Genomic DNA, 72,089 nt, shown 5'->3' with positions numbered 1-72,089 from the left:
AAGTTCCTCTAGTACCTGTGTATTCCTTTCATTAATAATTTCAATGAATGCAAGGGAACAAGAAGAGGCGGCCGATTCCCACTTATTAGCCAGCGTGAGATCATTCAATTCAAATGTTGGATATAACTGAACCCTCAGTCCTCTGGGTATGATCCTTTGTTTAGTATAGTTCTCTAATGTGGCCCTAGTCCACCATGTTCTTGTTTTCCTCTGTAGGAGACTTCTGTATTTATGCATTAGTTCCTTATTATCCATAGCTCTCTCATTAAAAACATCAGTAGCACCAGGCTGAAATAGATCCAAAATTTTGCTTTGCAAGGTTTTTTCCCTGGCCCTAAGGTCCATAATGAGCAATAAGTTCAATCTGTTACAAAACAGAAATAGTATAAACAGTAATAAGCTCATTAGTGTCCTTCATTATTCAACACGTTTGAAACTCCCAACACTTAACTAAACACAACCAGGGTCTAAAAAACCCAACATGACCAGAGTTTTAAATTATAAATATCTTTATTGAAACAATCTTAGTTGCCATAAAATGTATAAAAACACAGAACTATGATGCTACCAAACAGGGAAAACAACCTGGACAGTTGTCATCGCTAAGTGTATGTTAGAGTGGTAACCTCCTACTCCTTCTTACATGAGTGATATCTATTGTAAATTCCACAATAGCTCAGAAACCAGCGAATCGCTCCACACAGAATACTGGACCCCATATAAGGCTCCATACGGAATACTGGCCCCCATATATCGCTTCATACGGAATACTGGCCCCCATATAAGGCCCCATACGGAATACTGGTCCCCATATAAGGCTCCATACGGAATACTGGCCTCCATATAAGGCTCCATACGGAATACTGGCCCCCATATAAGGCTCCATACGGAATACTGGCCCCCATATAAGGCTCCATACGGAATACTGGCCCCCATATAAGGCTCCATACGGAATACTGGCCCCCATATATCGCTTCATACGGAATACTGGCCCCCATATAAGGCCCCATACGGAATACTGGCCCCCATATAAGGCCCCATAAGGAATACTGGCCCCCATATAAGGCTCCATACGGAATACTGGCCCCCATATAAGGCTCCATACGGAATACTGGCCCCCATATAAGGCCCCATACAGAATACTGGCCCCCATATAAGGCTCCATACGGAATACTGGCCTCCATATAAGGATCCATACGGAATACTGGCCCCCATATAAGGCTCCATACGGAATACTGGCCCCCATATAAGGCTCCATACGGAATACTGGCCCCCATATAAGGCCCCATACAGAATACTGGCCCCCATATAAGGCTCCATACGGAATACTGGCCTCCATATAAGGATCCATACGGAATACTGGCCCCCATATAAGGCTCCATACGGAATACGGGCCCCCATATAAGGCCCCATACGGAATACTGGCCCCCATATAAGGCTCCATACGGAATATGGGCCCCCATATAACGCTCCATACAGGATACTGGTCCCCTTATAAAGCTCCATACAGGATACTGGCCCCCATATAACGCTCCATACTGGATACTGGTCCCCTTATAAAACTCCATACAGGATACTGGCCCCCATATAATGCTCCATACAGGATACCGGTCCCCTTATAACGCTCCATACAGGATACCGGTCCCCTTATAACGCTCCATACAGGATACTGGCCCCCATATAACGCTCCATACAGGATACTGGCCCCCATATAATACAGCATGCAGGCTGTTACCCCACACATAATGCCCCATACAGGCTGTCCCCCCCCACATAATGCCCCATACAGGCCCCCCCCCTTTTAATGCTCCATGCAGGCTGTTACCCCCCACATAATGCCGCATACAGGCTGCCCCCCTTATAATGCTCCATGCAGGCTGTTCCCCCCCACATAATGCACTATGCAGGCTGCCCTCCCCTTTATATTGCCCCATGCAGGCTGTTCCCCACCTTATAATGCCCCATGCAGGATGTCACCCCCCCTCTTTATAATGCCCCATGCAGGATGTCCCCCCCTCTCTTTATAATGCCCCATGCAGGATGCCCCCCCCTCTCTTTATAATGCTCCATGGAGGATGCCACCCCCCCTTCTCTTTATACTGCCCCATGCCTCCATACATTAAAAAAAAAAAATCAAATACTCACCTCCCTTCTCCTCACCTGCTACCTGCTGCCCGCTGCACGCTGCCCGCTGCTCGGGTCCGAACTCCAGCGTTGTCGGCGTCTTCCCGCTCAGCGCTCCCTGTGACGGCTCAGGGGAGGGCGCGGTGTAAAGACGTCACCGCGCCCTCTGACCTGAGACGTCACAGGGAGCTCAGAGCAGGAAGACAGCTGATCTGCGGAGGCACGGGGAGAGGTAAGTATCCAGCTGCCGGGGCCCTGAGCAAGTGGCGGAGAAGGGCGGGCGCTGACACCGCTCTCCTCCGCCCATAGCCCAGCGGAGTGCGCGACCGCCAGTGGGCCCCTCTGCCTGCTCAGGGCCCCGGCATTTGCCCGGGTGCGCCGGGTGCTGACGCCGGCCCTGTATCCAACCCATAGACACCTTCGTAGCTATAAAAGACGTACATCTTTATGCCAGGAAGCTTATCCTCAAAAGATTCCACGAGAAGAACCAGTTGGGATCTACTTTGAATACGGAAGAGGAGCCAGCAGCAATCGCTATCCTAGAATCACTGGCCGAGGAGTCATGTCCTACACAGGTGGATTCTCCCTCGGTGAGTGCATTTCCGATGCATCTGTGTAATAATCCAAAACAATTTCCCAATTTATCTTGTTGTCCTGCAGTTGACACGTTTGTGAGATTAGTCTCAGCGGATATTGAGAAATTAAAAATTAAGAATACCATAAAAAGGAGCAGAGAGGAGGAACAGGCACTTAATGAAATGCAATCCTGGAAGGATGTTATTTTTAAAATGGCCGACAAAGGTGGAAACCTGGTAATCTGGCCAAGCAAACTTTACGAAAAACAGGCATATAAATTACTTGCAGACAAAGACTGTTACACCCGATTACCTTACAAACCACTCTCTAAGTTCCATCAAGAATTAATGGAGATATTGCATAGGGCATTTGAGAATAGCATTATACCCAAAAGCTTTATGGATATGCTTAATGATTGATTGGTTTTTGAAACCTATTGTGTCCAGCTTTCCATCCTACATTCAGGACACCACCGCAGCACTAAAAAGACTGGACCAGATCCAATTGGAAAGTGGAATGGTTTTGGTGGTGGCTGACGTGGAAGCGCTCTATACGTCAATCAAACATGCTGACGGATTGAGTGCAGTAAGGTGGTACCTAGCCAACAGTAATTTGGATGCTTCTCTTAGTGAAGTTATTATGGAACTATTGGAGTTTGTGCTTAAGCATAATTGTTTCACGTTCAATGAAGAAATCTCCATCCAGAGGCAAGGGACTGCAATGGGGGCGGCCTGTGCCCCCTCATATGCAAATCTCTTTATGGGAGCTTGGGAGAGGGAAGTACTACAGTACACTCCAGTTGTGGGCTTGGACAAAGCCCACAACTGGATGAGGTACATAGATGATGTCCTGTTTGTATGGGAGGGCACGGATGAGGAGCTGGCACACTTCATGTGTAATTTGAACACCAACGATGTTAATATCAAGTTAACTTATACCAGTGGTCTGCATGTTAATTTTTTGGACATTGACCTGATGGTCACTGCTGATGGATTGATCACCACGGATATTTTTCACAAACCTACTGCGACTAATTCTATCTTGCATGCTAGCTCCTCACACTTGCCCTCTACCATACAAAGTATACCAATTAGTCAGTATCTCCGGGCTAAAAGAATCTGTTCGACAGAAGAACGATTTCAACAGCAGACACAAGACTTGTACCAGAGATTTCGTGAAAGGGGGTATAGCTATCGGACAATCAGGCGAGGCTATTACAGAGCAAGGGATACTCCTAGGAATCAGTTGCTATATGATAACAAGCCCAAAGAAAATAAGGAATTAGGAGGTCAGGTACGTTTAATCACTCCCTTCAATGGCCATTGGAAGAAGTTCACTAATATCATTCAGAAACATTGGGGCATTATACAAACTAACCCCATTCTGGGACGTATCATGTCAGATAAACCGTTGATCACAGCGAAGAGATTTAAAAACTTGAAGGACTTACTTGTTAAAAGCCTTTACTCCCGGGGGAATGATAAAATAGATTAATTTAAGAACTATATTAGGGGCTTCTTCCCATGTGGCCATTGTAAGGCGTGTGATAATCTGGTTAAAACCAAGAAATTTATGAATTTGGATAGAACCAAAGAATTTACCATTGATAGGTTTATAACCTGTGCCTCCAAAGGGGTCGTATACGTAGCAGAGTGTCCCTGTGCAAAACTTTATGTAGGCATGACTACACGGGAATTGAGGGTACGTGTACGGGAACACATCAGAGACATCCAAAAATCCAAAGAAATTGAAAATCATGGGGACCTGAAAACGTTACCCAGACACTTTAAAAGATTCCATGATAGCGATGCACGGCAATTGAAAATTAAAGGGATTGATCAGGTTTGTTTGGGCACAAGAGGAGGCGACCTATTTAAAGTGGTATCACAAATTGAGAGTAGGTGGATTTATAGACTGAAAACTGTAAGCCCTTTGGGTTTGAATGAAAATTTTGATTTCAGTTCCTTCTTATAAGTTATATATAAAATAATGTCTTTTCTCTCTCTTTTAATGAGTATAGAGTGTTTTTTTTGTTTTGTTTTTTCTTTTTTATTTTAATACGAGCTATTTTTAATTCATGGTTTGTTTGAGTTCTAGGTATATATATATACACCTTCTGCCTGTGAAAGTGATTTTCAGCACTCCAATAATATGGGCGGACAAGTATTTTGAATACTCGCTATGGATCCACATCTTCCCTCATTGGATTGAAGTATTGATCTGGGGCATACAGACGATTTTGGATGACGTGGTACCTGCAGTGGGAGGATCTTCTTCCACCAACCAACAAAGGGATTCTATTATGGGACTATTGGGACCTCTATATGATATTCATATGATTCATTTTTGAAGGGGGTAATATGTTAGGAAGGAAGTGTGATATGGACATGATATTAACATAGGACCCTAGGATCACAAATTTAGGAGAAAGTTTTTTTTCACGTTTAAATGTGTATATGTAATCATTTGTGTACTCAAATGATGTATATGTAACTATGCGTGTTGAGGGAACTCACAGCTCTTCAGGATAATGTGAAAGTCCTTGATTAGAACTTCCTTCCTTCTTGCTCTTAAATTTGATTCTGTTGCCCCTCTCTTTAGATATAATTAAATCTCGTTTTTGGGAATATATAGGAAATAAAAGCCGGTGCCTTACATAGATATATATACATATACTCTTAATTTGCTCCTATTGGGATTCACTAACCCAGTCAGTTACCTTATATGTGGCATTCAGAGCGCATAACCTCCGTTGTTCCGTCCGGTCTTCCTCTTTCTGACACTTGGCACACATCGCGTGTACACTGCTGCTTAGCAGCGGTGACACGCTTGCGTTCCACCGTCGATAAGCGGAAGTACCTCATAGGATGTGACGTATGGTGGGGCATGCGCCGTGAGTAATGTTCGCGGAGTGGACAAATCAGGCTATACAGCTGGACGGTGCACGTTAGGATTGGTGGCGGGGTATTATAAAAAGATGGTCAGAACCACTTCAGGTATACGCCCCCCGAAGAAGCGAGGGTGAAACGCACGTAGGGGCGCGGGGATATACGCCAGACAGAGCGCTAGAGTAAGTATACAGTCTTTATGCCCTACTTTGATTATACAATTTTTGAAGATAGGAGACTTCCATCTTGGGCATTACTGTTTTAAACTATGTGCATTAGACACTTTATGGAGGAGTAGGAGGTTACCACTCTAACACTTAGCGATGACAACTGTCCAGGTTGTTTTCCCTGTTTGGTAGCATCATAGTGCTGTGTTTTTATACATTTTATAGCAACTAAGGTTGTTTCAATAAAGATATTTATAATTTAAAACTCTGGTCATGTTGGGTTTTTTAGACCCTGGTTGTGTTTAATTAAGTGTTGGGAGTTTTAAACGTGTTGAATAATTAAGGATACTAATGAGCTTATTACTGTTAATGCCTCAACATTGTAATTTTAGCATTTTTATTTTATTCTAGTTATTTTTTTACCTTATGTTAAGGACAAGGATCTTACGGTTCCACTTGGATCTATCAAGAAATAGTGTGTCTAAATGCCTCAGCGTTGGACCATAGTAATATATAGTATTATTGTTAAACCCATGCCTGTGCCATATTATTTTCCAGGGAGTATTAAGTGCGATTTATGTGCATTTAGAAGCAATCACTATCTAGTTAAATGTACTGAAAGCAATATTAAAATGTGACCTTTCATCCAATAGTAAAATGCTGTTGTTCTTGTGCTTTGTGCCACTGTGATTAAACTGTCGTATTGTGCAAGTGATGGATATCCAAAGTTTGCCTTTGTCTTTTGTAAAGGCCTCTTGACTGACAGAAGTGTGCCGCTGTTTAGAGAGGAAAGCCGAATAATTCAATAGACAATCAGTTTACAAATTCATGAATGGTCCTTCAAGCTAAAGAAATGGCCGGGTCAACATGTGTTTGGGGTGTTCCTTTATATGAGGGCTAGGATATATACATCCCCCCTGCTCTGACAAATGCCCATGGCTTTGTCTATTCCAGACACCAGATGGGAAGCAATTATATGAGTGACAAGCAGGTCATCTGGCAGGCATATGAAGAACCTGCATACATTTTCATGGAAAGAGGCACTTTTTAATTCTTTCTTCAGCTGTAAAATGCAGCTCTAATGATCACATATTGGCTTCTTTTGTGGTTATGGTTTAGTCTAGGGACAGTGAATTTTGTTTTTATAAAGAGAGATGTATGTATTTATCTAACTAGATGTTCAGACTAATAAATATTTTTCTTTTTTTATTAATATTTATAGCTGTACTTTACATTTGTATTTAACATTTATTGTAATTGTACATTAGTTAAATTGCTTTCAAACCAATATGGCGCTTTATAAGGTCAATAGCTGCACATACACTGACGACTATATATTTTTATATATTCTTCATACCTAATTAGTTTTTATTTTGTTGTCAAACAAACCACAATAAAACATTGTTTTTCAATTCTGTTATATAATATTCTAGCAGACGTGTATATTAATTAGTATGGCATACGATACTACATCATATGCTGTGCACACCATGAAGTGTCCTTGTGGACTCCTATATTTAGGGAAAACCACACAATGAATTAGAAATATAATCTCTCATACATTGTCTATACATATAAAATATTTTGGGGGAAAAAAAAGTTCCACAACTTGTTTTCTTTTTTTTTATTGTCGAAATATTAATGTATCAAGGATTGATGGGTATAGCCAAATGCTAAAAAAAGGATGAAGGTTAAATAACTCAGCTACATGGCATGCCACCTAAAAAGGACTCCTCTGCCTTCTGGTTTCCTGCTTGGTGGCGCACTCCTGAGCAGAGCCTGAACCAGCAGCATGAATGAGTCATTGGAAAACGTGTGCTCGCCAATATTTCCAGCTAAGCCTTTGCAGCATCGGTGTAGTCCAAGGGCACCGAAGGTAGCCAGATCCAGAGATCTGGCCAGATTCACAGCAGCACTTGCAAACTCTATAGCAAAGAGCTTACCAGAGCTACGCTCCTTGCTGAGGATACCGGCCTCTGCTCATAGACTGCAATACAATCAGTACATAATAGAATTAAAAATCCCTCCATTCCAGAGGTAAATTGCAAAGTTGCTTGTTTTTACAAACAAGTTAAGGCTGTGTGCCCACGATGCATTTTTTAAGCGTTTTTGCAGTGGCAATTCCGCTGCAGAAATGCTTAAAAAATGCTTGGTAGAAGGCCTGCCATGTTCCCCAATGATAATCCACATGTGCTGTGCACATGCTGTGGAAATTTCCACTGCGGATTATCATTGCGGAAAAAAACGCAGCACTACCAATTATTTTGCGGAAGTGCTGCGTTTTCGCCGCCATTGACTTGCATTGGAACGCATGGAATCCGCTTCACTGCATTCTGTACATGTGGAATCTATGCGTTTCAATGTGCGGATGGTACTCGGGTCTGGAGGAGAGGAGACTCTCCTCCAGACCCGGGTACCATAGTACCTGTAAAAAAAGAATAAAATAAAAAATAAATATTTTACTTACCTTCTGATGGCCACCGGTGTGATTGTCTTCGCTTGCCGGTGGACTGTACCTGCCTTGTCAGATCGCGGTGGACTGTACCCTGCGGCGGCCACTACAAGCAGACAGAGCAGTTTCACAAGTGCGCACTTCCGGCCATTGGCCGCCACCACTGATAACAGCCGATTGGCGGGGGTGTCGGGTGTCGGACTCTGTCAGATCAGACATTGATGACCTATTCTAAGATCCTAAGGATATGCTATCAATGTGAAAGTAGTGGACAACCTCTTTAAAAATATGTCACTTGGCAAGAGGGAGGTTTTGAGCCCCTAAAGCTTGTTGGTTATGCTAATATTGTTCAGTATGGAGATAGCGGTACAGTTTAGTGGAGCTACCAACCAATGCATTGGTACACAATAGTCCTGTACAGGGAAAGCTATTCCATGAAAATTAGAGGAGGAGAGGAGATCCCATCATATAGTAATAGATGACTAATCTTAGTTTTGGTAAAATGGCTTTTGAAAGCAGTTATTTTTCCTTATAAGCAGCCAGAGAAGCATTAGCACTGGTGAGATTTAATATGGTCCCCTCAGCCCACCTATTAGGTAATCCTGATAAATGATTATTGATATCCTGGTGTCACAGACAGACATTGTGCTTTCCATTGTTGTGGAGACTTCCGAGAATTGATCTCCATTCTCCACACAAGGAGCACCTGTCTCTGCTGGTAATACTTTCACCACAAGCCAAGGAGCTTTTTTAACAACCAGCTGGCATAGAAAAGGGCAAAAGGGATTAAAGTGTAATCAGGCAATGATTGTAATTACTTTAGTATAGATGCTGATTTCCAGTCAATAAATACCACAGGACTTCATGCAGGAGCTTATATATGGTAGTGTCGATGGCTCAGTATTAGGGTTCCCATTATAATCATACATGTTATTTTGTCACTTCCTTGCAGCAGCAAGAGCTGTAATCTCTAGACATTGGAAAACACAGCAGACCCCTCAAAATAAGGCCTTGTTTACATGTTCAGTATTTGGTCAGTTTTATACCTCAGTATTTATCAAGACCTGGAGTGGAGCAATCAAAGGAAAAGTATAATAGAAACACGTCACCACTTCTGTATTTTTTACCCACTCCTGGTTTTAGCTTGCAAATACTGACGTAAAAAACTCACCGAATACTCAACGTGTACGTGGAAGCCATCCATGTGCTGTACGTGTTTTTCACAGACTCATAGACTTATATTGGCCCTTGTCATCCATGCTGCCGGAAAAAAACGTACATGTCTCCGTGTGCTTTGCATGGACACACGGTCCATGAAAAACATGGACATTTCATAGCAGCATAGGTTATAATGGGAACGTGTGGTATCCATGAAAAAAAATCAATACAAACACGTACTGGAAACACGGTCATCTGAATGAGGCCTAATGTTGAGTGGATTCAGGAGGTGAACCCCATCATGCTCATGAAGCAAATGGTCTCTGATGACCCAGTTACCTTAGAAAAGTTTGTAAAACCCTGGAGGCCATTGATCCTTTTTCATATTTTTCCAGACTTTCCAAATCTCTTAACATAGTCCTGTGTTAACAAAAGTTAACTCATTAGGTGCCAAATCCAAGTTCAAGTGTGTGCTATCAGATGGCAACTCATACAGGGAGGAGAAGTGCACGGCCCCGGTGATAACTAATACAGGGAGAAGAAGTGCACGCCCCCAGTGATAGCTAATACAGGGAGGAGAAGTGCTCGCCCCCGGTGATAACTAATACAGGGAGAAGAAGTGCATGCCCCCAGTGATAGCTAATACAGGGAGGAGAAGTGCACGCCCCCAGTGATAGCTAATACAGGGAGGAGAAGTGCTCGCCCCCGGTGATAACTAATACAGGGAGAAGAAGTGCATGCCCCCAGTGATAGCTAATACAGGGAGGAGAAGTGCACGCCCCCAGTGATAGCTAATACAGGGAGGAGAAGTGCTCGCCCCCGGTGATAACTAATACAGGGAGAAGAAGTGCACGCCTCCAGTGATAACTCATACAGGGAGGAGAAGTGCAGGCCCCCAATGATAATTCATACAGGGAGGAGAAGTGCATGCCCCCAGTGATAACTAATACAGGGAGAAGAAGTGCATGCCCCCAGTGATAACTAATACAGGGAGAAGTGCTCATCCCCTATTGATAACTCATATAGGGAGGAGAAGTGTAGGTCCCCAATGATAACTCATACAGGGAGGAGAAGTGCAGGCCCCCAATCACAACTCATAAAGGGAGGAGAAGTGCACGCCCCCAGTGATAGCTAATACAGGGAGGAGAAGTGCACGCCCCCAGTGATAGCTAATACAGGGAGGAGAAGTGCTCGCCCCCAGTGATAACTAATACAGGGAGAAGTGCTCATCCCCTATTGATAACTCATATAGGGAGGAGAAGTGTAGGTCCCCAATGATAACTCATACAGGGAGGAGAAGTGCAGGCCCCCAATCACAACTCATACAGGGAGGAGAAGTGCACGCCCCCAGTGATAGCTAATACAGGGAGGAGAAGTGCACGCCCCCAGTGATAGCTAATACAGGGAGGAGAAGTGCTCGCCCCCGGTGATAACTAATACAGGGAGAAGAAGTGCACGCCCCCAGTGATAGCTAATACAGGGAGGAGAAGTGCACGCCCCCAGTGATAGCTAATACAGGGAGGAGAAGTGCTCGCCCCCGGTGATAACTAATACAGGGAGAAGAAGTGCATGCCCCCAGTGATAACTCATACAGGGAGGAGAAGTGCATGCCCCCAGTGATAGCTAATACAGGGAGGAGAAGTGCACGCCCCCAGTGATAGCTAATACAGGGAGGAGAAGTGCTCGCCCCCGGTGATAACTAATACAGGGAGAAGAAGTGCACGCCTCCAGTGATAACTCATACAGGGAGGAGAAGTGCAGGCCCCCAATGATAATTCATACAGGGAGGAGAAGTGCATGTGTAGCACCCTGAGGGCTCGGCTGCTACAGGGGTATTGCACCTCAAACCAGAGGTGTGGTATTCCACTCCCGGGTAAGGATGGAATGTGGGACTGAGCTCAGATAGCTGCATGCACTACACTCATCCCATTTCCAGGGGACAGAACTACGGTACTCCCACCAGTTAGATGTGCAGGTACGACAGCGTCTGTCCCTGGCTGGAGTGGGAGGGGGGGAGGAACATCCCAGTAGTGTAGGGGCAGATAGGGGAGGGGCTCTGGGCATAGAGGTAGGAGCCCATTGGGTGCTAGTCACCTGGGCTCATACATAGAGGGAGTATATATGGTGGGCACCATCTAGAGATAGGGTCAGTCTGTCAGGAGAGTTCTGAGGAGGAGTTCAGCCAGGAGGGCTGACAGGGAGCTGTGGCTCCGGCTGGGCCCAGCTCCAGGGCCAGGCCTGAAGCAGAGAGGAAGAGGAAGAAAGGCCCAGAGGCATAAGACCAAGAGGGAACCCTGAGATCCCACGAGTGAGCTAAAAAGGGTGAAGGGTTGGCAGAAGAGGGCACCGGATCCCAAACTGACGGAGGCAAAACATCCTTAATCAGGAACCGGAGGTCGTGGTCAAGTTTTGCCACGACCCTCACCACATTCACCAGGAAGGTACACCACGAGTAGGGTCAGGAAAGCCTTAAAAGGTTTTACCATATAGAGGCCCAAGGGAACCGGACAAAGGTGGATCCCTGGTGGGGATGGCCGGAGAGAGAGAGAGAGAGGGGAGCTCAGGACCACGTTCCGGAATTGCCTGGGGGTTGGCCGAGTCCCGCACCTGGTGGACGCAGCACGGCTCGGGTGGTCACTCCCGGCCGAAGTGACTGAAGCAACACCAGTGAGTAAAAACCCTGAAACTGCATCCCACGTCTCTGTGCCTCTTTACCGCACCATCACAACCCCCATCATCTACACCTGCTGCCCTGAGGCCATACCCCTCCCGTTGGGGGTTATACCATCCCCGCTGAACCATCCTTCCACCGGCCTCAGCGGTCTGCTCTGCAGCGGCAGCTCCAAAGCTGCATTCAACGGGTGGCGTAGTCATCCAACATCTACTGCTAATAGACTCGCCACTTAGTTTGACTCCCTGGGCACGGACCGGGTCACCGCCACGAGACTACTACCCCCATCTGATCCGGCTCCGGGTAAGCCCCCGTGCGCGCGATGCCGCACGACACAGAAGGCCCAGGGGCGCGTCAACTTTGGCGTAGTCGGCAGGATCACGTGCCCGCCACCACCGGGTACTGCGTGCCTGAAGAAAAGTTCACAGTTACCGTAAGAAAAAGTCTCCCGCCAATTCCAGAGGGTCCCCGCCATCGGACGCCATCTCGGATTGTTTCCCGCCGTTTGCCCGCCATCTGCAGCCTTTTCCCGCCATCCACTGAGTTTCCCGCCATTAGGAGACGATTCCCGCCATCTGAGATGATTTCCCGCCCTGGCAGAGCGGATGCCATTATGGGCGTGCCAGAGGGTGGCAAGAGGCCACCTCCCATCGTGGGCCTGGTCCCAGAAGAGCGCCAAAAGCAAAGACCGCCCCCACCAGCAGAGACTGCAATGATAGAGATGTCCATCAGAGTGGGGGGTCTGCCCCTGGAACTGACAATCACCAAGTTGCCCCAGGACCGCCCTCAGTATGGGCGGATCAAGAACAAAAGAGAGAGGATGGGTGCAGCCTGGAGGAGTCTGGAGAGAACGCACCCGGAGATGGAGGGAGAGTCAGGCAGCACCGACCCTGTGGTCAGGAGCCTGTTGCAGGCCGCTACCCCCGAAGGCCTGGTGGAGATTCTGGCACAGCTCCCCCGAGATCGGGAGCATGCACAGACCGCACTGGAGGGCTTGGCTCGGAAGATGGCCCGAGTGCAGCAAGAAGTGCTGGCCGAGTTGAGCAGAGAAATGGCCCTGCAAGCTGGAACCCGCCAGCAAAGGCCGCCACCCGCAACGAGGAGCACGCCTGCCCCTGAAGATGGTGCAGGAGGGACGAAGGCCGGAGACGACGCCGTGGAAGGAGCTGAAGAGATGGAAGCAGGTAAAGGGGACGTCACCACCCCAAGCCTAGTAGCCGTAAGCCTGCCCCAGCTCCCCATCGCAGAGCCCGAAATTCCCCTTACCGAGCCCGTTGCTGCACCGTCACCGCTCCAAACTAGGCCTTAAGCGGCAGGAGCCGCGGCCGCGCCCTCTGTGACGTCACGCGCCTCAATCCAGAGCGTGGCCAAGCAGGAAACGCCACCGGCCTGGTCGCAGGGCCGAGTACCCCCGGGCGCCGCAGTTCCAACAGCGCCCTCTACCTCCACTAAGCCATCGGCCTGGTCGCAAGATCGAGTACCCCCGGGCGCCGCAGTCTCCACAGCGCCCTTCACCTTCAGGGTGCCGCCGGCCTGGTCGCAAGGCCTGGTGAATCCGGGCGCCGTTGCCACCACCGCGCCCTCGACCTCCAGAGTGCTACCCTTGGGTGAAGACTTGTTCGCCCAGCATACTTGCCCGGATGGGCAACCCTTTGTGTGGCCTCCGGAGTACACCACTCCCCGACTTCAGAAGGAATGGCCTCTGTGTGAGCCCCTGATTCCGGCTCCGGCGCCCGCCAAGATCACCCCACTCCCGTTGGAGGAGGCGCAGTTCGCATGGGACCCCACTGGAGAAAACCTCATCGGGTTCACCCAAGAGACCCGGGCGGCCGCAGCCCAGCATGCGGAGTGCTGCCGGCAACAACTGGAGGTCTTCGACAGGGAACGGCGAGACAGGCGGGTCCGCGAGGAGCGGCTGCAAGTTCAGAGTGCGGAGCAGAAACGTCGGACCCGGCGAAACCCCCGTGCAGCCCACGGTCCCCGCGCCACCGGGACCATAATCAAGTTCCAACTGGAGCACGGTTGGGGCTTTATCCGGGATCACAGAACCCCCGGCGACGTCTTTGTCACCTGCAGAGATGTCGAGAGTCATCTGCCGGAGGGACACAGAGGACGTGACTTTTACCCGGGTGACGAGGTCACCTTCACCCGGCATCAGTGTGCTAAGGGACCATATGCTCTTCATGTGCACCGACTGACCGAGGAAGAGCTGCGGTATGAGGAGGATCAAGAGGACCCGGACGGGTTTGAAGATTACCCTCAGAAAGGAGCAGGAGGACGCCGTTACTGAAGTACGGTAAAGTGGAACTGTAAATAGTTACCCGTAAGGGTACAAGAACTGCTGCTAATTAAAATATGGTCCCCGTTGGGACTAGTGAATTGTTCCCGTGTGTCCCTATCCCTAACCAGGCTGAGGACTGTGAGCAGCCATCCCTTTATCCCCACTGGCCGAGGACTGAGAGCGGCCACCCTGTAAATAGTTGCGCTTCCTAAGGCGCCCCCTACCGGTTTTATAAGGAACTGTATTTGTGACTGTTGCACTTTTACCTGGTCATAAATTGCACCATGGCCAGAAGATCAAGAGTGTGTTTTATAAGAGAATGTTTTATATGCAAGAGTTTTATATTGAAAGTTAATGTGTTTTATATGTAAGTGCACTTTAAAATTTTTGTATGTTTTATATTGTTTTGCTCTTTTACAGCCCGAGGACGTGCTGTGGTTTACCAGGGGGGAATGTAGCACCCTGAGGGCTCGGCTGCTACAGGGGTATTGCACCTCAAACCAGAGGTGTGGTATTCCACTCCCGGGTAAGGATGGAATGTGGGACTGAGCTCAGATAGCTGCATGCACTACACTCATCCCATTTCCGGGGGACAGAACTACGGTACTCCCACCAGTTAGATGTGCAGGTACGACAGCGTCTGTCCCTGGCTGGAGTGGGAGGGGGGGAGGAACATCCCAGTAGTGTAGGGGCAGATAGGGGAGGGGCTCTGGGCATAGAGGTAGGAGCCCATTGGGTGCTAGTCACCTGGGCTCACACATAGAGGGAGTATATATGGTGGGCACCATCTAGAGATAGGGTCAGTCTGTCAGGAGAGTTCTGAGGAGGAGTTCAGCCAGGAGGGCTGACAGGGAGCTGTGGCTCCGGCTGGGCCCAGCTCCAGGGCCAGGCCTGAAGCAGAGAGGAAGAGGAAGAAAGGCCCAGAGGCATAAGACCAAGAGGGAACCCTGAGATCCCACGAGTGAGCTAAAAAAGTGAAGGGTTGGCAGAAGAGGGCACCGGATCCCAAACTGACGGAGGCAAAACATCCTTAATCAGGAACCGAAGGTCGTGGTCAAGTTTTGCCACGACCCTCACCACATTCACCAGGAAGGTACACCACGAGTAGGGTCAGGAAAGCCTTAAAAGGTTTTACCATATAGAGGCCCAAGGGAACCGGACAAAGGTGGATCCCTGGTGGGGATGGCCGGAGAGAGAGAGAGAGAGGGGAGCTCAGGACCACGTTCCGGAATTGCCTGGGGGTTGGCCGAGTCCCGCACCTGGTGGACGCAGCACGGCTCGGGTGGTCACTCCCGGCCGAAGTGACTGAAGCAACACCAGTGAGTAAAAACCCTGAAACTGCATCCCACGTCTCTGTGCCTCCTTACCGCACCATCACAACCCCCATCATCTACACCTGCTGCCCTGAGGCCATACCCCTCCCGTTGGGGGTTATACCATCCCCGCTACACCATCCTTCCACCGGCCTCAGCGGTCTGCTCTGCAGCGGCAGCTCCAAAGCTGCATTCAACGGGTGGCGTAGTCATCCAACATCTACTGCTAATAGACTCGCCACTTAGTTTGACTCCCTGGGCACGGACCGGGTCACCGCCACGAGACTACTACCCCCATCTGATCCGGCTCCGGGTAAGCCCCTGTGCGCGCGATGCCGCACGACACAGAAGGCCCAGGGGCGCGTCACATGCCCCCAGTGATAACTAATACAGGGAGAAGAAGTGCATGCCCCCAGTGATAACTAATACAGGGAGAAGTGCTCATCCCCCATTGATAACTCATATAGGGAGGAGAAGTGTAGGTCCCCAATGATAACTCATACAGGGAGGAGAAGTGCAGGCCCCCAATCACAACTCATAAAGGGAGGAGAAGTGCACGCCCCCAGTGATAGCTAATACAGGGAGGAGAAGTGCACGCCCCCAGTGATAGCTAATACAGGGAGGAGAAGTGCTCGCCCCCGGTCATAACTAATACAGGGAGAAGAAGCGCACACCCCCAGTGATAGCTAATACAGGGAGGAGAAGTGCACGCCCCCAGTGATAACTAATACAGGGAGAAGAAGTGCACGCCCCCAGTGATAACTAATACAGGGAGAAGAAGTGCTCGCCCCCGGTGATAACTAATACAGGGAGAAGAAGTGCATGCCCCCAGTGATAGCTAATACAGGGAGGAGAAGTGCACGCCCACAGTGATAGCTAATGCAGGGAGGAGAAGTGCTCGCCCCCGGTGATAACTAATACAGGGAGAAGAAGTGCAGGCCCCCAATGATAATTCATACAGGGAGGAGAAGTGCATGCCCCCAGTGATAACTAATGCAGGGAGAAGAAGTGCATGCCCCCAGTGATAACTAATACAGGGAGAAGTGCTCATCCCCTATTGATAACTCATATAGGGAGGAGAAGTGTAGGTCCCCAATGATAACTCATACAGGGAGGAGAAGTGCAGGCCCCCAATCACAACTCATACAGGGAGGAGAAGTGCACGCCCCCAGTGATAGCTAATACAGGGAGGAGAAGTGCACGCCCCCAGTGATAGCTAATACAGGGAGGAGAAGTGCTCGCCCCCGGTGATAACTAATACAGGGAGAAGAAGTGCACGCCCCCAGTGATAGCTAATACAGGGAGGAGAAGTGCACGCCCCCAGTGATAGCTAATACAGGGAGGAGAAGTGCTCGCCCCCGGTGATAACTAATACAGGGAGAAGAAGTGCACGCCTCCAGTGATAACTCATACAGGGAGGAGAAGTGCAGGCCCCCAATGATAATTCATACAGGGAGGAGAAGTGCATGCCCCCAGTGATAACTAATACAGGGAGAAGAAGTGCATGCCCCCAGTGATAACTAATACAGGGAGAAGTGCTCATCCTCTAGTGATAACTCATATAGGGAGAAGTGTAGATCCCCAATGATAACTCATACAGGGAGGAGAAGTGCAGGCCCCCAATCATAACTCATACAGGGAGGAGAAGTGCACGCCCCCAGTGATAACTAATACAGGGAGAAGAAGTACACGCCCCCTAGTGATAACTCATATAGGGAGGAGAAGTGCAGGTCCCCAATGATAACTCATACAGGGAGGAGAAGTGCAGGCCCCCAGTGATAACTCATAAAGGGAGGAGAAGTGCACGCCCCCAGTGATAGTTAATACAGGGAGAAGAAGTGCACGACCCTAGTGATAACTAATACAGGGAGAAGAAGTGCACGCCCCCAGTGATAACTAATACAGGAAGAAGAAGTGCACGCCCCCAGTGTCTGCCTGCACCTTCTGCTCTGTTCTGCTCTGCTTGCTCACCGCATCTGCAGTTCCGCTCTGCTCTGCTTGTTCACCGCACCTGCGGTTCCACTGTGCTTGTTCACCGCACCTGCGGTTCCGCTCTGATCTGCTTGTTCACCGCATCTGCGGTTCCGCTCTGCTCTGCTTGTTCACCGCACCTGCGGTTCCGCTCTGATCTGCTTGTTCACCGCACCTGCGGTTCTGCTCAGCTCTGCTTGTTCACCGCACCTGCGGTTCTGCTCTGCTCTGCTTGTTCACTGCACCTGCGGTTCCACTTTGCTCTGCTTGTTCATCGCACCTGTGATTCCGCTCTGCTCTGCTTGTTCACCGCACCTGCGGTTCCGCTCTGCTCTGCTTGTTCATTGCACCTGCAGTTCCGCTCTGCTCTGCTTGTTCACCGCACCTGCGGTTCCGCTCTGCTTGTTCACCGCACCTGCGGTTCCGCTCTGCTCTGCTTGTTCACCGCACCTGCAGTTCCGCTCTGCTCTGCTTGTTCACCGCACCTGTGATTCCACTCTGCTTGTTCACCACACCTGCGGTTCCGCTCTGCTTGTTCACCGCACCTGCGGTTCCGCTCTCCTCTGCTTGTTCACCGCACCTGCGGTTCCGCTCTGCTCTGCTTGTTACCGCACCTGAGGTTTTGCTCCGCTCTGCTTGTTCACCGCACCTGCGGTTTCGCCCTGCTCTGTTTGTTCACCGCTCCGGCTTTTCTGCTCTGCTTGTTCACCGCACCGGCGGTTTCGCTCTGCTCTGCTTGTTCACTGCATCTGCGGTTTCGCTCTGCTCTGCTGTCCACCGCACCTGTGGCTCCATTCCTGTGTCCCAGTCTGTACTGGTCCCTATCCTGCCTGAGTTCTACCTGCCAGTACCCGCCTGTCTGCTTACCAGCCGTGCCTGCCAGTGCCCACCTGTCTGCATGCCAGCCGTGCCTGCCAATACCCACCTGTCTGTATGCCAGCCTAACCTGCCTGTTCCTGCATTCCCCGGTGTGGGTCAACAACTGTGACCGGGGTCTGACCTGGAGTAGCACCTGGTCCCTCTGCTCGGTTCCTCCCTGGTTCACGGAGTCGACTGAGCCGCCGTGTGACCTTGGTCGGACCGAGTTGATACTTAGTTACGCCCCTCCAGGCACTCCTCGGTTCATGGTCCAGTGGGATCACTAATCAAGCTCACACCAGTCTGTCCGGGCGCGAGCGTAACAGAGGAGAAGTGCAGGCCCCCAATCATAACTCATACAGGGAGGAGAAGTGCATGCCCCCAGTGATAACTAATACAGGGAGAAGAAGTGCACGCCCCCTAGTGATAACTAATACAGGGAGAAGAAGTGCACGCCCCCTAGTGATAACTCATACAGGGAGGAGAAGTGCAGGCCCCCAATCATAACTCATACAGGGAGAAGTGCACGCCCCCAGTGATAACTAATACAGGGAGAAGAATTGCACGCCACCTAGTGATAACTCATATAGGGAGGAGAAGTGCAGGCCCCAATGATAATTCATACAGGGAGGAGAAGTGCAGGCCCCCAGTGATAGCTCATAAAGGGAGGAGAAGTGCACGCCCCCTAGTGATAACTAATACAGGGAGAAATGCACGCCCCCTAGTGATAACTAATACAGGGAGAAGAAGTGCACGCCCCCTAGTGATAACTAATACAGGGAGAAGAAGAGCACGCCCCCAGTGATAACTAATACCAGGAGAAGAAGTGCACGCCCCCCAGTGATAACTAATACAGGGAGAAGAAGTGCATGCCCCCAGTGATAACTAATACAGGGAGAAGAAGTGCACACCCCCCAGTGATAACTAATACAGGGAGAAGAAGTGCATACCCCCAGTGATAACTCATACAGGGAGTAGAAGTGCACGCCCCCAGTGATAACTAATACAGGGAGAAGAAGTGCATGCCCCCCAGGGAAAACTATTTGATAACACCCACTTGGTTTAACTAAAGTTAACTCACTAGGTGCCAAATCCTATGATTGCTAATATCTCTGTAGCGGAGAAGTAAAATAAAAAACAAAAACGTTTTATTCTGCTCAGCAGCCAATATTACATTGTGTGTACAGTTCAACATGAAAAATTTTGTGAAAGGTTGGTTTTCTATAATAAAATGATTAGCAGCAGCACGTACTATCATAAGTTTCATGCATATAGTAAAGTCACATATAATCATCAGATACCTATTTTATTAAACCAGTTTCCTTCAGTCATTTTTTGCCGGGTGCTTAGGTAAAGTGCATTTGAGGCACAAAGCAGTATCCAGCAGACTAGCGCATTGTCATTGACTTTCACACTACAGTTTGACAGCTAGACTCTCTTGTCTGATGGCCCTAAATACTCTTCACTGCAAATATAGCATTGTATTTACTGCACAACCCATCCGACTAAGTGTGTAAGAAGCTGAATGTTGGAGGGTAACTGAGAACAGGAGGGGCGTTATTAGCATACATAACAAATGGCTGTTACAAAGAAGGATCATACAAGAAAATAAAGGCAGATTACTTATTCACTTATTTATCTTCTCAGAAAGAGATGATAAACTGTCCTCTTCATTAACTGAACACACTGAGAAAATAACTGTTTGCAGCACATTTAAAGGGAACCTGTCAGGTCCCCCATACCCTCCAACCCATCAATATTTGTGTATTTATTTCTAAATTCCCTGCCTAACCAGCCCTTTATAATGTTAGTCACCTAAACACATGTTGAAAAAAAGTATTTTAAGCTCTTTTTTTCTTATGCAAATTAGTCCTTTGACTAGTCAATGGTGCGTTAGTTGCCCCAGACTAGTCGTCCCTCTTTCATGTTATCGCGCCGCTGTGGGTGTGATAACATGATTTGCAAGGGCCGGCAGCTCTCTACAAACCTTCCGCATGCGCACAGCTTTCTTCGGTCATGTCATTGCGCTTCTAAAGTCGGGTGTTCGCCACTCGGCTTCCGAAACGCACTGCACATGACTGGAAGCACAGAAGACGGGTCACGTACATCTTTTGCACTTTCGGCCATGCTCAGAAGATGTACAGGTAACAAAATGTTTGAATATTAATGTCTAAGGGCCCGGGTAACGTTTCTCCTTGTGGAGAGTGACATACCGGCTCTGGCATGCCAAAGTAAGGAGGCCTATTTGCCGTGGAATGTGCCTCTGGAATATTTAATATGCAAATTGCCTCTTCAGAGAAAAGGAGGACTTGAACTTTATAGCGCCACCTATTGGAAGTGACTCGCCCCCTGGGCCGTGGGGCACTCGGGACCGGGCTTCAGGGCAATGCTGGGAGTAGTAGTGGCGACCCGGTCCCGTGGCTCAGGGTGGTCAGACCAGTGGTAGTCCCTTTATAAGTTTTAAGTGATGTCCGACTACGCCACCCGTGGATTGCGGTTATTATGAACCGCCGCTGCAAGGTAATCCCCTGAGGCTGGTGGTGTGTGCAGCTGAGATTGTACAACTCCCCATGGGAAGAGTGTAGCCCCAGGGCAGTGCAGGGGATGGTGAGGGTGAGGAGAGTCCCGGTACCGTTAGTGCTGGAGGAGCAAGGAACACACAAACAACGTACTGCAGTTCTATGCCTTTTACTCACAGTTCATATGCTCCGGGTCACTTCTGTACAGGCAATGACCGCCCAAGCCGTGCTGCGTCCACCAGGTGAGGGGCTCGGTCAACCCCCAGGCAATTCCGGAGTAGGGCACAGGACTCCCTTCTATCCTTTCTCTGGCCTGCCTCACCAGTGACCCACTTTTGTCCAGCTGCCGCGGATCTGCGCGGGTAAACGTGGGCCCCGTTTCCCGCTGTCCTATATGGTGCCTTCCTAGCAGGTTTGTTGAGGTGTCGCACCAATAAATGGTAACGACCTCCGGTCTTTGGCTGAGGGTAGTTTCTCCTCCACCAACTTGGGATCCGGTACCCTTAATCTGCCTGACCCTTCACCCGGTATTCTCATGGGTTCTTAGGGTCCCTTCCACCTTCTTGTTCCTGAGCCCTTCTGTTTCTCTCTCTTTCTTCTTCTTTCCTGTTCCTTCTCTTCCTCCTTTCTCGGCCTCTTCTCTAGGCCCACTCCTGAGCAGAGCTCCTACAGAGCCTCCGCTCCCTATCTTCTCCTCTCACTGACTGCCTGAACGGAACTGGACTGGACTCGATGACGCTGATCTAAGATGGTGCCCACCTTTTATACTTCCCTTAGTGTGTGAGCTCAGGTGACCAGCAACCAATGAGCTCCTATCTACGCTCAGGAACCGTCCCCTCCTGCTCCTACATCACCGGGTTTTTCTCCCCCCTCCCCACTCCAGCCAAGGACATGGTCTGTCGTGCCTGCATTACTGTCTAATGGGAGCACTGTTGAACTGTCCCCCGGAAATGGGGTGTGTGTGATGTATGCAGCTACCCGAGCCCTGGTCCATACTCCATCCTTACCCGGGAGTGGAATACCACACCTCTGGCAGAGGTGCAATACCCCTGTAGCGTCCGAGCCCTCGGGGCGCTACAGAAGCATCAATCCAACAAGTCACAATCGATGGCGCTATAGAGTTCAAGTCCTCTTTTTCTTTGAAGAGGCAATTTGCATATTGAATATTAATTAAAATTTGCACAAATTGTTGGAGCTTGAAGCTTAGCCATATAACTATATCACATTAAAGGTAACCTGTTAGGTGATTTGAGCTGCCTAAACTACGGACAGCGTAAATTACAGCAAGGTATATTTTTTTCAAATGCACCGGCGTATATTCTGAAGATCTGGATGGGGAGCACAGCTCAGATGAGACTAGTCCAGAGACGCCCTGGTCGGCTCTTCCTTACTTCACGGCAGCTGATTGACAAGTCTCTCCCTATGTACATAAGAGGGACTGACTTGTTAATCAGCTGCTGGGGCGTGCTGGGAGCAGAGTCGGACTAGTCTTGTCTCTGACTATGGTCCCCATCTGGATCTTCAAAGTATACTGTGAAACGCCGGAAAATTTCAGAGAATAATATACCTAGCGGCAGTCATACAGCCAGACTGTGATTCCTACTAGTGTTGAGCCACCCCCGTAGTGTTTGAGTTCGGTTCGGTTCGTCGAACACCCGTGTGTTCGCCGAACTGTTCGTCGAACTGTTCGTCGAACACCTTCGAACACCGTTAAAACCAATGGCAGGAAAACAAAAACACATAGAAACACATAGAAAACACCTTCAAAGGTGTCCAAAAGCTGACAAACTGCTCAGAAGACATAACTAACACATGGAAAAGTGACAAGTACATATAGTCATGCGAAAAGAAAAGAGGTGGAGGAGTAAAAGGAGGGGGAGACACAGATATAGGCATGTCATGCCCTTCTAAAATCCAAAAAGTGAGAAGCCGACACGGCCAGTCCGTTCCTGCCCGTGCCACCTCCGTGTCGCCGGGTTTGTGCCAGAGCCGCGGTGGACCCTGACGGCCAGCCCCCCTCTCCTAATACTGGTGCCTGTCCGCTGGTGGGTCGAGCCCCCCGCGGTGGGGGGGGAGTAACATCTGCAGAAGAAAGACCATCTTCCAGCCAAACTAACATGTCGACTTCTTTTCGTGGACAATGTGATACGATCCCTTTGTTACGGACACGCCCATCGCTACAAATTCCAGATGAGGCACAAAAACAGCAGGTGCTTCAGCGGATATCAAGTGCTCCTTCAAGTGGGCTCTCCTCCACCTAAACTTCAACATCACAAATACTCCAGTCCTCAGAGGTGTCACCCCAATCGCAGTTGCTTCCTCACAGCTCCCAAGTCTCCAGCTGCCTGTCTGAGTATGGGGTAACACAGATGGTTGAGTCTGCACAGCTGTTTACTCATACTATAGCCTGGGAAACGGAGGTCTGCTCCAGAACTTCTGTTAATCCAGACGAGGAAATGATCTGCACTGATGCCCAGAATCTTTATAAGTCGGATCCAGGACCAGAAGGTTCTGAGCATAATGTAGACCCTCGTTCCCAAACTGTAACACCTGTTGGTGGAGACAATGATGAAGACGATGATGAGACTCAAATACCTGATTGGAGCGACAACTTGACTTTTCGGTCAGGGCAGGAAGAGGTTGGCTTTGAGGACGACGGGTGTGATAACACACAGGGTGATGATGACAAGGTTGGAGATCCCACTTACTGTCAACCCACAGTCAGCCAGTCGATGAGGTCACCCGGGCCTTTGCCTGGCCTTTGGGATGTCGCGGTGGTCGGCTCCCTGGCCCGTACCCTGGGGTCACTCTTTAAAAGGGTGGATAATTGTTAATTTTATAAGAGTTTGTGACACCACCTGTGGTATCTGGTGAGAAGCACCAGCGCTGCAGCAGTCCACTGAGGCCCGTGATAAGGCTGCTCGATGGTATAGCTCCCCACAGGTGGAGCTAGGTCTCAGGGCAGCGTATGCAGGGGGAATGCAGGACAGGCGAGACCCAGCTGGGTCAGAGCAAGAACGGAAACGGACACGGTAGTCACTTCAGTACCTTTTACTGGAGGAAATTCAGGCACATCCTGGAGCGCTGTAGGGTGAAGGGTGCATATCAGGATCCTCCCCAATGAGCGGGTGTAGGGCCTCCTGTTTCTTGCCTCTGCGCAGTAAGTTTCTGACCTGCCTGGAGCTAGGCCTAACTTTGTCTCTGTCCTGCGCTGGCTGACCTTGTGGTAGGGCCTTCTCTTGAAGTTCACTCTCCCAGTATGCGGGGCCTAAGCGTCTCCTGGCTCTGTTACATATCAGCACCTTAGCGATCCTGGGACTTGTAGTTCTCCAGGGATTCCGGTTATGCCTTACTGGGTCATAGAGATCCCGGTAAGCTCGGATCCGGTGTCCGGTAAATGCTTCGGGGTGAGCTGGTTAAGCTCCTCTGCCCCTTATGTACTAACTCGCCACTCGCCTTCGGCCTACTCGGGCCCTCAATAGGCTATACACACTAACGGCAGCTTGCCGCGCTTCACCGATCTTATGACGCTGGCACACCTTAAGCTCTATCTGGGCTCCCTGAATCTAGCTAGCAGGAGCCTCGTGCTCCACTGCTGAACTATTAACTGAGTTCTCTAGACTAGACTGAGCTCCACTGCAGACTGACCTCTCTTAGGCTTCTCTACTGCAGGAACTCTTCAGAGGAACTGAACTGCCTAGCTCCACCTTCCCTATTTATATCCCTAACGGGCTCCCTCTGCTGGTCTGAGGTGGAAGGTGGAGATGTGTGAATGTTTATGGGGGCCTCTTGTGGAGGATTTCATCAATATCACTCTTCTAGGATCTGTGATACCAAGCGCAGCGAGGCGTCACAGATGCTATTGACGACGAGGTTAGGTTGCGCCTTCCTGGACAGAGACGGACAGAGACGGAGTACTGGAAGCACGTCAACAACTGCATCCTCAACCACAACTCCGCCTCTGACCACAAGTCGTAGTGGCTCTTCAGGTCGCATGGGCTCTAAGCCTTGCATAGCCTGGGCATTTATTCAGATCGATAAGGATGACCCAACTCGTGTTATCTGTAATATTTGTCACCAAAAAAGTAGAGGCCAAAAAATCCATAGTTTGAGTACTTCATGCATGTACCCTCACATGGATATGAAGCATAAGTTGCAGTGGGAAGCTCACTGTGCTACAATGCGGCCTAGCAGGCTGGGCCAACCACCGTCTGCCCCATATTGTGCATCCGCGGCCTCTTCATCCTCTGTGACTGGGGGGACAGCAGTCACACATGTTTTTGGACGCAGACCTGCCACCTCTTTACCTGCAACAGCCAGTGTGATTGGCAGGTCGTCAGTTCATTGGGAAGTGGAAACACCTGCTGGTGTTGAGAGCTCTCTGACATCGAGAGCACCACCTTTGGATCAAGGCAACCTAACATGTCCACCTGCATCTTCCTCACAGACCGGCAGTTTGCCAGGGACACCCTACTCAACCCCGTCAAAGCACAACAGCCAGCCCTCGGTCCCTCAGATGTGGACAAGTAAAAGACCATTTCCTCCTAGCCATGAGAAAGCTAAGAGGTTGAATTTCACCATCTGCAAGCTGTTGGCTACAGAAATGCTGCCTTTCCGCCTGGAGGACACAGTGGATTTTTGAGACCTTATGTCCGTCGCAGTGCCCCAGTACCAGATGCCCAGTCGGCACTACTTCTCAAAGAAAGGTGTGCCTGCGCTCCACCAGCATGTCGCACACAACATCACCGCTTCTTTGAGAAACTGTGTGTGACAGGGTGCATTTCACCACAGACACTTGGACGAGTAGGCATGGACAGGGGCGTTACATGTCGCTGACAGGGCACTGGGTAACTATGGTGACAGCAGGACAAGGGGATGCTGTCCAAGTCTTGCCGTCCCCGCGAGTTGTACGTCAATCCTCTTTATCTAGAAGTTCCTCCACTGCTTCTGCCTCCTCAACCTCCTCTCGGTCCTCCACCTGCACCCAAAGCCTGTCTGGTAATGCCACCTGCTTTCTAACTGCGCACCTCCTTACTATGCTGGCAGCAGGGCTCAACAGCATCAGTGTTTACTTTGAAATGTCTGGGAAATGTGAGTCACACAGCTGAGGACTTGTGGTCAGCTCTGGAGACCCAGTTTCATGAATGGTTGTCTCCACTGGACCTGCAACCAGGGAAGGCCGTGTGCGACAATGCTGCAAACCTGGGTGCGGCCCTTCGCCGGGGCAATGTTACACCCGTGCCTTGCATGGCTCACGTGTTGAACCTGGTTGTCCATAAATTTTTAGCCCACTATCCCGGACTAGATGGCCTTCTGCAGAGGGCACGGTCGCTGTGTGCTCACTTCCGCCGTTCGCATCCCGCAGCTCAACGACTTACATCTCTACAGAAGTCGTTGGGCCTGCCAGTTCACCGGCTGAAATGCGATGTGCCGACACGGTGGAATTCAACTCTGCACATGTTGCAGCGACTGTGGCAGCACCGACAAGCCCTGGTGCAATAGTTTCTGACGTATAGCCTGGGCCAACGAGATCCAGAGGTGGGGCAAATCACACAGCAGGAGTGGTCTCAGATCAGGGACCTATGAAGTTGACGCGCCCCCTGGGCCGTGGGGTACCCGGAGCCGGGCCGGTAGACGCTGGGGGTTGTAGTCACTGTGGCGGTGACCCGGTCCGTGACCCAGGGCGGTCAATCCAACGGTAATTTGTATATATGGATTTTATAATGTCCGACTACGCCACCTGTGGAGTGCGGCCAAAGGGGCCGCCGCTGCGGAACAGTCCTCTGAAGCTGGTGGTTTTGCTGCAATGGTATTATTACTCACCACAGGAAGAGTGTAGCTTCAGGGCAGTGTGGGTGGATGATGGTGGTTGTAGTGCAGGGAGTCAGTAATGAACACAGAGTCCGTGTGATGCAGTCCCAAGATCTTTACTCACAGTTGTTGCAGTCCAGATTACAGGTACCAGAGCTATCTCACCCGTCGTGCTGTGCGTACTCAGTGAGGGGCTCAGTCCACCCCCAGATAGCTCCGGAGTACTTAGCAGGACCCCCTTCTGTGTGTCCTTTCTCTGGCCTTCTCCCTGCACCTCACACCCAGTGACACTTCTATCCGGTATCCTCGGGCCTTGGCGGGCGACTTGTGTTCCGTCCCCTGGGTCCTATGTGGCTACCTTCTTAGTGAGACTGGTGTGGACTTTTGCCTGCAGTACATGAAATGCTGCAGCCTCCGGTTTCTAGTTGAGCCTTGCTGTTTCTCCTCTAGTTGAGGGACCGGTTCCCCTTATCTGGCCTGACCCCTCTACCTCCTGGTAGCAGCGGGAGTACAGGTGGCCTTCTGCACGGCCCGTAGCCCTAGGGTCCCTTCGGTTCCTGGAGCCTTCCTGCTCCCACTCCTCTCTTCTCTCCTTCAGTCCTGGGCCTCCCAGGCTAGGCCCGCCTCCGGAGCAGAGCTCATGCCGAGCCTCTGCTCCTGTCACTTTTCCTCCTCTGACTGGCTTGCTCTTTCTAAGATGGCTTCCTATTTATACTCTCCCTGTCATGTGCTCCCCTAAGCTGCTCCCCTAAGCACCCACTACATAGGATCCTCCCACCAGCTAGGGACCTGGGACTGTGCTCTCCCTTAGGAGCAATCTCGCCCTAACCCCACTGCGGGTATGTGTTGGATGCAGGTGTTAGGGTCCCGAGCCATACGCCTTCCTTACCTGAGGGTGAGATACCACACCTCTGGGTGAGATGCAGTAACTCTGTGGTGACTGCACCCTCAGGGGCACCACACACCTTTCTGCACAGTTTTGAAATGGCGACGAAGATGTTTAGTGCTGACGATGATGCCATTATCAGCATAACTATTCCGGTGATTTACATGCTGGAGCACACATTAAACAGAATTCAGTGTCAGGTGGTCGGACAAGAGGAGGTGGAGGAAGTAGAGGAGGAGTCGTATGCGGAAGGGATAACATCTCCAAGGTCCAGACGGTTGGCAGCACCAAGGAGGCAGGCATGGGAGGGTGGGGGAGAGGGATTAACCAGGGCGCATGGTAGCAGCCAAACTGTTGAGGAAGGTGCAGGAGCCAAGGAAGAAGTGGAGGATGAACTGGCGATGGGCATGGAAGACTCATCAGATGAGGGAGACCTTGATCACATTTCTGTTGTGCGAGGTTGGGGGGAGAGGGCAGAGGAAAGAAGCATGATTCTTACCTCGCTACCAACACAACAAGGACTTGGTCCTCCTGGATGCGCAAGACACATGAGTGCCTTCTTGCTGCACTACCTGCAACATGACCCTCAGATTGCAGAATTCGAAGTAATCTCGACTACTGGGTTGCCACACTCTTAGATCCCCGGTACAAAAGTAAATTTGCCGAAATAATTCCTGCCATAAAAAGGGATTGACGCATGCAGGAGTATCTGCAGACGCTGTTGCAGAATCTTACATGTGCTTTTCCACAAAACACCAGTGGTGCACGAAGTGAATCTCACAGTTCTAACTTGCCAACCGCGGGACTGTCGAGTCTTCATCACTCAAACTGTAACAGTAACACAGTATCTGCTGGTAACAGCAATTTTGTGAAATCGTTTCACCACTTTTTTAGACCATCCTTTGCAAGGCCACAGGAGACAAGAAGTCTGACACATAGTCAATGCCTAGAGAGGATGGTGCAGGAGTATCTCCAAGTGAACATCAAAGCCATGACTGTGTCACTGGACCCTTGCTCATTTTGGTATTCCAATCTGGAAAAATGGCCGGAGCTCGCCACTCACGCCTTGGAGATCTTGTCATGCCCTGCAGCCAGTGTTCTCTCTGAACGTGTGTTCAGCGCTGCTGATGGTGTGCTGACAGATAAGCGCACGCGGCTGTCCACTGAGAATGTAGACAGACTCACGTTCATAAAGATGAACAAATCATGGATTCGCAAGGACTTTTCTAATCCTGTGTTATCCTTGGGAGGCTAAAAGCTTGAGGATTTGGTAATATCACCTCACCAACCGTTTTAAGCAACTGTGGGGCAATTGATGCCACTTAACCCTAGAACGCATGACCATAAAAATCTACACTTTCATATACCTGGGGCCTTTTAGGCCCGTGTGCAAATAACATTGAATAACTCAAACTCAAATGACAAACAACTATATACATGAAGAATACCTAGAGTTTCAAAATTCTAACTAAAGTAATCTTGCAGAAAATAGAAAACAATTAACAGGGCGGGACTGCGAGGCCCCAGGTATGCGTTCTAGGGTTAAGTGGTGTCTGTGCCACAATTTTGGGAAAAAATGGAAACTCTTTTTGGAGTCCCCTTGCTGTGTCTTACGTGACGTTGGCATCGTCAATTCCAGGTGGGTTGGGTCGCTCCCCCCCCCCTTTTAACTGTAAGAAACTACATACACTATGGCTTGGGGTAACACAGATGATTGAGTCTGAAGAGCTGTTTACTCAGAGGCCTGCTCCAAATCTTCAGTGTCTGCTAGTCAGCGTAGAATTTTTAACTGCATCTAGCCTAGGCAATACTTTGGGCGTAGTAGCCCAGCTGCGAAGCAAGCTGCACCGCCTGTGTATCTAATAAGAATTTTTAAATGCATCTAGCCTAGGCAGGCTGTGGGGACCCCCAACCAAACCCAGACGCTCAGCCCCCCTACCGCCCCCCTTTCCTTGACAATACAATAATGTAACTCTTACAACTGGATGGGTGAGGATCGGTCACAGCTTTATTAACTCTTTATACTCATTCCATTAGAAAGACATTTTATTTCTAAAATAATTCAGCTTGTTGCAGCATGCCCTGGGTCTCCACTCCGGCAACTTGGCCAACAAGTGTAACTCTCCAACATGTCCTTTCTATTTCCAGGCCACGGAGGATCCTGCGTACTCGTATGCAGGACTCTGACCCCCACCCATCACTCTTAACGCTTGTTCCACTCCGTCCTGGAGTCCTGACAGGAATATGTCCAGTCCAATATCCATTAAGTGAACAACGTCGGGCCGTATGAGGCCTGCTTTATCTCCTTCCAGTTGTCGGTGTCGTACCACTACACCGCCTCTGTCTCTTCTAAATTTTGCCATCCGAATATTTATTACCCGCCTTGTCCGTTCGATGGCCGTGATGTCTCGCGCACCTTGCCATACCGCTATCGGCACAATCTCTGACCATACTATAGCTAGTTTTGTGAAAAATTCTCTGAAGCGCTCAGTGTCTAGTTTCATTATTGCCATTAGTTATGCGCTCTTGTGATGACCTAGGTTGTTTCCCCCGGCCTGTATAACTAAGATGACCAGACATCTTGCCTCTCTCCCTACCTTGATTACCTCCATTAGTACCTGTGGCCATAGCAGGCCTCTAATACCTCTCCAGTTGAAATATGTGTTATGAAACTCTAATTTCCTCCCGCCTGGGCGGACTTTCGCCCTTTAATCTGCCCAATATATATACGAGTGGCCTATCACCCACACTGTTGGCTTAGCGTCACCTGTAAAAGAAACAAACCACGTTAGGATAACAAGTCCGGTCTTATGTATCTTGCCAAACACGTGGATCACCATCTCTCTATCCTCTGAACTTCCGTTTCTGACAGTCCTGCTCTTGCTGCTTCTGTGGCCGCGCCTATGCGGAATGAGTGTGTCCCGTAATCTTTGGGGTGGTTCCCTGCCGATGTTATGCATTTATTAAATATAGCTTGGAACTGGTATCTTGCTAATGGCGTCCCATCAATGTGTGATAGGAACAAATTACTTTGTGATCTGATGGTTAGATATGGTTTTACTATTGTTACCCGACTCAGTGTACCGTTTGTGGGTTGTAGAAGTACCCAAGTGCCCCTGCCCGCTGGAACCATTTTCGATTTGTGTATGCGTAGACGTATTGCATTATTGGCTATGACTACGTCCTGGTGTAATAAGCCTCCACTGGTGCTAATTTTGGATTGAGGGACTAATTCGCTTATGCATAGCGCCCCGAAGAAGGCGATCACAAATGCAGTAGACAGTAGTGTTGCTTCAAATTGTGAGTGTCATGTTAATGGTGTTAGGGATATGATGTGAGAAATCAGTTTTAGTGACACGGGACGGGACGTCTACACTCCTGACTTGGCTGACCCCTTTTCCACCCTTTTATGGATTGTCTGATGATGAATCTTTGTCACATCTCCCCAATTCAGTAGTTGGAAGTGAAATGCTACTCCGGTCAGACACCGCTGCGCTGACACCCCTGATATGCCCCTCATCATTAGCTGGTGGAGAAATTCTATGGTGACTTGTGATCTGGCTTGTTCACATTGGTCAACCCGTCTGCCTGCTACTAGTCGTGTCCACTCTTCCCATGCCTTACCGTATGCTTGCCACGTCGACGGGGCAACTGACGCTCTGATTAATGGCATCAACTATTCGCCACTAGATCCCATAGGGAAGGTGGGCAACTGTTGTCCCGATGGGTGGGCATTGTGGAAGAGCTCTGTGAAAATCTGCCAATTGAATTGTTATAAAGCGTTAGCAGCAGCTTTAGACCCCTCAGCATAGTGGCTAGCGCGGACCCATACATTGTGTTTTAGGCACAGGAATGCTAGCCTGGGTAGTAGGCCTAGCACTGGGAGAGACGATGATGCCATCTTATTAATGCAGTGCGCTAAGCTGGTGTTTTTTGTTATGAAGCGTATATTTTTGTAAGCCAGGAGCGCGCCCCATATTTCTATTGCTACCACTATTGGGAAGAAAAATTATTTTCAGGGCTAGATGCAGCGAAAAATTATTATTAATTGAAAAGCTGGTGGAGCTTGGTATAGATGGCCTAATACAATGAGACCCACACACTGCTAGAAGGCCAAATATTTTTTCAGAGGTAGATGCAGAAAAAAATTATATTCAGTTTGCAACCTTATGGAGGTCAGTATAGATGGACTAATAGAACAAGTCCCACACACAGCTAGAAGCCCAAATATTTTTTCAGAGGTAGATGCAGAAAAAAATTATATTCAGTTTGCAACCTGATGGAGGTCAGTATAGATGGACTAATACAACAAGTCCCACATACAGCTAGAAGCCCAATATTTTTTCAGAGCTAGATGCAGAAAAAAATTATATTCAATTTGCAACCTGATGGAGGTCAGTATAGATGGACTAATAGAATGATGCTATGCCCAAAAGATTTTACTTCACTAGGTGCAGTAAAAAAATTGGTATTCTATACACAGGTGGTATATCTTGCAACACAGATAGGCTACTCCACTGACTAACACACTCTGCAATAGGCCAAAAAGGATTAGCTTTGCTAGATTCAGCCAAATGCTGTGAAAAAAACTTGCACAGCACTGGCACAGACCTGCCTGGCAAAAACTGATAGGAACGGATGTAACCTAGTCCTGAAAAGGACTCCAATTACAATTAGTCTTTACTCCCACAATCTATCTATTTAAGAGCACAGACCTCCCTGATAAAAGTCGTAGGAAATGCTGTAACCTAGTCCTTAAAAGGACTGCAATCACAACTATTCCCTACTCCCAAGCTATCTGTATATTTGTGCGAAAATTGGTTTGAAATTAACAAGGTATAGCGCACACAGCAACAGCGGTGCAGTCTAACACGCAGCTGCAGCAGTGAGAAAATGGTGGCGACGGGGAAAATGGCTGGGTCTTACAGGGCAAGGACATGTGACATAAACTGCCAATGACACATGCCCTTGCTTGTGTGAAAAAAAGCACTTCGCTCCGTGTGTGCGCTGCTGATAGGCTGACAGACTGCACCTCCCCACTGCAAATGCGGGAAAGAGAAAAAAAAATGGAGATCTTCATTATTCCTGCAGAGATCCATCCCCTGCCCCTCCCCCCGCCCCGCTGTACACTCAAACTGCGTATTAACATTAATTTTCATCATTACTGAGAAAAAATCCAGTTATGATTTTGGTGCACGAACAGTTATCGAACATAACCTCGAACAGCCGAATTTTTCTCAAATTGTTCGTGTTCGCCGAACGGCTCGAACACCGCCCAAAACAGCTCGAATTTGAGATTGGCGAACAGTTCGAGTAGAACAACGCTCATCTCTAATTCCTACTTCACAGGGCTTGAGCAGCATGAATCACCTAACTGGTTCCCTTTAACCCCTTTACGACCTTGTACATAGATATAGGTAAGTCCAAGGTAGTCTCCCTCCCTTTGATGCGGGTCCGATGCTGAACCTGCACTTTTTCAGGCACATGACAGCTGATCTGATGAGCTCTCATGTACAGCGATCCACCCGTGGCTGTTAACATGGTAAATGCCGCTGTCAATCACTGACAGCGGCATTTAACTAAAGCACGCCGGAAGCGCGTCATACGACCCGCCCACTTAAATAAAAAGGACCTATACATGTTTGATATCTGCGTACTCGTACTGACCTGGAGAATCATAATAGCAGGTCAGTTTTAGCCTTTAGTGAACAGGGTAAAAAAAAAAACAAAAACAATTGTGGAATAGCACTTTTTTAGCAATTTCACCAACACTTGGAATTTTTTTCCCATTTTCCAGTACACTATATGGTAAAATCAGTCTTGTCATTCAAAAGTACATCTCGTCCCACAAAAAACAAGCCCTCACACGGTCATATTGATGGACAAATAAAAAAGTTATGGCTCTGGGAAGGAGAGCAAAAAACAAAAAATTGCAAGGTCATGAAGGGGTTAAATCCATGAAGATACATGAGGAGTGCAGGAATATATCACCTGTGTAGTAGTTTAGAAATGGAATTCTTTGCAGTCCGTATTCATAGGTGTATGTGCGGTCACATGGATCCAACATCTTATTGCGAAGAATTGAAAACACCATACAGCATGTAATGGAGAATGCACAGAGGTGTAATACAGCCCATGGATTTCTAGGGATGCCATATTAAAAGTCCACACAACATGGTTGTAAAAAAGCCATGTGCACGAGTCCATAAAGTTTAATAAACATGGAGAAATCTGATAAAAATGAGACAAGACCTTTTCACTTTATTGTTGTACGAAATTTTATTGACGTAAAAAGAAAATCACATGAAAATATACTTATGTACATCAATCATTCATCGCTTCATAATCACACACAGTAACATCCATAAATACATATATTAAGGGCATTCCAGCATCAGTATTGTGCTCATTATAAAATATTCTGCTCACATTTACATGACAATGCCTTGTATACATCAGGTATAAATAAATACATTATGATAAAAAAGCACATTAAATGTCATCATTATAAATATGTAAAGCAATAAATAACCCTTTCCACGCCTGGCTTTATGAGTGAACGGCGCACCTTATGTCTGGGGAGGAGCACAACCTGTGGTCCACCTGTGAGCCCCTCTTAAAGGTTGATCATTTTACACCAGTCAAGCATTTGGTAAAATATAATAGTGCTGGAAAAGAACCAGCCCTTCCAGCTCTGGAGTCCTGCAGATTATCCTCCATTATGACTATAATCTGATCTCTCAAAAGGAGACAGCTTTATAAAGAGATTCATTACCAAGCAGCATCTTATCCGGTAACACAATACACAGTGCAAGGTATAATACTAGATGACCGCGCTGTGCTCATTAAAGCATTATCATGGGAGACCCTGGTACAATATTATACGCTACTTGCAGAAAGCAGGAGATGGTTGGATATTTGCAGGGCCTAGGAAGGTGCACATGCGGCAGGACAACGTGTAAGGTTCAGTTATTGCTCTTTATTATAAGATTTAGGGCTCATGTGTACTTAATGTCACTGGCAAGAAATCTTATAATTTAGAAATAAAACATTCATTAGTACCATATGTGTTCTCATACGTCCGGTTTTTCTAGTGAAGGAATGGCGGGGTGCACGGGTCCAAGCTATCGGCATGTCCAGTTTAGAAACAATGGTCTCTAACTTAAAGCCCCACGCACGTGGAATTCACTTTCTAGGTAAACAATTTTTCATGCAATTTTATTTTGTGGTTTGTGTTAAAAGTGACCTGGGGGAATGAGCGTGGAAAGCGGAAGTGCCAATTCATCAAGATTGGGGTAGTGCAAGCTTGCACTCTTGGCAGAGTACACAGCGCCAAATTCATTAAGAGGCACATGCCACTTAATGAATTTGGCCCCTCTAGTAAGTGATGTGTGCCTCCGTGCACAGTGCCAGACATGCTACTCCAGTCAGTGACTAGAGTAGCATTTCTGACGTAAAAAACCCGGCAGATTTGATTTATTTGACAGTGTGCATAGCCACACCCTGCCCCCCTTCTCCCCAGCTCTGCCAACCTAGCGGAGCCGATCCAAGGTGGCATGAAATTGCCAAAAGTCAAAAAACGTTTGTGTGACTCCACGTTGTGCAAAAACGTCACCACCACTTTTCAAAGCTTTTACACCACTTTTGTGATGTAAAAGGTTTGATGAATCAACCCCACAGTATTCCTGCCTCCTGACTTTTTGTATCTCCAGATTGGGAACTAAAGGACTATTTTTTTTTATTATTAAAAATTAGCTTAAAGGGATTGTCTGGCTACTCAACATTTTTTTTTAACAAACACTCAGAATGGTGGTAAAATAATAACAGAAGTCATACTCACCCTACCTATCCTCTGTTGTTCCCATTCAAGAGTCCCCGACTAGTTATGTCAGCGCTGCAGCCAGTGAGTGACTGCAGAGGTCAGACATCCACCAAGGCTGCAGGGGACCCTGCAAGTGCTGGAATGTGAGCAACAGGGAATCACAGGGGTGAATTACTACTTTTATTATTTTATACCTTTCTAAGCATTTTTTTAAAACATTTTCAGTGACCAGACATCCTTTTTACTATGTGTAAATAGTAGAAATAGAAGGATTTACTTAAATGTTTGATGTGAATACTTTTATGCCCAAAAATGACAAAAGTATTCTCGGAGTGATACCTCTATTGGCTAACCAGAAAAAAATATATATATGCAAGCTTTCAGAGCACACAGGCTCCTTCTTCAAGCAGGAGCTAGCATATATACATATTTTTTTCTGGTTAGCCAATAAAGGTATCACTCCGAGAATGCTTTTGTCATTTTTGGGCAAATTTTGTGGCTAACATGGTACCACAATATAACTTTGTATTCTACATTATTTAAATGTTAATATTCAGCTGATTTAATTCCAATGTGAATGGGGCTCTTAGGGTGAGACTCCATGGAGTGGTCGGCCACATGTGAAACAACCCTAGTTTTCAGCAAGGCTAGAACTAATGAATGAAAGAAACCTGGTAAGTGCCTGGGGATGTAAAGGAATTAAGGAGAACCTGTCAGAAACATTTATGATTCCAAACCATTCATACGACTATGCCGCCCTTGAAAAGATAAGCAAGTTCTGAAGTTCTGTATATTTGGGTCTGGAAGTACATTGGGGCGTGACGATGCACTTACAGCTTCTCAGGCTTGTACTATTTCCTGCCATATATCTGAGCCAAAGTGAACAAAGGCAAACAAAAAAATAGTCAGCCCACTCTGCTCAGGTATCATCCAATGTAATAGGGGTGAGGTGCATGGACAGTGACCACAGGCCGGCTCCCGGGTAAGACCTGTCAATTAACCAGAGGAGAGTGGCACTAGGCAGGAAATACAGTATGAGTCTGAGGAGCTGTAAGTGCATCGTCAGGGCCAATGTACTTACAGACACATATATATATATACGTAACTTCGAAACATGATTTCTTGCCTTGGGTCATAAAGGGATCAACTTGCTTATCTTTTGAGGGGCTAAACAGACATATAAATGGTTTGGGGGTGTAAAAAGTTCTGAAAAGTTTCCTTTAAATATTACTTTAGGGGGCATGCAGCAGAATACAGCCTCTGGTTACAGGGGCCTATATACTGCAGTCACAGTGCAAAAACAGAATACAAGTCCCCACATAACAGATGGAAAATTCAAGTAAGCAGGAGTATTCGATTCAAGTCATGGAAACCCGGTTTGATTTCTGCCCAGGACCTTAGTAGTCCTATGATAGATGCACACATTTTTGTCCCAGTGTCCAGGTAATATCTTGGTGGTCCGTTGTGGTCAGAAAGCTTGCATCCACATGTGGCCAAATACTGGTCCTCATAAAGCATCATGTGCCTCACAAACCACCATGGAGCTCCAAACTCGCAGCTGCTTGGAGTCTACTGGGGACTCATGTTTCCAAATTAACCTTACGATCCACAAGTTATCTTCTTCTCATAAAATGAACTCTTATCTGATATTTCTCATCCGGGCAGGGTTTCAGTGTTTCCTTTCCAGTCAATCAAGTGCATTGTAGAATATAAATGAGTAACGATAACAGGTCCATTTTTTGGCTCGATGACGTGAGATCACAGCAGTGATCAGAACAGCGATACCCATGTCACATACGGTTTCCTTCAGTCTTCCTCAAAGGCACAGTTTGAAGCACCAATATACTCCACAGACTTCCTGAATTTCAGGCCCATTTTCTGGAGGAGGCTTGGTGATTTTTTGGCCGTGCAGTTGGCAGTTAGAGGCAAATAGGCCTCATTTTCATAGACAATGTCCTCTTCAATGTCAACAAGCCTTGGATCATTGCACCTGCAATCCAACAATAGGAGGCAATTTTTATTATTTTCAATAAAATTTAAATTCATCATTCATCACCCGGGCACATAACATCCGTTCTAAGTAAGTACATACTGTGCAAAGTGTTCTCCTTTTGCCTGGGCAGTGAAAATAACTTCCTGTGCTTCCTCTCTCAATGTGTATCTTATTTAGATCCTTTGTAAAACTCCTTTAAAAGGGTACAATCATCAAATGAACTCCAAATATCCCATCTACTGAATAATTAAGTGCTTTTTATGTTAAGCCGGGGGCTAATTTGAACCCAAACGCATGCCAAGATGAACGGGTATAACTGTAATACACGCGAATGTGCACCTGCTTAGAATAATTGCACTAAATCTCTTTTTTTTCGGGCACCTAATAAGTGCAGTTATTAGAGCGAGAGTCAATAAAATTATGTTAAAACAATGTACTCTTTGCATATTGAAATGGGGCAAGTCATGAATACAGTGAAAACCCTGTGCACACTCAGTACAATGGATTGGAGGACGTATTCTATTTTTAGTACAGGGGCGCTGTACTTTTTCTGAGATGTCCATTGTCATTGAAATGCTCTTCTGCTGGCAATCAGTGGGCAATATATGATTATGATTCCACTGACTGAAGTTTCTAATTAGATCATTTGTAGTTGCCTGCGTTTTATGGTAAATAGTTGACCCCTAACCCAAGCCACCTGTTATTCTCTTAAGTCCAGGGGACATTAGGGACCTGACCTACTTCAATTACACAGTGCAGCTATTGTCACTCAAGCGGCAGCTGCTTACTCAGAGTTTGCTGGGGAGGGGACTTACCCTACTGTGACACCAGTGACGTCTCTCCTTGGCAAAGTGCTGGCAATCTGCTTGGTCACATTAAGGACTGACGATGATGAGGGAAGAGGGTTCTAAAAGGCAGAATTAAAACAAAGGTTATCTGCAATGTCTATCAATCATACTCTAGCATTATTAGGACACACATCAAAACAATATACTTTATTTTATATATAACACCATCATATTCCATGGCCCTTTACATACATCATCACTGTTCCCACTGGGACTAACAATCTGACTTCAGATTACTGCTTAATATTAGATTCATGAAAAAAATAATATATTTATTTAAATCTCTATGATAATCTGTGTAGGAATAACACTACAAGACAAGAAATATTAGTACATGTAATTTTTTTAATTTAGTTTTTTTTTTGCAATTTTTGATGAAAGACAATGACTGAGTTACATGCAGTATGTATTTATGGCATGCCAATCCGTGGCTGAGAAGTAATTATGCATTCTAATTTATTGGCTTGCTGCATCATTAGGGGCAGCAGGTGGTTGTGCTCATTTGTTTCGCATGGCATGACTCAGTAAAATTACATAGCAAAGTTGGTTGCTGATGAGCATGTGTCTTTTTTTTTTTTTTTTTTTACAATTGTTCGGAGGGTACGGGCACAACTAGTGAAAGGAAAACTGTGCCAACCTGCGGTTTAACCATAGGTCAGTGTGATTTTTTAAACGGATTGTTAATGGCTGCACAATTTTGCAGGTAAACAGCAGCTGGCCACATGTCTCCGCGGGTAAAATGGCTGTTTATATGCAGAATCATGTCAATTAGTAAACTGCAGCGTGAAGTTTTCAGACACATTACTAAGTATGGCCGTATCCTGCAAAAAAATGAACAAACCCCATTGAGCTCAACCATTAGATGAATCTGCTTTACCATTAGTTGAACTATTTTGGCCAGTATAGTTACATGTTTTCTACATGTATCATGCTATTACACTAGTTATATCTAGCCAGTTGTCAACTACACAGTTCCCTACATTCTAGAAATATAGGCACCGATTTATTAAGACTGGTGGTTCATACTCCAGTCTTTATGAGGGGCGTGCAGGAATAAGAGCCAAATTCATTCAGTGGGCATAATGTAAGCTGTCACTTTTGATGAATTTGTTGGATGGGCATTGCCATGCCCAGTCCCACCCAGGCTTATCCCCAGCTCTGCTCAATTTGGCAAAGCTGTCCTAAATTGGCATGAAAGCGTTGCACAAAAATTTTGAGACTTTTCAAAATGTTTTGCACTATGCAATAAACACTTTGATGAATCGGGGTCATAGAGTATAGTAGATGCTGCTTCTCCTGTTTTTCGCTGACAAGAAGCAAACACCCTGAAATACGTGTCTGCAACGGGAGTTCCTGGTTTGGCTTCTTATTCTAAGTCATGTGGCAATGCCCTTTAAAGGGTTAATATTGACTTTTAGGATTGGTTCTTCCAATAGGTAACACTAGAGTTTCTGTCCGCCTCCCTCTCCTCCCCTTTTCTGAAGAGGCTATTTGAATTGAGCAGCTGACCTCACCATGATATTTTATGCTCATTGTAATAAGTTTTTATCTTTTGAGTATAATAAAAGCTTTCTTGCTGTAAACTAATTTTCACGGTGCTTTTTCTATTGGGAAGACATGTCCCCCTTCTATGTTATTTTGCAAAAGGTGAGATGGGAGGCAATGGATGGTGGATGTGGTGTGGATTACTAGAGAAATGGACACTTGGTTTGTACCTACACTTGAGGTGTGAATGAGATCATATGAGTCCTGTCTATTCAGAAATAAAAGTCTTTAAAGATCAGATAAGTCCTAATTTGCCCGCTGTAGCAAAGCCAAGTTTGCTAGGTGTTCACCTTAGTAAGTCAGCTGGAGGAAGCTGACCAGAGTGGATTTGTGTTGGAACTGAAGAGAGAGACAAGCCAGAATCTCTCTCTGAGAAGAGTCTGCACAGGCCGTGTGCACCAAACTGCGAGTATCACTGGTTGCTATGGATGATAGCTGTTATGTTTGACAGGATTGGGACTAGCTCAACCATGTATGAGTAGCCAGGGTCTGTGTTGTTTAGCTAGCGCCTGGACAAGGCTAGGGATTGATGTTTATGGTTTTGTTTGGTATTGTGCAACCAGTAAAAAATATACGTCACATTGATACAAGAATCCAGTGCCTGTGTGAACGCTACCAAATGTCTAACTGAAAGCATGAAACCCTCCAATTGGTGGATGATATGCGGGTGTGAAATTTCAGAGAGCACAGGCGATTTTAGTATAAAGATTAAACGTCCTGGGTAAATGCAGTTACAGTATTGAAAACACAGTCTAAAAGCATGGAGGAGATTGTTAAGCAACTTGTCCAGGCTAATATGCAGCTGCAGGAGCAACAAGAAACTAACAAACTCCTGATTCAGCAGTTTCAACCGCAGCAGCAGGAGCAACATCAGCAGTTTCAGCAGCAGGAGCAACAGCAGCATTAGCAGCAGATGGCTATCTTGGCAGACACTGTCCAGATCAGGGAGATGGCACCACCCGCCGGCCAAAGTTAAGGTATCCGGGTGAGGTGAACGGTACAAGAGGCCTTACAGAAGGTGACTCTTCCGGACGACGACGAGGCTTTCCTGACTGTATTTGAGAGGGTCGCAGACAGGGAGAACCTGCCCCCAGAGCAATGGGCAGAGGTCCTGGCGCAATATATTACTGGGGAACTGCAGAAGGCATATTATGACCTTGCCCTGCAGGATGCCAAGGAGTACGGCAAGCTGAAGACAGAGATTCTGGCATCACTCAGTCCATCAGGGTGTCACTGGCGCTACCAAAGGGACAAACCTCCCCAGTCCCAGATGTTTCACCTGTTACACCTGATCCAGAAGTGGCTGAAGCCTGAGACGTGCTCTCTGACACAAATTGTGGAAAGAGTGGTAGTGGACAGATTTATACACTCATTACCTAAATTTGTTAAAAACTGGCTTGCCTAGGGAGATCCCCAGAATACAGATGGCTTAGTGAGCCTGGTGGAAAGATACTTGGCTGTGGAGAACTCCCTGAGCAGTCAAGGGAGCCTGAGGTTACCTTTCATGGATACCCAGCAAAAGAAGGGACCCAAGATCACCTCTGAGGAGCACCCAAGGTCCCAGTAGGGGTCAGAGCTGGGTTCAAGGAGTATATCTCGTAACATTGTCAGTTGGGGGTGTCGTGCCTTGGGTCATATCTCAGCCCATTGTCCCTTGCCTTTAGAGCCAATGGACTGCAGTGTATGCAGGCGCTACTCCTATTTCACCTACCCTGCCTGCAGTGCTGTTCCTCATCCTGGCAAGGGGCCTTAGGAATGACAGGTGAATCTGAATGGTGTCCAAGTGATGGGACTTCTGGACTCAGGGAGTTTTGTGACCCTGGCAAGGGCCACACTTATGCATGTGCTAGTCCCTAGGAAAGGGGTAGGGGTAAGGTGTATATTTGGAGATGTCAAGAACTATCCTATGGCCCAGGTCGACATGCGCACAGACTGTGGTTCCGTGTCTGACCAAGTGGAAGTGGTCTGGAACTTGTTGCAAGCTTTTGTTATCGGTTTGATATTTTCCATTGTTCTGGAACTTATGAGCTGAAGCTGTAGCACCCAGTAGTCCGGTATGTCACCAGGAGTTTGCTATGGTAAAGTCACACGATGTAAACGGTGAATTTCCATTCACTGTACTGGTTAGAAAGGAGGATGAGGAAGCATCTCCTGAAGCCAATATCCTTGACCTGGAGGAGTACCAGGACAACTATGGGACTGCGCAGGTCAGGAACTTAACAGGAAAAGGTATTCTGGAAAGTGTAAGTGTGTTAAATGGGGTTCTGCAGGAGACGGGAGATGAGAATTGGCTTCCCCAAGGGGCCAGGCATAATGATCAGTTGTATGGTCGGACCAAAGTGAAAGGATAGGTAAAAGAGCGCCTTCTCAAATCCCAAGAGGAAAAGTTCAGGGGGATATAATCGATAGGCTAGAGTGAGACAATTTAAGCCTGGGGATTGGGTACTTGTCTTACTACCCACAGGGAAGAACAGATTCTTTACCAAGAGACAGGGTAAAAGGTGGGGGAAAAGGTTGGAGAGGTAAATTATCAAGTACAAGGACCAGGGAAAAGGACACCCTTCCCAATATATTATGGCAACCTGCTAAAATCATGGAAGGATAGGAACCTGCTCGAAACCCCTTGCTTGTTTACCTGGTCAGAAGCCAACATGGTGGGTGCAAAAGTGAAAGAAACTTTGCCACCTTCCCAAAATCAGCATGGCCGAAAATCGGTACCCAAAAATAGGAGCAGGTTCTTGGAGGCACCAGGTCATCCTTATGTCATCAAGCATGAGCCTCACGTTCGGGTCAATTTAAAGCCCTGTAGGCTCTGTGTGTTGGCAGATGATGCCAAGCCCCTGGTTTTGGGCAGGTGGGGGGGTAATGTAGCAAATCCAGGAAGGCTAGGGTCCTAGTTCTACAGGCTCAGATTATGTGCTCCTGGCTGGCTCTGCATATAAAAAGGCTAGGTGTTCATCTTAGTCAGTCAGCTGGGGAAAGCTGACCAGACTGAGTTTGTGTTGGAGCTAAAGAGTGAGACAGGTCAGAATCTCTCTAAGAAGAGTCTGCACAGGCCATGTGCCCCAAACTGCAAGTATCAGTGGTTGCTATGGACGATATCTGTTTTGTTTGACCGGATTGGGACTACCTCAGCCGTGTGTGAGTAGTCAGGGTCTGTATTGTTTAGTTAGCGCCTGGACAAGGCTAGGGATTTATGTTTATGGTTTTGTTTTGGTATTCTGCAACCAGTGAAAAATAATTATCACATTGTTTTGATATAAGAATCCAGTGCCTGTGTGAACGCTACTTACTACCTACCTGAGAGCGTGAAACCCTACAGTGCATTGCATTATTTTTCTTGTACACTACTTATATCTAGCACGTTGTGAGAAAAGCAGTGCACAATATTTCAGAAATGTATAGTAAAGGCTGTTAGTAGCATCACAAGAAAAATCAAAGATCCTCATTAAAAGGAATCTGTCAGCAGGTTTTCGCTATGTAGGCCCTGATTCCAGCGATGCATCACTTACTGGACTGTTTGGTGCAATTTTGATAAAATCCCTGTTTTATCTGTTGAAAATGTAGCAGTGCTATTAATCCTGAGCTGAGTATAACCCTGCCCACACCTCTGATTGGTATATTCCTATGTACAAGCTGCTAAAAAGTGGTGGGGGCGAGATAGATAGATTAGCTGGGCTGCCTGATAAAATACTGATTGTATTTAAATTACACCAAGCTGCTGAGCAACTGACACATCACTGGAATCAGGTTCTCTACCCCTACATTATGATGCTCTCAGATTACATAGCAAAAACCTGCTGACAGATTCAGTTTAGTACTATGCACAGATGACTCTCCATGTTTAGATGTCTCCACTTTATTTGGCAGCTTTGTATTCTATGACAGGGTAGGAAAACTATACCATACTATATTATTAATGTACTAAGTAGAAATTCAATGCAGTCTTACATTTTGAAGTGCCACATTCTGTTTTGTCTTGCCAAATTTTGGTGTCTTGCTTTCCATACATACACCTGCAAAATAGAAATTGTGTTTTACGTTTTTGTATATTATTTTTCTATTATAGTATCAACATATAACCACAACTTATCATAGTACTATTATTTCATTACAAGTTATACCTGACATATCTAGTTTACTAGTTCTTCAGTTAAATACTAAAGCCCAAAAAATTAAAATGGCTCAGCTGGGTAAAATGGTGTGTGGGAAGGGGGTGGGGGTTCTTTGTTCAGATCTCAAATCTACTAATCATAGTGTAAAGTGGCTACAAAAGATTTATTGCCCTAGAGGACTTGACATGTCCATGCAATACATAGGTATCCCATTGATTTCAATGTAATGCTTAATTTCACCTAAGATGTGGCTGTAGAAAAATTGAACATGCCCAAACTCAAAAATAAAACATATTAGGTCAGATTTGGCCACATTGGCTTACCACATCAACACTTCAAAATGTATTATGTGAATTTGGCCTACATAGATATTTGAGTTCTACTTACCATGCTTTGTAGAACGCCGACGCCTGAAAGGTTCTGGTGGAGGAAGTCTCCAAGTTTCTTCACTTTTGCATAGAACATGTAAAAGGTCAGTTTGCTGGGGCAAATACTTCTTTGTCCAGTGAGGATCAATCACCTACGGAATGGAGTAAGCGATGACAAAAGTTTAGGTCACCGCTCAAAATATATACGTATAAGATCTGCTGTAATAATGGGGTATTTGAAGGTGTTGCATTTGGGCTTGTTTGCTCAAATTTTTTTTCATAAGTGGTGAAAGTCACAGTATCTTTTCCCATGAGTAATTTATTTTACTCACTTATATAGCATAATATTCCACAGCGCTTTACATACGTCATCACTGTCCCCATTGGAGCTCACAATCTAGATGTATGTCTTTGGAGTGAGGGAGGAAACCGGTGAACCTGGAGGAAACCCACAGAAACACGGGGAGAACTTACAAACTCCTTGCAGATGTTGTCCTTTATTGGGATTTTAACCCAGGACCCAGCGCTGCAAGGCGGCAGTGCTAACCACTGAGCCACCATGCTGCTCACTATCACCGTAGCATTGGTAGCATGTATAGCTGACTGATTGATACAATACGCCAAGGATTTTTGATTGCCCAATCCACAGGTATAATATCATAACATCACACTCTCCTATAACAAGTCCCTGACATTACCCACATAGCAAGTGATGCAATTGCAATCAGGTCAATGGGTCCGAAAGACTGATTGCCAGTCTTCTAATTAACAAGTTGGAGGTCCTGTTATAGATTTTTGCATTATTATTGATTATTACTAGATATGCCATTGTAAGTGAATAACATAAATGGTACTTCTTAGCGTACATGTTCATTTTTTCTTACATTATTTGATGGTATCCTCTGGTTACTTGACAACCTTCTTCTGGATGTGCTGTGTGCTGAAAAGTAATAATGAATAAAAATGATAGAATGAAATGATGTACCATACATAATTCTGCATGTACAAACAAATAGTATTTAGTAATAACCCTAGATAGGTGTTGGATCCTGCATCTTGTGCAAACAGAGAATGTGGAAACTGTATGGGGGCAAATGTTTGTAGTAACGATTGTTCGCCTGCATACAGTTTACAGGTACAGATGATTGCCTCATAAACCAGAGATGTAGCAAGCCTCCATAGACAAGCTGTATCATCAGTCGGTGCTTGTTACAGGCAGATCATCCGCCCGTCTAAATGGCCCCAATTGTGAGCTTTGTAGGCTGGCTTTTATGATGCAGCATGGCACATACTTGGCATACTTTGAAACACTTGAGAAAAATGGGACAAAGTATGAATATACAATTGTATTCTAAATAAAAAAAGAAGAATTTGCGCAAAATACGGTGTCGGACATGACGAAAGGGAATGAACAATCAGAAAATGATCTATTGCTTAAATTACATTTTTATTTTACATGATATTTTTTCTCTTAGAACAGAAAAGTAAAAAAATGAGTAATCTTGTAATTTTCACACTGGCCACTGGGGCTTTTTTGGACTCATACTTCCTGCCTTTTCAGGGAGAGTTTTCAGCAGGAACATTATCAGCAGAGGCAGTAACACCTCTATACACATCTATTAGCACAGTATACAACATACACAATAGGTGATTTCACATCTGACCCTACTCCCTCTTTGTTCACAATGACCTTTGTAAACGCTCATTAGATGCTTTAATAAAAAAGTCATAGCTAGTCTATTGCCGCTAATGCAGCTGTGGATTTCCTAAAGCAAAAGGACGTATGAGTCTAAAACAACCCCAGTGTCCAGTATGAAAATCCTTACTTTTAATAAAGATTGTGATAACTGGATAAAACACATTAACAATTAAAAAAAAAACACATTAATCCCTTTGCGACCTTGGGTTTTTCCTTTTTTGCTCCCTGCTTTCCCAGAGCCATAACTTTTTTTTACTTTTCAGTCAATATGGCCGTGTGAGGGCTTGTTTTTTGCGGGACGAGTTGTACTTTTGAACAATACCATTTGTTTTATCATATCTTGTATTGGAAAACGGGAAAAAAAAATCAAAGTGTGGTGAATTGCAAAAAAAGTGCAATTCAACAATATTTATTTATTTTTATTATTTTTACCATGTTCACTAAATGCTAAAACTGACCTGCTATTATGATTCTCCAGGTCATTACGAGTTTGCAGATACCAAACAAGTATAGGTTCTTTTTTTATTTAAGTGGTGAAAAATAATCCAAATTTTGCAAAAAGAATATGGCGCCATTTTCTGAGATCCCTACAATCTCCATTTTTTGGGATCTGGGGCCGGGTGAGGGCTTATCTTTTGCGCGCTGAGCTGACGTTTTTATTAATACCATTTTGGGTAGATACGATCTTTTGATTGCCCGTTATTGCATTTTATTGCAATGTTGCGGTGACCAAAAAAACGCAATTTTGGCGTTTTGATTTTTTTCTCGCTACACCATTTACCGATCAGATTAATTATTTTTTTATATTGATAGATCGGGCGATTCTGAATGCGGCGATACCAAATATGTGTATGTTTGATTTTTTTTCATTATTTTATTTTGAATGGGGCGAAAGGGGGGTGATTTAAACTTTTATATTTGTTAAAAACATTATTTTTTTACTTTACACTGGCTTCAATAGTCTCCATGGGAGACTAGAAGCTGCAATCATCTGATCGCCTGTGCTACACACATCAGGGCTTCAGCACTCCCGGCAATGACAACCACACGGATTTCCTGCAGACCCAGGTTTGTCATGCCAACCCATCGGCGATCCGCGGTCATGTGACACGGGCGCTCATGGGCGGGACTAGTGACACGCTTCTGGCACGGTGATGTTAAGAGATTGACAGCGGCATTTAACTATTTAACAGCTGTGGGCGGATCGCGAATCAATCCGTGCCTGTTAGGGGCACATGACAGCTGATCGGATCAGCCGTCATGTGCCCGGTAACATGCGGGCTCAGCACCGGAGCCCGCATGGAGTGCAGGGATACCACCTTGGATATACTCATACATCCAAGGTGGTAAAAGGGTTAAACAAAAAAATGATTTAAATAATAGGTCATGTTCTGATGTCACGTTCCCTTTCAAGCCCCACTCAAGTGTTTTCCTTTCTATTTCACCTCCGGAGTGGTATCACTAATGCATGTTCCCTGACCATACTTACCAGCCGCCATCTTCTGCTCTTCCCGTCACCGCTCCAGTCCCGCGCCGCCATCTTGTGACTGCAACATCTGACTGACCAAAAGTCAGAGGTAGCGGTCACAAGCTCTCAGTGTAAGTCTATGAGGGCCGCGTTCTGGCCTTGTTCTGCCTCTCAAAGACTTACATTCACAAGTGACTTCTGGCTGGTCCAGCAGATACTGGAGCCATCCGGCAGGTCACAACCTGCAAAAGATGACCGGAGTGCCGCCGATAACAGAAGATGATGGCAGCTGGTACTGTAAGTATACTACTAGGGGCTGGATGACAACACCCCGTCGGAGTGGTACTTTAAACATCTGCTAAGATACACCGCAGGGAACTCCTTCACATCTGCAATAGGATTGTTCTCAGCACAAAGGATCTAACAACACAATCAATCATTCAGATGAAAGCACCATGTCCAGTTATGCAATCTGTATCTCCTGGGGGATAACATGGAGGAAATGTTGTTCGTGAAATTCCCTATTATAATAGTTATGGTAGATGGAGTCAGTGGGAGACAACATTTATATGAAGCTCTTACAAGTGCCAAGAATATAAAGATGTTGTTTCTTACTTTTCATTAAAACTGTAAACAAGTATATATACGTTATATACCGCATATCTGTTGTATAGGAGCAGAACTTGAGAAAAATCATTGCAGTATTGTTTCTGAGTGAGACTGTAATATTGCTGGAATCAGGGTCTCAACCCCTACATCATACTGCTCCCAGGCTATATAGCAAAAACCTGGTGTTAGATTCCATTTTAATGCGAAAATATGAGCAACATCATTTCTCAGGTTCGCTTTATTGTGTAAAGTGCCAGAGCCTCTTATCTGTGTGATCTCCTGATCACTGCACATGATCCCCAGATGTGACCACACTGCAGCCTTATCATCTACATGCGATCAGGAGGGTGGGTGAGGGGTGCAAGAGCAGCAGAAGGCAGACACTTTCGGTACATGATATACATTGACTAGATTCCTTCCTTTAATGGTAATCTGTTACCAGGATTTCTACCTCATCTGAGAGCAAAATTATTTAGTGGCAGACACCCTGATTCCAGTGATGTATCACTTACTGAGCTGATTGTTGCAGTTGTCATAAAATTTGTTTTTTTCTGCTGCAGAACTTGCAGTTCTCTGAATGCTGAGTGCTGTATAATCCGCCCACGCCACTGATTGGCAGCTTTCTGTGTACACTGTGCATAGGCAGAAATCTGCTAATCAGTGGTGGGGGTTATACAGAGCTCATCAATGTGGAGGCCTACATGACAGCATGTTTACTAGTCCTCTAGTGATAATCTCCTGCTGATAAAACTATGATTTTATAAGATCTACATCAAGCAGCCCAGTAAGTGACACATTGCTGCAATCAGGGTCTCTGTCTCTAAATTATGCTGCGCTCAGATTAGGTAGCAAAAACCTGGTGAAGGATTCCATTTAAGTTCCTTTAAACAAAACTATCCTTTTAAAATATTGTACATTCTGTATAAATATTCTCATTTCCTATATATGGATGGTGGTCGGCTTGTGATAAGAATGGAAACCGTTCTATTCAGAGTAATTTTCAATGAAAGAAAGGTTATCGTAGGTCACCATTTTTTGTTTTGCATCTTTGTATTATTACAACACATCATTTACATGTATAGTAGTGAACGTTGTTTTGGCGGGTGAGCAGTCTCATCCTACTTCAGCCATTACTTCTTGTATAGTTACACTTTGTTGAGGTTTCCATCTCCTACTCCGGTGCATTATTTTTTACTGTACTCATTACTTGCTTACCTATAGCCTTTTTGGGGATCCTCCTCTAATGGTCAATTCAAACATTTTCACTGCTATACATTGCAACATTGGGGATTTTATCTAGCTCACACTTTGTTCCATTTTTGTATCTGTAGTGTTTTTATGGACTTCTAAGTTGCTTTTAGCCTATAGTGGAATCAGACTGGATTTCATCATCAGATTGGGGTACACGCATCCTGCACATATACTTGTTAGGTATTTGTCTGATATCACTGCATGGTGAAGCCCTACTTCGCTGTGTGTTACAAATATAATAACTTTTAAAATATTATATGTTCTGCAATACGCATCTCATTTATTCTTTGGGCAATGTGGCATTGCTTAGATGAACGGCTACTACATATCCCCAGTATCTATCATGCTAATATTGTACTAAATATTTAATTACATAACTTGAGACATTTCATTCATTATTTAGGATAATTACATATTTAAAAAGTTGTCAGAATATAGCATCTCCCATAGAATGGGCGGTCTGGCCGGCACAGAGGTGCCCTTCAGATCTGGGCCATTCAGGTCCCTTACCTTTGGTTGAGAAAGACGTGTTCAAGGTCTGTAAAGCGTCCTCCTTGCGGCTGCATATTGTGCTCATTCTCACTGAGGTAGAGTGGTGCGTCCGGCCGCCTGATCCAACTGATCTGAGCCTCTCCTAAATAGGTTGCAGAATTCTGCACCCCTGATCATTGTCCAGGTTTACAAAGGATGGCCAGGCTGGAGCTGTGAGCTCATCTCATTCCTTATTCCACATTGTAACATTATTTACTCCCATCTGTCTGGCCAAGAATTTCATTCATACAAAGGTTTGTTGCCAATGTGAATAGTAAACACCCCAGGGCAGTTTCCTGCATTGTCTCTTTAAGGCTTTGTACATCACTCAGGCACACTTCTCTGACAGGATGAGTGTGCCACAGATTTGAGCGAGCAGACAGTAGCACACCAATGTTCCCGAATTGTTGTGTTATGTCGTATCATCTCAATAGAGGTTTATATCTGACTATTGCAGTGTAAAAACCTCAAGGGTTCCCATAAAGTGTCCTTTATATTAAGAATATATTTTATTAATTTTTATTTATTTTACTCACTTATATTGCGCCATTAATTCCATAGCGCTTTACAGACACTATCGCCACTGTCCCCATTGGGGCTCACAACCTAAATATGCAAGCTTTATTCAGATTCTTACTACCCAGAAAAAAAAAAGATTGAGTATTTATCACCTGGTCTATATAAAGCGTCATAAAACCCTGATTGAAGAAAAACTGAGTTCAACAATAGATTTATTTTTGTTTGCAAAATTTTCTTGGAAATAACGGAATAAGGATTTTTCCTCTCTTGATATAATTACAAAGCATTTGTCTATCTGACATATAAAACATGGGTTGCTTGATGTTATGCATATAGCACAAAATGTCTAGATATTCTGAAGCCTTTTTAATGCCTGAATTTGGTTTTTACTAAATATATAAATTGCTTGACAGATTCTTAATATATTACTGATAGGCCGTATACACTGTAATTCAATATATTGGAATATTTTCCTAATGTAGCAAGGTGGTTGCACCCTGACCTGCCATGTTTTCTGCAACGTGTGGTGTATTGATTTTTTTCCCTAAGAATTCTAAAAATCAGCTATAATTCATATTTTTATAATAATAATAATATAACAATAATGATAATTTACATTAAGCCAAATAAGAGCATTAACCATTTGATACATACACAGATGAATAGTGTCTGGTCTACCTAGTAGATTTAGAATATAAGACATAAACATTACAAAAAATGAAGGTGACGCCGTATAACAAGTTAGTACAGTGTCACACCCTGCAGGCGGAAGATTTACCCATAGGGCAAGTGAAGTGATTGACAGCGTCTCTCATACCTTAATAGTGAGTCCAGTAAATTTTTGTGGCATTTTAAAGAAGTAAAACCTATAAATGGAAACGTGAGCGTCCAAACAGCGGTCAGTTTTGATACCAACCCTATGCTTCACATACATACAAACGAGCTGAGGTTGCCATTATATAAGTATTATGTGAGGTTTTCGCCTTGTAGCAAATTCAATAAACACATAAAAACCATTATTAAAAAAAAATATGTTGAACAGAATTCTATATGTGCCGAGAAATAAATTATTTATGAAGAACGCAGCTCCGAAATCCATCGCTTTTGTTACATATGAAATCACACAACTGACAGGGGGTTGTGAAACGTGACCCAAAGACTCAATTACAGTGTGATTTATTGAGCCACGCGCCCAGCTCTTTGCATGGCATGTCATTAGCATGAGATTGGCCGGCGTGCTCATCTGCTTCAGGCTTGACTCTCCCCGCCACTAAACACTCTCAGCAGATGGGGAATTGCATGTTCCAGAAAGGAATTGTTTATCCTCCCATTGATGCTCACTCAAGTGATCACAACAAATCCATTACCCACGCATAGAAGGATCAGTAGTCTGTCCATGCGGGAGTGAATGGGACTTGTGTAGTACAGCAGGGATTTAATGCTTTAATAGTCATGAGCATAATATGCGCCGTCACCGAAATTCACTCCAAATAAAGGTATTTATTTCAGCCCAACACAAAACTTGTCAGCACCTTGTTAGAATACATTAGGATATATTCAAACATAGCGGATATTTTTGGTCCAGAATTTCTGGGCGGAAAATTAGCAATCTGTAGCAGAATTGTGGCTAAGATTTTATCAAATCTCATCCAAATGCCACAGATAAAAGCTGCGCACACAAAAAAAAGAGTGAATTTTAAATCCAAACCATGTTAATGTAGGGTTCGTTCACACACACACAATTTATGCTGCAGATTTTAGCTTACATTTCAAATTGCTAGAGGGAATCTGTCACCAGTTTTTTGCTATCCCATCAACGTAGGAAAAGAGACCCTGATTCCAGCAATGTAACACTTAGTGTACTGATTTCTGCAGTTTTGATTCAAAATAGTGTTCTAGCAGTTCTCGGAATGCCGAGCCCTGTATAATCCCACCCACCCCACTGATTGGCAGCTTTCTGTGTGCACTCTGCATACGTAGGCAGAAAGCTGCCAATCAGTGGTAGGGGGCGGGGTTGGACTACCAGGCAGCAGGTTTACTAGTCCTCTAGTGATAATCTCCAGCTGACAAAACAGTGATTTTATAAAAACTACACTAAGCAGACTAGTAAGTGACACATCATTTGAATCAGGGTATTTGCCCCTACATTATACTACTCTCAGATTAGGTAGCAAAAATCTGGTGAAAATTTGCATTAAAAATGTCAACACTTTAGGTCAATTTCCACTGCAGAAAAAAATCAATTTCATCCCCCCAACAGTAACAAGCTGCTTGCAAATTCAGATGGAAAATTATGTTGCCAGTCACTTTTCAACCGACCTTTTTCCTGTCAATTTTCACAGCACACAACACATTCTGCAATGGCAAAAGTGAATTCCACTGCACAATCGGCTACAATTGTACATGTAACATACCGATTGTGATGCAGATTTGCCAACGATCCAAGACAAAAATCTGTATTGAAAATTTTTTAGATTTGATTGTACGCTTAAAAGCCACAAACTTGTCATAGGCTCTAATGAAGATCTGACTTGTGATCAAGTTGTCAGAATGTCATATAAGACATATCCAGTTATATGAAAAAGTTTGGGCACCCCTATTAATCTTAAACTTAATGTTTTATAAAAATTAGTGTTTTTGCAACAGCTATTTCAGTTTGATATATGCAAAAACTGTTGGACACAGTAATGTTTCTGCCTTGAAATTAGGTTTATTGTACTAAAAGAAAATGTGCAATCTGCATTCAAACAAAATTTGACAGGTGCATAAGTATGGGCACCTCACCAGAAAAGTGACGTTAATATTTAGTAGATCCTCCTTTTGCAAAAATAACAGCCTCTGGTCGCTTCCTGTAGCTTTTAATGATTTCCTGGATCCTGGATGAAGGTATTTTTGACCATTCCTCTTTACAAAACAATTCCAGTTCAGTTAAGTTTGATGGTCGCCGAGCATGGACAGCCCTCTTCAAATGATCCCCCAGATGTTCAATGATATTCAGGTCTGGGGACTGGGATGGCCATTCCAGAACATTGTAATTGTTCCTCTGCATGAATGCCAGAGTAGATTTGGAGCGGTGTTTTGGATCATTGTCTTGCTGAAAGATCCGTAACTTCAACTTTGTCACTGATTCTTGAACATTATTGTCAAGAATCTGCTGATACTGAGTGGAATCCATGTGTCCCTCAACTTTAACAAGATTCCCGGTGCCGGCATTGGCCACACAGCCCCAAAGCATGATTGAACCTCCACCAAATTTTACTGTGGGTAGCAAGTGTTTTTCTTGGAATGCTGTGTTTTTTTGCCGCCATGCATAACGCCTTTTTGTATGACCAAACAACTCAATCTTGGTTTCATCAGTCCACAGGACCTTCTTCCAAAAAGAAATTGGCTTCTCCAAATGTGCTTTTGCATACCTCAGCCGAGTCTGTTTGTGGCTTGCTTGCAGAAACGGCTTCTTTCGCATCACTCTCCCATACAGCTTTTCCTTGTGCAAAGTGCGTTGTATAGTTGACCGATGCACAGTGTCACCATCTGCAGCAAGTTGATGCTGCAGCTCTCTGGAGATGGTCTGAGGATTGTCCTTGACTGATCTCACCATTCTTCTTCTCTGCCTTTCTGATGTTTTTCTTGGCCTGCCACTTCTGGCCTTAACAATAACTGTCCTTGTGTTCTTCCATTTCCTTACTATGTTCCTCACAGTGGAAACTGACAGGTTAAATCGCTGAGACAGCTTTTTGTATCCTTCCCCTGAACAACTATGTTGAATAATCTTTGTTTTCAGATCATTTGACAGTTGTTTTGAGGAGCCCATGATGCCACTCTTCAGAGGAGATTCAAACAGGAGAACAACTTGCAAGTGGCCACTTTAAGTAGCTTTTCTCATGATTGCATACACCTGGCTATGAAGTTCAAAGCTCAATGAGGTTACAAAACCAAAAAAAGTGCTTTAGTAAGTCAGTAAAAAGTAGGTAGGAGTATTTAAAACAAGAAAATGATAAGGGTGCCCATACTTATGCACCTGTCAAATTTTGTTTGAATGCAGATTGCACATTTTCTGTTAGTACAATAAACCTCATTTCAAGGCAGAAACATTACTGTGTCCAACAGTTATTACATATATCAAACTGAAATAGCTGTTGCAAAAACACCAATTTTTATAAAACATTAAGCTTAAGGTTAATAGGGGTGCCCAAACTTTTTCATATGACTGTACATCTCCATGAAACATATTTTAATCATATACAAACTTTTCTTCTATTAAAGTTTTTATCCTCTTAATATGTTGCAGTCATCATATTATATAGCACTGTGTACTTACAATTGCTCATTTTGCCTTTCTACCCAGATAATTCTTCTCTTTTCTCTGCTCTATGTAGAAACAGAAAGTCTCTTTTCTTTCCATTTATCATTCCTCTCTTCAACTCCTGCCCCAGCTGCTCCCTCCTCCCCCTGCCAATGACTTTTGCAGTGCCTTATGACTCTTACATGGAAAATTGACCTCCTGCTTCTACATGGAGCTTAGAAGGATTTAGATAGTCTTTTTTAATCATGTTATATCATAGATCTAATGAAAAAGAGAAGAATTAGCTGAGTAGAAAAGCAAAATGAGTAATTGTAAGTACACAGTGATATATAATATGATTGCAATATATTAAGATACAAATTTTGATGGGAGTGCTTCTTTAATTACAGCCTGACATCAGTAAAAGGGGAACTATTGCCCATTTACAGTGTATATGTGGCTGAACATATGTAGTAACCCACCATTGTAATGATTGGGAGTTATTGCAGGAGGGATTTAGTTAGACAGTTAATACAACTTTCCATGGTAATAATAATAATGCTGCTTAAAGGGGTTAGAATGCTGACAAGAAGAACCAATATAGAGTCAAAATTAGTGCAAAGTCTAAAATAAAATATCCTTTATTAATCAAATCAAGGGGTAAGGTGAACATGCAACAAGAAAACTGTAAATACAAGTGAAAAAATATGGGCGCATCTTGTCCCTTGGAGTCTCTGCTGCTGTTACTATTAAGGTATTATGCCGTTATAATCCTGTGTATACAATTGTGCTATGCACTGTATTTACTTTCACCGATCCTATACAATTTATATGACCATTATTATCAATCATATATTATGCTCTTTGGTCACTTTGCATTAGCTATCAATTTGACACTTGGACTCTATCACGGCACAGCAGTCTCTCCTAGTTTGGCACTACTGTTTTACATTTGTATGTATATATGTTTTATATACATATTTTTTTCACTTGTATTTCCCACTATGTGGGCCCTTTCCTTGTTGCATGTGTTCCTCTTCCTTTGATTAATAAAGGATATTTTATTTTAGATTTTGTACTAATTTTGACTTTATATCAGTTCTTCTCGTTAGTGTTTTGATTCTTCACGGATAGGTCTTTTCTGCATTACAGTCCGTTAAGATATGCACACTTATTATATATCATTCATTAATTATTCACATTTACTCCATAATGATAGTGCGTTGCATTTTACTTTGCCTTGCCTTGACCTTGCTAATTTCTGCTTAAAGGGGTTGTCTGGTCTACAGACTTCTTAATAATTACAGCAAACACTGTCAGGATTCTCCGGTGTCACTGCCAAGATCGAGCTGTCACATGACCACAAGTATGTGATTTGCATACACACAGTTATTGTCCTGCTGGAAGACCCATGACCTAGGACGCAAATTCAGCTTTCTGACACTGGGCACTACATTGTGACCCAAAATCCTTTGGTAATCTTCAGATTTCAAGATACCTCATTCTGTTTTTGGTAAATAGTAGAGTGATGTGCTTTACCAAAAGGCTATCTTGGTCTCATCTGTCCACAAGACTCTTTCCCAGAAGGATTTTGGCTTACTCATGAACATTTTGGCAAACTTCAGTCTAGCTTTTTTAATTCTCTGTTTCAGCAGTGGGGTCCTCCTGGGGCTTCTGCCATAGCAGTTTAATTTCATTCAAATGTCGATGGATAGTTTGTGCTGACACTGATGCACCCTGAGCCTGCGGGACAGCTTAAATTTCTTTGGAACTTGATTAGGGTTGCTTATCCACCATAAGGACTATCCTGTGTTGCCACCTTGCATCCATTTTTCTCTGGCGTCCACGTCCAGGGAGATTAGCAACAGTGCCATGGGTTGTAAACTTCTTGATTATGTTGCGTACCGTGGACAACGGAACATCAAGATCTCTGGAAATGGATTTGTAACCTTGAGATTGTTGATATATTTCAACAATTTTGGTTCTCAAGTCCTCAGACAGTTCTCTTCTCCTCTTTCTGTTCTCCATGCTTAGTGTGGCACACACAGACAATGCAAAGATTGAGTCAACTTCTCCCCTATTTATCTGGTTTCAGGTGTGACTTTCATATTGCCCACACCTGTTACTTGCCACAAGTGAGTTTGAATGAGCATCACATGCTTGAAACAAAGTTGCCTGCCAACAATTTTGTCCAGCCCATTTTTGGGGTTTTGTGTGAAATTATGACTTTTTTTCCCTGTTTTTTTTGTGTAGCTTCAATACACACAAAGGAAATAAAACATGTGTGTAACAAAATATGTGTCGTTGTAATAATTTTCTGGGAGAAATACTTCATTTTCTGGAACAATTTCAATGGTGCCAACACTTTCGGCCATGACTGTATGCCCGATCGGTAGACACCAGGTAAATAGGTTGCATGGCAGATTAACCTCAGTTCCAAAGATAAAGCATAAATATTTTACACTGTATACATAGAAAATGCTTCAGACCTTTCCCCAAAAATAGAACCCTTCCTCTATAGTCTAAGCCTAACTCTGTGTTCATAATGACAAAATATTCCATTTTTGCCAGCGATATGTTCTGGCCAAGAAATCTCTGCAGATACAGTAGAATTATAGAAGACATGCCTTGCTGATGCATTGTATGCAAGAACCATTTGGGGAGAGAGGAGGCAAAAGGTAAGATACGCAAATTTTTTTTTCAAATTCTTTTTCTATTTTGCGGTCATTAAAAACAATTTTGTAAATTACAAAATACATTTTTAAATGTTGGGTGCATTTTTTTGATTCCATACTGGAGAATTAAACTTATAGCATACATGATTATCCATTAGTGATGTGCTACACACATGATTAAGTAAATCCGGTCAACCTCTTTAATGACGATTACCTCCATTAAGTCCTTGGGATATACTAAAATATCACTGTACCAAATATGTAATAGCCTTATGTGTAAATATGAACATGATAGGTAAAGTAATAGCGTCCTACATCTCTAACACATCTGGTAATAAATTGGTTAATAAGAGGGCCCAGTGCTCCGTGTCTGTGGTTTAGAGTGTCATTAAATCCTAGTGGCAATATGTGCCCTTAATATGCTATGTGCAGAAGGTTGTGCTAATTCTATATGAAACATAATATTGTGTAAAATCAGCTCCATGTGTCTCCTTATTGTCTTCTTGGATTGTGGTCAGCAAATTGCTCTATTGAAGGGCACATGGGTATGATTCAATAATCTGTCCATGGGTATAGTGCTGAAATATCAGACCTGTCAGAAATATCAATTTGCAACTGCCAGCAGGTCTATAAAGTTTATCTCGGTGCTACTTTAATACGACTATGCTGTCCCTAAATGTGCAGTAAATATAGGTGATGTGGAAGTAGCCGTGGCACCCGGATCCTGGCATGGGAGGACATCGGTATTATAAAAGGCACATAATAAATCGGGGCATCATATACACCAGAGTCCAAGAGTTATGTCTATATATACAATGACTGAAGTTACAAATTATAATTGAATCAATGATGTGTTCCGTTAAATGATATTTAGTAGGTGTAATAATAATATTAGGAAATACCTCCAATTAGAAATGTAGTATAGTTCCTCTGATGAGTTATGTCGCTTACCCCATGTGCAGGGCATTGCAGTAACTTAGATAATCCATGGTTACGACCACTAACTGTCACTATATGAGTGATAGTAACCATGGATACCTAAGCTACTGCAATACCCTCCACATGGGGTAAATGACTTAGTTTATCATTAGAAATACATTATATTTCTAATTGGAGGTATTTGCTAATATTATTATTACACCTACTACGTCTTGGAGATGGGAATACCCCTTTAACTCCTTTACGAGCTCTGACGTATAGGTACGTCCAAGGTCATCTCCCTTCCTTTGATGCGGGCTCCAGCACTTGACAGCTGATCTGATCGGCTGTCATGTGCCCCTAACAGTCGCAGGTGGAATCACAATCCACCCGTGGCTGTTAACATGTTAAATGCCACTGTCAAACTCTGACAGCGGCATTTAACATGGCCGCACCGGAAGTGCGTCACAAACCCCGCCCATCGGCGCATCACATAAACACAGGCCGACGATGGGTTGGTATGACAGCCTGGGGTCTGCAGGAGACCCCTGCGGTTGTCATGGCCTATCTGTTATGAGCGCCGCCCAGCATTTCTGCAACACGTAGCAGGGCTGAAGCCCTGCTGAGTGTAGCACAGGCGATCAGATGATCGCAGCTTCTAGTCTCTTGAGGAGACTATTGAAGCATGTGTAAAGTAAAAAAAAAATGTTTTTAAAAATATAAAAAATATACAAAAATTCAAATCACCCCCTTTTGCCCCATTCAAAATAAAACAATAAAAAATCTAATATACACATATTTGGTATCGCCCCGTTCAGAATAGCCCGATCTATCATTATTTAAAAATAATCAATCTGATTGGTAAACTGCGTTACGAGAAGAAAAATCAAAATGCAATAACAGGCGATCAAAACATTGTATCTTCACCAAAATGGTATCAATTAAAAACGTCAGTTTTAGCATTTAGTGAACATGGTAAAAAAAAAAAAAAAAAAGCACTTTTTTTTGCATTTTCACTGCGCTTGGAACGTTTTTCCCATTTTCCAGTAAACTATATTGTAAAATCAATGGTGTCGTTCAAAAGTAGAACTCTTCCCACAAAAAACAAGCCCTCACATGGCCATATTGACGGAAAAAGAAAAGTTATGGCTCTGGGAAGAAGAGGAGCAAAAAACAAAAATGCAAAAATGAAAAAACCCAAGGTGGTAAAGGGGTTAAGTTTATTAATTTTTCGGCCACTTATGTTTGCTTTAATCATCCATCGCATTTTTAAACCCTGCTTCCAAGACATCTATGGTAAAAGGGAAATCTACTTAGTTTTATTTCGAGATATATGCTTATGGGCCTTCTTTCTGCATCTAAAAAAAACTGGATGAGATGTAATGATAAAAATACTGATTGTTTTTCCTCTTCAAAAAATGCAGAAAATTCTGCAATTTACCATTTATCTAAATAGAGCTGATAGATTTTTTCTGAATTGGGTTGGCACATTGCTTTCTGATTTTCAGAAATTTCTGAAAAAAAAAATCTGCTACATGCTAGGGTAAGGTACGGCACACAACTTATGGTCCTAGGGCCACAATACAACATCATAAACAACACAATATAAATATTTAATAGATTCTGATTCCTTTTTTTTAGGATTCTCACCTATCATGGGGATAGAGGTTATATTCCCAGTCCAGAAAGGAAGAGACAATGGCTTCAACTTTCTCTGTTGTAGTTTAGGCAAAACGCTGCCAGTCGAGTATTTCCCTTCTCCCATAAACTACAAATAATATGGCAGCACTCATGCATGGCCACTTCTTTACTTTATCTACTCCTTACTTAGATAATGGCATGGTCACAGAATGGCCACACGGTCCCCATTACTGGTTACCCATCCCTACGGTGCTACCTGACACTCTTCTACTGCCGACATGAAAATTACAAATGAACAGCCACCAGACAGTTTCAAGCATGTCTGCAACCTTCTGGTGAGGGTCACACAGGAAGGCATCAAGGTCCACATGTGGCCTCCAGGCCACAGATTGGGCACTCCTGCCCTAGGGGTATAGCAACAAATATTTGCATAGCTTGATATTAGATTTTGGCCAGCTTCATACGACCGAGTTTGGTCTGTGTACAGAACAAGATTTTCTGACCTGAACGCGTCAGCTTCATATGTGCCCATGAGGTTGTTGACTTCAGGTCAGAAGATCCTCGGCTTGTCTCGATCTGTACACGGACCGTGAACTCAACCTTAGGCCTCTTTCACACTTCCTGATATTTCCGGGACTGGAAAAACCAGTACAGGAGATATCCATGTCCCTGTGTACCTGTGTGGCATACATGTGGCAATTTTGTATCACACATACCGGTGCCTGGGAATCAGCGGCACAGTGTGCGATGTTCCCATGCGCCGGGTGCTGGAGGCAACTCTCATCATTGTCCCCTGCTGGCACTGAGATCAGCACCAGCAGGGGACAATGTTGAGAGTTGTATTCTGCCCCCGCTGTGTCCACCAAGTGTAAAAATAATTAGACAAATATTCAAATAGCACATCATATGTAGCAGTGGCTGGGAACCATAAGAACCATTGAGTTCCCCCACATTAATAGAAAAAATCATGAGGGGGTGGAGTACTCCCAAATACTATATGCAAAAGAGAGAACCATGGAGAAGCCATAAACCACCAGGTAAAGTAAAAAGAAACAAATTTTATTGATACATTACATTAAAAAGATAAATAACGTATTGGAATGAGGTCTCGTACAGAAGGAATGACAGGGGGACAATTGTCCTTATAATATACTGTATATCCCATGAGAGAGAGAGAGCAAATGGTACAAGTTGGTACAAACAATTCCAAAAAACCAGAATGCTTTCTACACTGTGAGGTAGTAACCAACCATTTAGTTATAACCAATCCTATGTTATCTCAGCATGACCTGTCAAGTCAATTTGATCCTACCAAGGAAGTGTGAAGGGAAGAGACATATGTCTCAAACACTATCCATAGTAACACCCAGATACAATAAGAGAATAAATAAATAAAGGGAGTGATCTATTGAGACTTACCCATGGTGTGCAAAAAACAGTGTGCCCATGCTGCCCCGAAACGCGTTTCGCCAGAGCTTTCTGAAGGGGAGATGCTATAGACAAGTTTCATCATTGTCCCCTGCTGGCGCTGAGATCAGCGCCAGAAGGGGACAATTTTTAGAGTTGTATTCTGCCCCCACTGTGTCCAACAAGTGCAAAAATAAGAATAAAATAAAAAACACAATATACTCACCTTTAACACCTGCTTCACTGAAGCCATTGTCCCCAGTAAACAAACCAAACATAAAAATAGCAATATCCCTCACCTGTTCGAAGTTGAAATAATCCATACTGTCCCACGCAGTAAGCCATCTGACTGATATTTCTTAATCAGCATGCGTGGTGGCTTGAGGCGAAAGCATACGCTGAGGAGCAGAGGATAATGACTCGCTGCAGCGAGCGGGCCCCTGACTTGTGCTGAGCTCAATGAGTGACAGGACACCACTCAGTGAGCTTAGCGCAGTTCAGGGGCCCGCCCGCTGCAGTGAGTCATTCTCCTCTGTTCCTCAGCATGTGCGGTCACCTCAAGCCACCGCTCACGCTGATGAAGAAATGTCGGTCAGATGGATTGCGGCATGGGACACTATGGATTATTTGAACTTCGGACAGGTGAGGGATATTGTTCTTTTTAATTTTTGGTTTGTTTACAGGAGACAATGGCTTCAGGGAATTAGGTGTAAAGGTGAGTACAATGTGTTTTTATTTTATTCTTCTTTTTACACTTGTTGGACACAGCGGGGGCAGAATCTGATCTCAGCGCCAGCAGAGGACAAAGATGAAAGCTGCCCCCAGAACCCGGCGCTTGGGAACAGCACAACCTGTACCGCTGATTCCTAGGCGCCGGTATGTGTCACACTGATGACACACGGATGTCATCTGTGTATCACCAGTGTGCACGTGTGTGTAACGTTTTGGGGCCTGTGCGGAAACACGCTGATGGACATGTCAGCGTGTTTTGCCCACGGACACACGATGTATGGAAACACATTGATGTGTGAAGGGGGCCTTAGGCTGATAAACACATAATGAGCTTGATATAGTTATTTCAGCCAATAACCTTTTTTGCTGCATCTACTTTTGCAATGAAACTGCATGTGTGGACTCTAAGGGTATGTTAGCAAGACATTTTTTCAGAATATACAGTGCATTGTGAAAGTATTTGGCCCCTTTGAACTTTTCTACCTTTTGCCACATTTCTAGCTTCAAACATAAAGATATAAAATTCTAATTTTTTTGGGAAGAATCAACAACAAGTGGGACACAATCGTGAAGTGGAACTAAATTTATTGGATATTTTAAACTTTTTTTACAAATTAAAAACTGAAAAGTAGGGCGTGCAATATTATTCTGCCCCTTTACTTTCAGTGCAGCAAACTCACTCCAGAAGTTCAGTGAGGATCTCTGAATGATCCAATGTTGTCCTAAATGACTGGCAATGATAAATAGAATTCACCTGTGTGTAATCAAGTCTCCGTATAAATGCACCTGCTCTGTGATAGTCTCAGGGTTCTGTTTCAAGTGCAGAGAGCATCATGAAGACCAAGGAACACACCAGACAGGTCCGAGATACTGTTGTGGCGAAGTTTAAAGCCGGATTTGGATACAAAAAGATTTCCCAAGTTTTAAACATCTCAAGGAGCACTGTGCAAGCGATCATATTGAAATGGAAGGAGTATCAGACCACTGCAAATCTGCCAAGACCCGGCCGTCCCTCTAAACTTTCATCTAGAACAAGGAGAAGACTGATCAGAGATGCAGACAAAAGGCCCATGATCACTGAGGTGGGAGAGTCTGTCCATAGGACAACAATCAGTCTTACACTACACAAATCTGGCCTTTATGGAAGAGTGGCAAGAAGAAAGCCATTTCTGAAAGATATCCATAAAAAGTCTCATTTGAAGTTTGCCACAAGCCACCTGGGAGACACACCAAACATGTGGAATAAGGTGCTCTGGTCAGATGAAACCAAAATCGAACTTTTTGGCCACAATGCAAAACGATATGTTTGGCGTAAAAGCAACACAGCTCATCACCCTCAAAACACCATCCCCACTGTCAAACATGGTGGTGGCAGCATCATGGTTTGGGCCTGCTTTTCTTCAGCAGGGACAGCGAAGATGGTTAAAATTGATGGGAAGATGGACGGAGCCAAATACAGGACCATTCTGGAAGAAAACCTGTTGAATCTGCAAAAGACCTGAGAGTGGAATGGAGATTTATCTTCCAACAAGACAATGATCCCAAACATAAAGCAAAATCTACAATGGAATGGTTCAAAAATAAACGTATCCAGGTGTTAGAATGGCCAAGCCAAAGTCCAGACCTGAATCCAATCGAGAATCTGTGGAAAGAGCTGAAAACTGCTGTTCACAAACGCCCTCCATCCAACCTTAATGAGCCTGAGCTGTTTTGCAAGGAAGAATGGGCAAGAATTTCAGCCTCTCGATGTGCAAAACTGATAGAGACATACCCCAAGCAACTTGCAGCTGTAATCGCAGCAAAAGGTGGCGCTACAAAGTATTAACTCAAGGGGGCCGAATAATATTGCACGCCCCACTTTTCAGTTTTGAATTTGTTAAAAAAGTTTAAAATATCCAATAAATTTCGTTGCACTTCATGATTGTGTCCCACTTGTTGTTGATTCTTCCCAAAAAATTAGAATTTTATATCTTTATGTTTGAAGCCAGAAATGTGGCAAAAGGTAGAAAAGTTCAAGGGGGCCAAATACTTTCATAATGCACTGTATAAGTTTTTTCTGGTGTTTTGTAAATCTGATGTTTTTTTTTAAACGCTTTTTAACCGCCAGCATTTTTTTTAAAGTATTCAGTATTTTTGGGGTGACTTTTGTTATGGTGTTTTTTCAGATATTTTTTTTTCAACTCCATTCATCAATGAAGAAAACACTGACAAAGGACTCAAAAAGACAATAGGGTATCTTTTCAGCCTTCCCATTGACTCATATTGCAAGTATAGAATGTCTTCAGAACAGAAGATGCCTGAATGATTTAGTCACTTCTTTTAAATCACTTGGCATCTTTGGAAACCTGAAGAGGTTAAAAGATGCCCAAAAGCCTAAACATATGAGCAGCAAGTCGTTTTTACATAGAAATGTACAAGTTCTTCCTTTTGAGCATTTTGTAAGCACTTTTTCATTCAAGTTTCTGAGTGGACTTGCTCTAGACCCGCCTGAAAAAAACATCATGTACCCAAATGGTTTCCCACCAACTCTAAGTAAACAACACATTATAATAAAGTAAAGTGCGAGAATAAAAATATTAGAGAGAATTTATCAACAACATTGCCAAATTGTATTCAATTTGAGGCAATAAATAATTAGTGCTAACTTCTACACAAAAGAAGAATCTGATGGCCTTTTGGCTTTGTGTGGGTGACAAGAACAGCCTATGAATAGTGAACATCGGACCCATCAGACAACTAATATTAATCTTCTCTAGTTCAGTGCCTATGTAGAGATATTGGAGACAATCGGTTTCAAATGAGATGGAAGAAAATGCACCATATGGCCAGACGCGGAAATGTGGAAATGCCATAAAGTGCAATTTCTCAAATTTGGCAGGCAGTGTTTTCACTAATGATGAAAAATTCTATTTTTTGACCTAGGGCCTTGTTGATTCTTAGGCTTCTCTTTTTTTCTGAAAATCCCAACTATTATTCAGAATCATGAAGGCCACAATTCATTATTTCTTGTCTTGTCTCTTTTTGAGCTGGTGAACCTTGCTACAAATTTATTAAAGTCAGCGAATAATGTTTGATGAATTGGAACAAGTTAAAATTTGCCTTTTTTGCAGCTTTTTAGAGTAAAAAAAGATTTGCACAATGCTTTCAATAAGCTTTAAACTGTCACACATTAATTTTCAACTGTGGAAAACTAAAAATAAAAACTAAAAAAAAACCTTGAAAATTCAATGGAGAAGATGGAAAAATTAAGTCCTCCGTCTCTCCCGCACCTGTGCTGCGATTTTCTCATGCAAGAGAATCGGATCACACTCAGATGATACTTGGCTCAATCTCTGACAGAGTTTGAGCCGAATGTCATTAGCATAATCGGCCCGATTCTCTCACATGTGTTAGTGTACCCTTAGAGTCATTTTTACTCCGGAAAAAAAAGGTGCAAAAATAGTGTGAAGGGATTTAAGGGAATGCATAAAAAGACACCACTTGCCTAGGAGCTGTGTCAGAGATTGCAGATCTCCAATACCAGTCACTACCCATGTACCCATGGTGGGATGATACACATGATTGGAATATAAACCTTGAAGGCTACAATTTATTTATAAGAAACAGGCTTAACAAGAGGGGAGGAGCTGTTGCACTGTATGTTAGGAGAGCGTATATCTCCACAGAGATCCAAGCTTCAGAGAATGGTAGCTCCGCAGAAACTGTTTGGGTAAGAATACAAGGAGAGAAGAACAGAGAGGACACTATTGTAGGTGTTTACTATAGGCCGCTTAGACAGACTGAAGATATGGATGAACTCTTTTTACATCAGATGTCTTTGTTCTCAAAAAAGTGTGACATAGTGATCATGGGAGATTTTAACTATCCAGATATTTGTTGGGAATCTTTCTCAGGCAAATGTAATGGGTCCAGAAAATTCTTATCTTCTTTCGCTGACAATTTTATCAACTTTAAAGGTTGAAGAGAGGACAAAAGGATCTGCCATCTTTGACCTAATTCTTACCAACAGGGAGGAAATGGTTGAGGAACTAAAAGTGGCTGGGAATTTAGGAGGCAGCAATCATGCTATCCTTGAATTTTGGATTACAAGAAGATGAAGACCTGAGAGAACTCAGACTTTAAGGTTGGACTTCAGAAAGGCAGATATTAATTAACTCAGAAAGAGGGTAGGAAATGTCCAATGGCTGGATGTTCTAAAGGACAGAAATGTCCATGAAGGATGGGAGATTTTGCTAAATGAAATTCTCACTGAACAATCAGTAACAATCCCGAAAATAAGGAAGAATTGGAAGCTTTTAAAGCGACCAGGATGGATGAACACAGAACTTAAACACTTGCTAAAAAGGAAAAAATAAATGTATATCAATTGAAAAGAGGGGGGCTCATCTAAAGAAGAATATAATGCTGTCTGCACAGAATGCAGGGCAAGCGTTAGAAGAGCTAAAGCCAGTAATGAAGTGAGGCTTACAAGGTAGACCAAAAGCAATAAAAAAGGATTTTTTGGTTATGTCAAAAGCAAAAGAAAAGATGCTATAGGATTTTTACAGGATGAAAAGGATGAAGTGGTCAAAAATGATGTTGAGAAAGCCGAACTTTTAAATTCTTATTTTGCATCTGCGTTCTCTAAGAAAGCAAATGTAACATCAACTGATCTTTACGGTGCTATCAAAAGAATAAAAGAATCCACACTATCTATAAACACAGAGATAGTGAGGGAACACTGAGCTAATTTAAATTAATTTAAATCTCCTGCTCCAGATGAATTGCATCCCGGGTTACTGAAAGAGATAGCAGAGGAAATTGCAGAACCACCAACCAGAATCTTTGAAAAAATAATGGAGAACAGGAGAAGTCATAGAAGATTGGACAAATGTTGTCCTTATCTTCAGAAAAGGAAAGAAGATGGAGCCAGGAAATTACAGGCCAGTGGGCCTTACTTCTATACCAGGAAAGATCTTTGAACAAATTATTAAACAGCATGTATGTAAGTACTTGGATAAGAATACAGTAATTAACCAGAGCCAGCATGGGTTTGTAGAAAACAAGTCATGCCAGACTAATCTAATTTCCTTCAATGATGGAATCACTAACTGGAAGGATCACGGAAATGAGGTAGATATAGTATATTTCGACTTCAGCAAAGCATTTTATAAAGTATGGGATTGACAGGGCTACGGTTAGGTGGATTTATAACTGGCTCAGTGATCGTACTCAAAGAGTGGTAAGATGGTTGTACATCCAATTGGATGAAAACTTCAAGTGGGGTACCACAAGGCTCTGTCCAGGCCCCAGTGTTGTTCAACATTTTTATAAATGATCTAGATAACGGAACTGAAGGTAAACTAATCAAATTTGCAGATGATGCAAAGCTAGAGAGGATAGCTAACACTAGATAAGACAGAGAAAGGATTCAAACGATCTAGATAAGCTTTAACAATGGGCAGTAACTAATAGAATGCCATTTAACAGGGAGAAATGCAAGATTCTACATCTAGGCAAGAAAAACTAAAATTACATCTACAGAATGTGAGGAATAGAACTAAGCAACCGAATGTGTGAAAAAGACTTGGTTATACTAATAGATCACAGACTGCACATGAGTCAACAGTGTGATGCAGTAGCAAAAAAGGCAAACACAGTTCTGGGATGTATTAACCCCTTTAGAGCCCATGCCGTATTAGTACGCACATTTGCGTACCCCCTGTTCAGTGAGGGCTGCTGCGCTGAGCCCTCACTGAATCGAGCACATGTCAGCTGATTCTTACAGCTGACATGTGCCCGCAACAGCTGCGGGTGGAATCGCGATCCACCCGCGGCTGTTAACATGTTAAATGCCGCTGTCAATCTCCGACAGCGACATTTAACGCGCGCTTCTGGGTTGCGCGTCATAAGCCCCGCCCACCGGCGACCCCGTCACGTGATCGCGGGTCACCGATGGGCGTGCATGACAACCCAGGGTCTGCAGCAGACGCCTGTGGTTGTCATGATCTCGGCGCTATGAGCGCCACCTAGTGGTCGGCGCTCATAGCACAGGACCATTTCTGCTATATGCAGGAGATCTGCTCGTCCCCTGTATGTAGCAGAGACGATCAGACAACTGCTGCTTCTAGTTTCCTATGGAGACTATTGAAGCATGCAGTAAGTGAAAAAAAAATGTTTTTAAAAATATAAAAAAAATATAAAAGTTTAAATCACCCCCCTTTCGCCCCATTCAAAATAAAATATAAACCCCCCCCCCACATACACATATTTGGTATCGCCGCGTTCAGAATCGCCCGATCTATCAATATAAAAAAAGAATTAATCCGATCGGTAAACGGTGTAACGAGAAAAAAATTCTAAACGCCAGAATTAGGTTTTTTGGTCGCCGCAAAATTGCAATAAAATGCAATAACGGGCGATCAAAACATCGGATCTACCCCAAAATGTTATCAATAAAAACGTCAGCCCGGCGCGCAAAAAATAAGCCCTCACCCAGCCCCAGATCCCGAAAAATGGAGACGCTACAGGTCCCGGAAAATGGCGCTATTTTTTTTTACTAAATTTTGGAATTTTTTTTCACCACTAAAATATAAAATAACCTATACATGTTTGGTGTCTACGAACTCGTAATGACCTGGAGAATAAGAATGGCAAGTCAATTTTAGCATTCAGTGAACGTGGTAAAAAAAATAAATAAAAAACAACTGTGGTATTGCACTTTTTTTGCAATTTTACCGCACTTGGAATTTTCTTCCCGTTTTCCCGTACACGATATGGTAAAACTAGTAATGGCGTTGAAAAGTACAACTTGTCCCGCAAAAAATAAGGCCTCACACGGCCATATTGTCCAAAAAATAAAGACGCTATGGCTCTGGGAACAAGGGGAGCAAAAAACGAAAAAGCAAAAACGACAAAACCCAAGGTTGCGAAGGGGTTAAGAGAAGAATAGAGTTTAGATCACGTGAAGTAATTATCCCCCTTTAGGCTGCGTGCACACGATGCATTTTTCATGCGTTTATGCTGCAGAATTTCCGCAGCGGAAACGCATCAAAAACGCATAGTAATCCACACCCCATGGTCCCCAATGGCATTCCGCAATGTCAATGCACATACTGTGGATTTTTCCGCAGCGTTTCTGCAGTGCAAATAAATCCGCAGCATGTTCATTAATTTTGCGGAAGCGCCGCCATTGACTTGCATTGAGACGCATAATATCCGCGTCTGTACATTTGTACAAGCGGCTTCTATGCGTCTCTATGTGCGGATGGTACCCAGTTCTGGAGGAGAGGAGACTCTCATCCAGACATGGGTACCATTGTACCTGTAAAAAAAGAATAAAATAAAAAATAAAGTTTATATTCACCTGTCCGGCGGCTTCTCTCTGCTTGCCGGCAGCGCTTCTCCTTCCAGGACCTGAGATGACATCGAGGAAGAAGCCAGGACGAGCGCGACAGCACACGCGGCGGCATCGGAGTTAAGTATAGCTTTATTTTTTTTATTTTTACGGTCACACTGTATAAATCCATGCCGGTTGCATGGATTTATACAGTGTGACCTAGTTGTCAAGCACTTTCCAAGTGACGCTATCGCCTGGAAAGTGCTTGTCAGTCCGCATGCGGAAACGCATGCGGAAACACATGCGTTAACGCATGTGAATCCGCATGTATTCCGCATGTATTCTGCAGGAAAAACACATGCACAATCTGCATGCGTTTTTTCTGCCAGGGAGATGCAGAAATGCTGCAGAAATTTTCTGCTTCATTTCTGCATCGTGGGCACATAGCCTTACTCCTCCTCGGTCAGACTTCATCTGGAATACTATGTCCAGTTCTGGGCACCACATTTTAAAAAAGACATATAAAAACTGGAGAAGGGCTACCAGGATGGTGAGCGGACTGCAAACTATGTCCTACGAGGAACGTTTTAAAGGAGCTGGGAATGTGTAGCTTGCAAAAAAAGGCTTATAGGAGACTTAATAGCTGTTTACAAATATTTGAAAGGAAGTCACTGTATAGAGGGATCATCCTTATTCTCATTTGCACATGGAAACACGAGAAGCAATGGAATGAAACTGAAAGGGAGAAGATACATATTAGATATTATAAAAAACTTTTTGACAATGAGGGTGATCAATGAGTGGAACAGGCTGCCACGAGAGGTGGCAAGTTCTCCTTCAATGGAAGTCTTCAAACAAAGGCTGGACAGACATCTGTCTGAGATGGTTTAGTGAATCCTGCATTGACCCTGGAGGATGACCCTGGAGGTCCCTTCCAACTCTAACGTTCTATGATTCTATACAAGAGTTGGGCTATTACTGGGACAAGGCAGACCAATTTTTTTTTAATAATGTCATACAGCTATTGATCACTAATTGCCAGATGAAATATGTAAATTGTTCACTTTAGCATTGTGTTATGACCAATAGGATTAGAACAGGACAGTTGATATCATGCTTCATGCCACTGGTGGACACAGAGAAAAGGCCCCTGTGCAGAAACAATATACAGTCCCTTTGCAGTCCAATAGCTCATCATAATGCAAAATTCCACCTGCAATGGAGGTGGTAGTGGGACCCCTTACCTCTTGGGCCCCTGTGCGGCTGCATAGGTTGAACCAATGATATGTCCGTCCCTGCTTCATTCTGTAAGACAATGATCTCTCTAACTTTTGCTACAACTCCCAGCATACCATGACAGTCACAAAGGCTGAAGCAGTCATAGGTTGGAGGTCAATATTTCAAGACTTTTCTTTCAGCCTATAGGCAGAAGTTGGTTCCATTTTTCTTGCCTGCTGGAAGGGAGTTAATTCTAGCACGATGCTATACTAGGCAATGGTTATTTATGCAATTTCCTTATTTAGTGTCCTATTTATATAGTTACGTTGTTACAATGAAAATAAAAAGTCTATACCCCCCTGCTAAAATGCCAGTTTTATGTCATGTAAAAAAATCATACCAAGAAGAATAATTTCAGAACTTTTTCAACCATTAATGTCACCTATAATCTGTATAATTCAGCTGAAAAACAAACAAGTTTTTTGGGTGTTATAGTACCTTTTGAATTTATTTAAGCATTCAGTCTTTTTGGGTAGGAGTTGACCAGCATGGCACATCTAGAATTGCCAATCTTTGCCCACTCTTCCTTGCAGTAGCGTTCCAGATCAGATGTACAGCCCTCTTCAGGTCAAGCCACAGATTTTCAATAGATTCAGGTCAGGCCAATCCAAAATATTTATCTTCTTTGTATTCTTTTGTTGATTTGGAGGTTGCTTAGGGTCATTGTCATGCTGAAAGGATAAATTCCATTTCATCTGTAGCTTTTTAGCAGAGGCCTGAAGATTTTATTGAAATTGATTGATATTTGAAAATGTTCATATTTCACTGCACCTTGAATAAAGCCCAGTTGTAGCCACTGAAAAACAGCCGCAAAGCATAATGCTGCCTCCACCGTGCTTCACTGTCGGTATGGTGATCTTTTGGTGATGCACAGGGTTGGCTTTGCACTAAACATACCATTTGGAATTACAGCCCAAAAATTTCAACCTTGGTCTAATCAGAAAATAACATGTTTTCCCACATACTCATACTTTTTTTCAGACTTGATGTAGGTTTTGGCAAAACATAGCCGGTCATGGATGTTATTCTTTGTAAGAAAAGGCATCTATCTTGCCACTCAACCCCACAGGCCAAACATATGAAGAATGCGGGGGACCGTTGTCACATGCAGTACACATCCAGTACTTGCCAGAAATTCCTGCAGATCCTTTAATGTTGCTGTGGCAGCCTCTCAGACAACTTTTCTTCTTATCTGTTCATCCATTTTTGAGGGATGTCACTGATGTGTCAAATTTAAGCCACTTCTTGATGACCATATTCATAGTGTTCCATGTTATAGGTAATGTCTTGGAAATTTTTTGTACCCTGACTGAAAACTTTCAAACCATGAGATCCCTTTGCTTTGTTGCAAGATGTTTACAGACTATGGCTTTTGCTGTAAAATGCAACAAAAAA

The 72,089-nt window shown here is 44.4% G+C and overlaps 1 protein-coding gene across 1 annotated transcript; it reads right to left on the bottom strand.

The window, feature by feature from the left end:
* Window positions 1-36,382: 36,382 nt before the first annotated feature.
* VXN (vexin) lies at window positions 36,383-61,619 on the bottom strand. Its single transcript, XM_073676965.1, has 7 exons — window positions 61,593-61,619; window positions 49,904-50,027; window positions 45,251-45,306; window positions 44,386-44,518; window positions 43,835-43,899; window positions 38,306-38,397; window positions 36,383-37,487 (listed from the first exon to the last, which is right to left on the bottom strand). The coding sequence occupies exons 1-7, from the start codon at window positions 61,617-61,619 to the stop codon at window positions 37,304-37,306; spliced, it is 681 nt and encodes a 226-aa protein (XP_073533066.1). The 3' UTR covers window positions 36,383-37,303.
* Window positions 61,620-72,089: the final 10,470 nt, after the last annotated feature.

The sequence above is a fragment of the Phyllobates terribilis genome, unplaced genomic scaffold (assembly GCF_046119375.1).
Source record: "Phyllobates terribilis strain yellow unplaced genomic scaffold, ASM4611937v1 Scaffold_4__5_contigs__length_816908805, whole genome shotgun sequence".
Taxonomy (NCBI): Eukaryota; Metazoa; Chordata; class Amphibia; order Anura; family Dendrobatidae; genus Phyllobates; species Phyllobates terribilis.
The sequence above is the reverse complement of the archived record's forward strand: the minus strand, read 5'-3'. Positions and strand labels throughout refer to the sequence as shown.

Excerpts from the sequence above, each read along its gene's own strand:
- VXN (XM_073676965.1), bottom strand. The coding sequence starts at position 61,619 with ATGGCTTCAGTGAAGCAGGTGTTAAAG. Across the intron at positions 50,028-61,592 it reads CAGTGAAGCAGGTGTTAAAG|GAGAGGCTCAGATCAGTTGG; the intron begins GTGAGTATATTG and ends CAACCTATTTAG. Across the intron at positions 45,307-49,903 it reads CACGTCTTTCTCAACCAAAG|CACACAGCACATCCAGAAGA; the intron begins GTAAGGGACCTG and ends ATTACTTTTCAG.